Source organism: Limanda limanda, chromosome 10 (assembly GCF_963576545.1).
Source record: "Limanda limanda chromosome 10, fLimLim1.1, whole genome shotgun sequence".
NCBI lineage: Eukaryota > Metazoa > Chordata > Actinopteri > Pleuronectiformes > Pleuronectidae > Limanda > Limanda limanda.
Window position 1 is genome coordinate 17,276,610 of NC_083645.1, and position 72,089 is coordinate 17,348,698.

Here is a 72,089-nt window from a genome sequence, read left to right on the forward strand (position 1 = left end):
ATGTGAAGTAGCATAAAGCTGATTCTCTCCAGACCGACGAAAAACACACAATTTATGGAGGTGAAACTCATTATATTTTCCCTCCTATTTTCCATCATTATTTCTTGAAAAAAAAAATTCCATTAGCTCTAATTGTTAGTTTTGCTGCAGGTGGCAGCACCAGAACTCCTTCATTATGAATTATCAAAAGCACGGACTGTGTTTAAAGATGGACGATATGAAGGCTCCACAAATGTGAAGCCAAAGCATCTTGAGCACCCTGTGTAGGCTCCGCTAAGTTATATTTCGTTAGTTATTCGATGATATAAAAACATAATTATTAACAACTGAGACTGAGTCATTATTGGTCGGGATACCAGCAGTCCCTCACTACCGCGGCGACACATCCCCTGATCCCTTCTGCACAGACTCCAAATGTGTAAGATGGCAGCGTTCGTATCTGGGATATTTTTGTTTCATTTTAGGATAGTGGGAGGAAGTAGAGGCATGTCCTCCATCTTTATAAAGAGTAAACGCTAAGAGGAGGGATGAAAACATATTTTGAGAAGAGCGGTAATCCCTCGGAGGCTCAGCTCTACAGTTTTTATATTATTATACACACAATATAATGTTATTCTATGATGTCACTCTTCCGTGAAGCATTGACCTACCTTTGCCTAATGGTCCATTTTTCGTAATGGACTTCCCATATGTTACAGGTCATAGGTGTGATCTTAATGGTGCAGCTACTCTGCCACACTGTGCGAAATGGACAGAATGGAAAGAGAAAAGAGAAGCACTTTGGTCCAGATGGATATCATTCCAGTAATCTGCCTCAGCACAGGAACAAGGTAAGTGCTGGAGTGCACCAAGTACAGCACTGTCGAGCAGACATTGTCAAATACACAGTGCACAAAATCTCCCTGGAAAAAGAATCAGCAGCATAAATGGTTGTTTTTTATTTACATATCACTTGTGAACACCTACTAGAAACAAGAGAGACGGTTTAATCCCACAAGAACTGCTTTGAAATCACAATCTCATAAGAAAGAATGTGTGGGGATGAACACAACATCTCCCACTGACGAGTGAAGAGAAACAACAGCACTGGGAATAACAGAAACCTCAATGTTTACCTTACATATTACAATTACAATATGTGCATCTGCGCTGTGCTATAGCGTCTGTTGCTGTGCTGTTGGAGGCGTTTGTGAATTTAAATTTACTACAGAGATCTGGCAAAAAATCCTGCTATGGTCAGCAATGTAGTGAATTATTTAAAACTGCAAAGCACATTTTGTGGAGGACCATTGAACCGAGGCACAACAGTTCAAATAAACAAGCACTGCCCTCATTAATGATGACAGGGGTACAATGTTTACTCCAGCCTCTCTTTGAATAACTCCTTTTGTGAAGCTAATTCATAAAATGAAGAACAAGGCAACAGAAGAAGCGAGGAGATGAATGAATAGAGAAAGATGTCACATCTTTAGGGACTGAAAGTTTCCAACAGGGCAAGTAATCAATCACACCCAGAGTTTCTTCTTTAGTTAAAGGAACAGAAATAGGCCAAATTGTACTTTAGTGTTGTGAGTGACCTTGTTATAATCATTTCATAGGGATTTCGTTATTTGGAGTAAAGATGAGCTGCTGATATTAATTATTTACAACAAACCTCGGACGAGATTAAAACCAATTAGTCTCTGGCCCTCAACCACAAATCCAATTCTATCTACTGAAGGCATCTTTAAAACAGCCATAATTTACTTTCATTTATTTAAAAAATAACAATAGAGGCTAAATTTGAACACTGCAGTTGGGGACTTTACTAAATAGTTTAATGTTTACCAAGCAGTTATATAATCATTACTATTATTATTATATTTACCTCTATAGGAACTGCAATACACTGGCCACTGCTTGAGCTAACCCCCCATGACCCTTAAAGGATAAGCAACATATGTATTATTAATATTCAGTGTATTTGGTGCATTATTCATTATTTACAGCAGCAGGACAGAATATGTGGGATTCACTGAACATAAAATACAGAACCCATGTTCACAGCTTTGAAGAAACATAGGAGTCAATGCAAAATGTCAACTCACGGACGTGTTTTAGTCGTTTCTGGACCACAGTGCAGGTCTTTGACAGCAGGATATCTAGCTACAGTAAATCTTTGAAAAAATTCTCTAAATTTGCAAGTTTTTTTTATAATAACTCAGACACAACGACCTCTGCTGCAGAGCATCCGCACAATGTTTGAGAGTAAATATTGTTTTAAGAAAATAGATCTTGAGTTTTCTAAAGTCAACTCTGTTCGTGAGTCATCTCCACTTGATTGGTCCACACGCAGAGAATACACATCTGCCTGTGTTCAGACGCAGAGACAAGAACACGAGAGGCCAGTAATCTGACTGTCGACTCTAAGTTACCGCTGCAGTCGTCTGATTTCCTCTGACACTCCGCGTCATGCGTTGGTTGTTTGTGTTCAACAGGGCAATAGATTAGAAAAAGGCCTGGAGACGGTGGACTCAGTCCCGCCCTCGCTTCGACGTGACACCGGCTGATTTACACTAATGACAAACCGGCACTTCTTCTCCAGAACACAGCTTCCTGGGATTGACGCGGGTTTTGGCCTCGCTCACCTCCAACCCTTATCTTGTTAGAGACAATTGAAAAAGGCAATTACCTGCAGATGTGTCTGACAAACAAGGTAATGTGGAGGAGGAAAAAAAAGCAACTGCTCTCTCTCTCTCTCTCTCTCTCTCTCTCTCTCTCTCTCTCTCTCTCTCTCTCTCTCTCTCTCTCTCTCTCTCTCCTCCTGTTGTGTTTTTTCCCGCTCTGCACCCATCTTGAAACATTTATAACAACATCTCCTCTGACTATTGTGACTGCAAATAGCCTTCCCCTCACTGCAGACTGTAAATAGCGCCGGCAGCCAACCCTGGCCAGTCCCCTCTCTCTCTCTCTCTAACATTTATAAAAGGCCCTGAATAAAGCTTTCCCTTCGGCATCCCACACCAGGAAATGTTTGGGCTCTGTCCGGTTGGTCTGTTTCTCTCATTAAGGCTTCTCTTCCTGAACTAGTTTCCAACTTTGTTTACAGTCCGGGATGAATGAAAGGCTCAATAGATGGGAGTTTAATCTTCAGAGGCCTGCGAATCAACAGAGTGTAAGCAATGCTAATTTTGCCTGGGATGAAATGAGATGAGATACAATTAGCGCGGCGTTTATCCGACGAATGGCGACGCATTGTAAGGGATCTATGTTTATTCCTGTGTGCAGGTTTCTAGCTGGTGAAAACAAGTCAAACTCAAGTCGTCTCTCAGTTTGGATTCTGAAACAAAAGACAGGTGAAGCTTGCGAGGGGACATGTCTGAAAGTGACGGAAAGCACTCCAGCTAATTAAAAGCATTGAGCGCCATCCGTGCTGCAATGGAGCAGTTGATTAAAAAGATAATTGAATCGGGAAGTGAGATTTAACCAGGGAGATGCGTGTCTTGTCAGACGGTAATCAGTATAGCATCAGGAAGAAAATTACATGCGAACGCAAATGTAAACATTTCCAATCATGACTAATGCAGCAGCCATTAAGAGTGATGACCGTGCTCTCTGGAGAAATTAAGCTACATGAAACAATAACATCCTATTAAGCTGCACACATTCCAATTAGCATCACTCGGAAGCCGGGAAAGATGAAGGCGCTAATTCCACCGCCCCCTGTGACGTGGAATGGGCTCCGACATTTCATTTGTTTTCAAGAGTTAGTGAATCCCTTTGAGGTAAAGTTTCCCTTCCTCGCACCGGCTCCGCTTCTCTCTCTCCGTCTAACTCCGCTCATGAATAAAATGGTGGCGCCCGTTGGGAGAATAAGGAAAACGCTCAACCACCTTCTCTCTTGTTACCCCTCGATGGGTTTTTTTCCAGCAACACCCTCGTGAATATGAGCTGGCTTCACAACAGAGCGCTTCATTTCACTCTTTCCACAAAAAGCACTCGGTTTTAAGCGTGACACGCCTCGAACCGGGTGATTATCTTTGGCGAGGCACCAGTGAGCTGCTTTGAAGACATTCCTGAGAGGATATAAATAGTGTATTTATCCCCAGCACCCCCATGCTGACAATACGCTGACAGGGAGCTGGTCAGCCTTCTCCTCACTAACCAGAGTGTTCCCCGGAGAAGCTCCACCATGTCTTCAACATTTCACATTTTTACCCTTTCTATCCTTGAAGCATCAACCCACCACAATAATGAGGCTGTGTTGAAAACAGAGATGAGCAGCTCTTCTACTAACATCCACAGCTGCTCTTCCTGTATATAGTTTATACCAATGTCTCCATGGTAAACTACTTTATATATTTTGACCCCCGTCCATTCTTTTTTCGACAATAACAAAACTTGGAAGGATGCGGTTATTAGTCAGGGAAGAACCTATTACATTTTTTGGTGCAGATCCAGGATTTTTTGGATCACTTATTTAACATTGTGATATAGCTGGCATCCAACTGCGTCAAATGACCTGGAAGCCATAAAAAGACCTGTTCTTATTTTCTAAATAATAAGTTAAGGAGCTTCAATGCTTCCTATGTTATCTCCTTTAGGAAACATTGGACCATCCTTTTACGAAAGGGGATCAGAATATGCCTTCCTACAATTCCCTGCAGCAGCACCTAGTTGCACGTGGGCAGATCCACATAAATATAAAGGAAACAGAACAGCTGTCTTCTTCCCATTTTCACTTTCCCACCTCAGCCGTAGTTTTCAATGTAATCTGGTGAGTTGCACCTGCTGTGATTCATTTCTGGATGCTTAAAACAAGAAGAAAGTTACCGGGTACCTGAGGTCTTAGGACTTACAGTAGAGCTTTATAAGGATTATAGCCCGAGGCATGGCTTGAAGATATTAAGCTCTCTTACTGTATCCAAGGAGATTTAGTTCAGCTTTACCTGAAATACCTGTGTCCAGAGATACTGTTTTAAGATGGAGGGAGCAGGACCATTTTTTTTGTTCGGTTTTTAGAAAAGTATTAGAATATAAACTCAGTATTTTTAGTTTTTTTTTCATGTGGCCAGAAACTTGAAATTTGTCAAAGAGTATAAAATAAATGTAGTGGGACAACATAACCCACATTTAAATTCCTGCATGACACTGAGACAACGTTAAATCCTGCTCCCACACGATTTAAATATTTACTTGCGAAATATGAGCTATATGGTTCAAATTAAAATATGCAGATTGGTCCAACAGAGTTTTGCAAATGCAGGCCTGGGCTTGGCATTTGCTTTCCGGTCTCTGGTGTGATGTGCGGTGGTGGGGGAGTGAGATTACGACTCTTACGTAAGTTTAGGGGTTCGCTGGTAAGACGTAAGGAGCTTTCACTGCAGTTGAACACAAGATGTATCTGAATTTAAATGTAACAATGCCAGACATTTAAATCTGCAGGATTTCATTCCTCTTTTCTTTTTTTCTCTCTGTGGAACTTGCTTTCACATTCCCAAGCTTAGATGAGATGGTGGAGAAAGAGGTTGTCCAGTGATCTCAATATTAAACACCTACTGTTTCAGCTACACACAATATTTCATCCCCACTCTGAAGTATCCTCCTGCTGCTGCAGCCTGATCAAATACCTGCTGTTTCTGCTTCAAAAGTACATGTTTGCAGAACTTTTCAGTGGCCTACATTTAAACTTTACATATCTCCAGTGGGATAAAAATGGGATGATTAACCTTTTCTTTTCTTTTGCTCCACTTGACATTTTATTCATGAACATTTAAATCTGTACACAAGACTGGATTTTTTTCTTCTTCTCATAGTTACATGAAAGTGATTTCGGGAGGGGAACTATAGCCAAGAGCACTGAGTCTTGATAACATAATTCCTTCCCAGCACTGTTGAGGCATTAGAGGCCAAATGATTGTCTTCCTCTAGAGTTACGTGCGCTTGGGAGTCCTGCACACAATTTTCTTGAAGGCTTTCCTGAAATCCCTGTTGAAAATAGTGTATATGATGGGGTTCACGGAGCTGTTGCAGTAGCCAATCCAGAAGAACAGGTTGAACAGTGCGCCCGGGACGTAGCAGCTGTCTCTGCAGATCGCATGGAGGCTGTAGGTGAAGAAGAAGGGGAACCAGCAGAGCACGAACACCCCCATCACCACGGCCAGCACGAAGGTGAAGCGCTTCTCCCGCATCTGGGCCACTTTGGTCTTGTTGACCGCCGCCCCCTGGGGTCGCACGGCCGGGGGCTTCTGCTCCGGGTAGAGCTGCGACGCGCGGGCCGAGGCCCAGGACAGGCGGCAGCTCTGCGGGGGGCAGCAGTCCGACCCCTCCACCTTCCTCCGCTTGGTGAAGCGATGGTTGCGCGGTTTGGTGTCCGACGGGCAGCAGCTCTCCTCCAGGTCGATGTCATCCAGCTCCCCCTGGTCCTGCTGGGGGGTGCAGGAGTCCTGGCTGCTGGGGCTCTCAGTCTCCATCTGGTCCTTCCTGACGAAGCAGGTCTCGGACTGGGAGGGCTGCCTCTCCAGACCGTTTTTGGCCACGAACACGGTGGAGGAGCGCTGCTTGGCCACTTTGTAGATCTTACAGTAAACCAGGATCATGATGAGACCCGGGGCGAAGAAGGACACCATGCAGGAGGAGAGGATGTACCAGGTCTCATCGTTCAGAAGACACTCCCGCTCGTCGTGCTTGGTCATGAGGAGAGGAGGGAAGGAGATGATCGCAGATATGATCCACACCACAGCGATCATGGACTTGATGCGCTTGGGGGTGCGCTTCAGGTTGTAGCTCACCGCCTTCGTGATGGACCAGTAGCGGTCCACGCTGATGGCGCACAGGTGCACGATGGATGAGGTGCAGAACAGCACGTCCAGAGCCAAGTAGAATGCGCACCAAGTGCTTCCAAAGTACCAGTACCCCATCAGCTCATTGGCGAGGGAGAAGGGGATGACCAGCGTGGCCACCAGGATGTCCGCGGACGCCAGAGAGACAAGGAACAGGTTCTGTGGCGCACGGAGAGCGCGGCTGGTCAGCACCGCTACTATGACCAACACATTCCCGACAATGGTCACCGAAATAATCACAATAACCACCAGGATGATGATTGCACTGGCTGCCGGTGTGTGTGGAAAGGAAAGCGGTGCGTCCGTGCTGTTCTCATCGTTGGACACGTTTCCCACCAACAGATTTAACTGGGTTAAATCCATTCTGCCTCCAACTTGTCCCTTCGTATCATGTTTGTTTTTTTGCACCCGTTGTCTTTCCAAAAGAGACAAGACCGGGTGCGTGGAGCTGCTGCCCACCAACGTACGGAGATTACGCGTTGTGCGTAATGCTCCTGGGCAATGCAGAGTGTAGCCCACGAAAGACACAGATGCTCCTCCACGAATAACCAATCCTAATTCACTGCTCCAGATAGTCCCGACGCGCACAGCAAGTTCCAAATGTATCACAGATTTCAGAAGAACTAGAGATTACAATCCAAGGATCCGGGAATAAAGTCACTCCTCCAATATCGCCGTGCGTAATGCTGCTCTTGTGTTTTGGTGAACTGCATCGCTTTGGAGCTGCAGTTCACACTGCTGGAGGAATGACTGCCCATACAGGAGTGAAGTGACATCACTTCGAGGACCAACCCATGTCTCAACAAGAGAGGGAGAGAGGGAGAGAGAGAGAGAGAGAGAGAGAGAGAGAGAGAGAGAGAGAGAGAGAGAAACCGATTTAGTATTTCTTTGCAAGTAGAAGTGTTTTCTCTTCAGATGAGCCCTCGAGCTGCTTGTGTTTGCTATTGTTAACCCACACAATGTTGTTTTGCAGAACAAAATGCCCCATCATTGAACATGTTTTTTCGTAACCTTTACGTGCCTGACATGATATGATGGAGGTATACAGGGTGACATGGCCATTAAGAGTCAGTGATACCTGTAGTGGTAAAACGGCCCAGCGAGAGTTTTCTCTGGTCTTTATCATCCCTGCAGGCGTACTAATTATACAAGACCACAATTATTAAATTGAGAAGCAGCTGTTAAATAATCTGCTCTTAAACTTTATCTCCGAAATAAGGAGTAACATTTTTCACGGTCCCCCTCTCTGATGCAGGCAGACACTTGTTTGTATGCACGGTCACACACTATAATCTGGAACTGTTCCGTGGTGGCACAGATGAAGGTGAAATGACACCTGTTGCTGAATGGCTCTGTTTGCTCTGGAGATTCAGTTATATAACATTAAGCCGCAGTGGATATTTACCAGTCAGGAATGATTTGAAAGCAGACACACACATGGCCAGGGTCAGAGGGTCATTCTGAAATATAGATTAAAAAAAATATTTTATTTTGGGCTGATGAGCAGACTGTGGCTCTGTCCAACAGACACACGTCACCCACTTTGGATTAGGAAAAAAAAGTGCTATTTATATAGTAAGTAGCATCTGCTGGACGCTTGTCAGTATGGGATTTGCAGTCCAGTTAAAGCTGTTTGATGGATGCCAACATCAATGTTGGTGTATGTGTGTGCAACTGTGTTTATCCTTAAAAGTGAGTTTTCTGGAGGCTTAGTAAGAACATAGTTTAGTGGCTGCAGTGGGATGAAACACAGCAGGAGTCAGATTTGGAGGAGGGCTTGGACTGCCTATCTGTTAGGATTTGAGGTAATGACTGGACTCAAAGAGCAGAGGAGCGGAGACAGGAATAGGTTTAAAAGGTTTAATGTGCAAGTTGATAAACAGAATGAAGTAGAATGGCACTCAGTCGACTTCACACCGCCGCCAAGGCCTGACAGTTCCCTTAAATCCAATCAAGCTGCACCCAATTGCACACACTCGTAAAAATCGGTTTTCAAAATTTGCCTGATTTTTTTTTAAACAAGAAAAAAAACCTCACTATGTTAAAAAAAGTGAAACAAAATTCCTGGATCTGCCTCTTTGACCACATCTGGGCTGAGAGTTGGTCCTTTCTCATCCCACTTAGCCACCAAGTTTCGTTTCAGTAGTTTTTATTTAATCCTGCTGACAAACAAACCAATGGACATGGGCAAAAACGTAACCTCCTTGGTGGAGGTAAATAAATCAAATCATCTCATAATTTCATAATAATGGGTCTTGTGAGAGTCTCTGGTTCCAATGTAATCCAACATTTTGTGTTCTGAGAATCTGAATCCACGTGTGGAAGCGTGCTGACATAGAAGCAGACAGGAGTCTGGATGTAAACTGGAGGTGATGGTGGAAAGCAAAGCAGGTATGATCCCCTCGGTGCAGACAAAAACAGCAGCGGTTAGATTCAGGCAAGGTAACAAAAGCTCTGTTAAAAATGCAGAGAGGTTGTGTCGAAGCATTTCTGGTGAGCGATGATCTGGCAGGAGGTTCTTACATAAAGCAGAGTCCTGTGGTCTAGATAGAGGAATGAAGCTGGAGTGTGAAGGAGTATTGGCGGGAGATCAGGAATCTGGATACCCGGTCCCGCCAGCGGCACACAGGCACAGGTGCCGAAACCAAATGGGGACATTCACCAGGACGTAACAATCACAACAGCAAAACGAACACACGGAGAACCCTCCTCACATAATCTAGTTTTCTCCTTTCTTCCTTCTCTCTTGTAATGCCCTGGATGAGCATAAAAACAGTGAAGATCATCTAAAGGGTGACTGTCATCATACATCAGCAGCCTGTCCACATCCCCTTGGGTCTCTACCTGCTGCAGAACAACAGAGGGAGAAAAACACTGACCTCAGTAACCAGTGACCTCCAACACAGCCACGCAGAATCGCAGGGTTTTGTTGTGTCTGACTCTGTAACCTGCAGGGCAATCCAAGAAATGACATCCAATTATAATGACTACAAGTGGGCGAGTCATGTTACGCAATCCTCCGCTGGAAGATGAAATTACACATTTTACTGCTTTTCATCCGTCAACATTAAAAGGGACATTTTACAAATGTATGGATTCGTTCCAAGGCAAAGGACAGAGCAGACAAAAAGACAAGTCTCTGCAGCTGTGAAAGTCAACATGCACTGTGCAAAAATAAATCTCACGCTACTTTCCGCACCTGTAACTTAAGCCATGACGAAAAGAGGAATTATGCAAAGATTCTCGTCTGTGTCCTTTGGCAGGTGTTGACAAAACGATTCGTCTTGATGTTGCATTAGCTTTACTTTCTGCTCAGAGCGCCGCAGACGAGCCGTTCCACAGAGGAAGAACAAAGCTCGTCGACACCGCTCCTGTCTTCTCTTATCCAGAACTTGATAAATGCAGAATTTTTCGGTTACATAACGTGAAATATTTTTTGAGACATTTCAATATGCTGTATGTGTGTATGAGGTAATACACAACTCACTCGCACTGACAGACACACACACCCACACACTTTCCTCCATTTAATTTCAAGTGTCACAAAAATATGCAGACTGTATCTATGTGCTGCACGCCCCAAGATAAATAAATGAAAGAAAAGGAGAATAAAATGTACACGTAAAAAATCCTACTGCATGCATTTAAGAGATGGAACACATTGACCGTAATGCATTTGCTATCAGCTTTTTAATTTATCTGCATTCATACACAGATAGCTGTTAATAGAGATTTGCCAAAATGTCGTCTGGTATGTGTGTAAACAGTGATTGGAGAAGGGCATTAAAAATTTAAATAATCACACTTATGTGCCTACTTTTCATTCCCATTAATACAACAATCACCAGAACCCTGTTGCTTTGGCTCCAACTTCCTGTTATACAGTCGCTGTGTTTCAGAGATGGATGCACAGACCTGTCCTGTCAGTCGGTGACGGTTCTCCCACTAATTGCAAATTGCAACATCAAATGTGTCCTCAACTCAAGTTTAAGCCTCCGCCATCAAATACACACATAGCTAAAATGTTGTGGCCCAGATTTGGCCCACACTGCCCCACTGTCACTCCAGCCACATACCACGTGGAACAATGGCACTTGGGTGGTCGGCTCCTATTTGCCAGATCTGGGCCTCAAGTAAGCCATAGTAATACCACACGTCAATTAAGGGTCATCAGAATATCTTTTGTGCTGTTTGGGCCATATACATCATTTACCACATGGGTCACTTTAGGGTCACATCCAGATTACACCGTGTCTAGAGCGCTGCGTGTTTGCCAAAAAAGGCCCACATTTGTTTTGAGATATTTGGGCCACATTTGCTTTTTTGACTTAAGCCTGAAATGCATTGTGTCTGTGCCATAAGAAGGCCTGAAGTGCTGCATCATTGCCTGAAGTGGCCATATATCTGTATGCCATCTGCACAACGTGTGACATGTCTGATATCTTTGCGACACGCAGCACCCCTCTGTGAAGCGGAAAGCCAGACTCATCTACTGTGGCATTAGGGAATATTAGCAGCGCTCCGAAGCCACGGGAGCGTCGGAAGCTTCACAAACACTCAATCTCATCCAACTCATCAATCATTAGCTATGCAGTGTGATTTTAACAGCTTGTCCCTCTGCCAACAGGTAATGCGTTGAGTGATGAGGTTTGAGTGCTAATTACTGCTCCCAGAAATTATTCATTTAGCAGTGATTATTAATATGGTCCCTGAACACAATTTCTCTGCCAGTGTCTTATTATAAGCTCAACACATACTTTTTCTGACTTCTCAGGTGACAGCTGACGGACCTGTGGGTGCTTTTCAGCTGCAACTGAAACAGAACATGGTGGAGAAGAGCTCCACAGGAAGCTCGAGGAGAGGCTGACTTTCCTCTGCAGGTGAAGGCGGTGTCAGGAGTGTATGGTATGCTGACATACAGTGAGATGAAGCTGATAACACTGTTTATTGACTATACACGACCGGGCAGATACACAGAATAGATTCCTTTGGGAGGGCAGCATCTGATGGCCGTGTTAGCTGAGCTGCCTTCCTACCTTCCTGTTTTCTTCTGGCTGCTTAGACTGGACGTGAGTGGAAACCCACTGCCGCGTTATGTAACGCTCCAGGAATAAAAGACTCGAGGTGAGAAAACCTCATCGCACATTGCAGGTGATTTGTTAATAGTAAAACTGTCTTCAGAGAATTCAGACGGCAGAAATTCCGCCGTGACCCAGGATTTCTGTCTATAATGCTATATAATGTTTATTAATTTGCGCTTGTTGTATTGCAAGATCCGTTGCTTTTGTTGTGTATCCCTCTGAGAGGTGGTGTGCAAGAGAGTGGGAAGGGACTCTGTGTGTGTTTGTGTGTATGTCACGGCTACACAGTGATTCACCTGTTCTTTTTTACAGAGAGCTCACATCTCTCCACATCCCCAACCTTCTTCTACGCTGCTTCTGCTGCTGCTGCTGCTGTCAGTGGGCTCGGCGGATCTAGATGATCGCATCACTGCTGACCTTTGTTGTGCACCAACCAAAAATAATATTTTCCGCAGAGTTTTTTCCACAGCTTTGGACAAAACCACTCTGGAATTTGAGAGCGTCAGTGGTCGGGCTAATGAAGGCTGAAGGTCAGACATGTCAGCACATTCCCTGATTGAAGACACAGCAGCAGACGTCGTGGATGGGGGGTTTTTCTGGGAAGTTTTTGTTGCCTGCTGCACACGAGAGGATTTTCAAATCTCAACTGATTTGGAAAACGTCACCACACACGTAACCGATTTTTAAAATATTTTGATCGTGAGAACTTAGACGCTGGATGATTCAGTGGAGACGCAGGACCTCACACTTCAGAATAAGAGCAATCACACAGCACTGAATACTACAAGTTTGTCCTCCTTTACACTGTCCACCTGGTAAATTAAACAAAAGTGTGATTTACGCTAGAGGCAGCCTTGTTTCGAATCGAAATAAAAACATCCATTTGGTGACGTATTGGTTACTGCAGGTTTTGCTCACTGGCCAAATCGCTACATTAGCAGAATCGCTACATTCTGCTACTTTCATGCTACACCAGTCTCCAAAATTTCGAATGAGAAATATCAAAAATTTTGCTCTAATTCGGTCAGTGGCATTTGGTCTGTTGATCATGTCTGTGAATTCGGCCAGATAATCTTTTCAGATCAGACTCAAACTGGCAAAGCCCCTGCATCACAACAAGGGCTGAATCCATCCCCAAATCATCCTCATCAGGCTTGTAAGGGCAGTAACAAGTACATTTGACGTATACATTGTGTAATTATTGAAGGTAATTCAAGTCCTTTTTAATGCATTTTAACTAGGAACTGATCAACTTGTTCCATCAGCTGCTCTTTGAATTTGAATGTGGTTTAAAGGGCTTTGTACACATCCAGCAGAGGAAGGCGCTCTAAATATTCACTTCCAAAAACCTGAGAGAATAGACTTCCTGCAAAAACACTTGAGTGAACTAGTTCCTTCATCTCATTTGAAGGAAAGAACACATTTGTAGCTGCTTGCAAGTGGCTCAAGGTGTTTGGTTGAATGCACAGCAGGCCTTTAGCTACTACAGAGAAAAATGGATGAGGATTAAGAGGCATCAAATGAGTACGAGGGCCTGTGGCTATTTTAGTCTTATACGGTCTTCAGTTGTGGGGTTTATTCACTGTGTTTTCAGGATCGGCAAAGTCCTTCCATCTAATATCCTTTGTCCTCAAAACTTAAAATCCCCTTATCGGCTTAATTTTTTGTGACAGTAAACCAATGACTCACAACTCAGTGATGACTCAGATATCAGATGATATATGCGTCGTGAATGCTTGACTCCGGTGATTGTGTTTGTTCTGTTTTCTGCTAATTGCACGTGAGAGGGTACAAGAGTTGAAAAAAAGAACCTCGCCTTTTTCCGTGAGTAACACATCAAAACATGCCCAACTGGAAACTTCTGTTGCACTTCTTTACCTGATCTCTACACTTGTCTTGTTTTACTGAACAGATTTAAAACTTCACGGTCTCCTGCTGTACTGAAGCATCAGGGGTGTCCTTTAGTTGTAAGTTGCTTTGAATAAATGCATCTGCCCAAATGCATTGATTGTACAGTTGGGCCTGAGTATGGGGGCAGAGAAAGGACATGGCACCACTAAAATTGAATCTGTGCCTCATACGCCCAGAGCAAATTTGGTCATGTGTGATTTAATTAATGTCTAAATAGTTTAATGGGTAAATTTGTTTCATTTTGACCTGGTGATGGCATCAATAATACAAATCAGGAGATCATCACTGTCAGGAAGATACATGTACATGGCTGACTCACCACACGACTGCCAGCACACTAACCACCAACATCTGAATTTGACAAACCAAAACTAAAGGCCTGTAGATGTCGGTAAGTGTGGTTACAGCATACACTGTGAACAAAGATGGACGACAGGACTACCGTCTCAATGGTCCCCTAGTGGCGGCTGCAGAATAGGGAATAAAACCTTCTCCAAGTTAGTCAATGGGATTCTGAACAAACTAAAAAGTTAAAGTACACAATAAATATTTTTTCCTCAAACACTGTTTCTGTCTTAGGGAGTTCCTATCACGTAACACGACGGACACCGGGGACTTAGAAGATTCGTCGACCACATGTATCGGCAGGACGGATCCTGGATATTTTGCTTTCATTTTTTTAAGATTAAGATTAAGATACATTTATTTGTCCCAAACACATGCACAGACATGCACAAGCACACTCATGCAAGGAGGGAAATTTGACCTCTGCTTTTAACCCATCTGCTGCAGGACACACAGAGCAGTGAGCAGCCATGTACGGCGCCCGGGGAGCAGATGTTGGGCGAGTAAGGTGCCTTGCTCAGGGGCACTAGACAGGGTAGGGAGAATCCTCTTGGATTTTTGGACAGATCAATCCAGGTTCGTCTTTTTGTTGCTTCTCCGTGGAGTCGAACCAGAGACCTTTTCTGCCCATAGTCCAAGTTTCTGGCATTGTGGGCAGATAATGTTACCCTGATACAATTTGCATTTAGCTCAAAGCACTGCTGTGCTCATATCACGTAGCTGCTGGCTTGGCTTTAAACAAGAGTTTTCACACTTATGCAATACAGAGAAAGTAGAATAATCTCTTGCAATAAAAAAAATATATTTAATGTGGAATGGACAGAAACAAGTATTTTTTAAAGCTGCTTGATCTTTTCCTCTCTCGGTTGCAGAAATGATGCAAAGTATGAGGCGGTGAAAGGGAAGAGCTGAATCAGTCCTCCATGTTTTGTTTCACTGGACTTGGTTTCAGAGATAACAGAAAGCTGTGGTCAAGGCTGGCATGCAGCTGCAGGAACAGGGAGGATCCCTCCCAGGAAACCGACGTTATGAGCTGTTACTTCTGACAGTGGCTTCAGCACAGGCTTACTATGTTTACAAGAGTCACAAACACAGAACGCTTATATCGCTTCGCTGTGCAGACTACTGACCTTGGGTCCATTTGCAAATACTTACAGAATAATATGTACAAAAGACGGACTTACATCATTCCTTTTGAGAAGCAATTTCCATCACAAACTCCATAGTTGATGACATTGAATTAGATTATGGGCCTCATGCTAACAATCCTCCTCTCTGACTGTGTTCAAATCCTAACCACTGTGCACAGTTAGTATTCAGGGTGTACCTATGCATCCAGCCACCAGGCCAAACACTCATTAAAACATTAATTTAGAATTTGACTTTGACCTCGTTCCCTGTTCATTTATAGTCAGCCTGTGTAGAGCAGTTGTGCCTTTTGATATCACAGAAAACATCTTGGTCTATTACCCATGAGCATTTCTCTAGGCACATAATGCTGCTCTCTCACATACTGCACATCATTTCTGTTATTTTTAATGTTCAGGCTGTCATTTTCTTATTAGTTGAAAGTAACTCAATAAACTACCCATAAAGATCGAAAACCAATTGTTGTTGGATACAGAACAAAAACTAGAACATAATGGGCGTGAATGGCTTTTTATTTTATACAAAAATATGATTTCACCTTGTTTCTTATCTGAGGCTTTTGATGTTTAACGGCTTCGACATGAATCGAGTTTATCCCTCACTAGCTTTCAAACATTCATGAAATCTATGCTGGAAGTTTTTTTAGACTGTTTGATCAAAGACACAAAAAAGGAACAGGAGGATGTTCCACACGAGAGAATAAGGCATCTTCATACATCATACACTACAGCTTATATGATTCAGTGTGTTTTGCCATATGCCAGCTCTGCCCTTTGCCCTTGGGTCCAGTTTTTCATAGTTCTAATGGACACATATAGATTTGTCCATTAGAGGACCCTGTGGTCGCACATTGCAGAATGAGTCATTGGTCTCACTGAAATACTCATGAATGAGAAGGCAATGTGAAGCGGAACATCCTCTGAGCAGCTTAGGAGCGTGACATGGATGTGGACAGCATGGCAGAAAATTGAGGAGGTGGATTTTGGACACTTTTCAGACAACGTCCTTCTGTCACGAATCCCCGGCGAGCATTGTAAGACCCCATTTTCTCGCCGTCTCTTTCATGTTCCTGAGGCGACAGCTGACACCTGTTGGCTCTGTAAGCCGCTGTTTCACTTCACCCCTCGTCCTTTCTCCATACCTGCAGCTCTCTGCCTCCAGTTGTCAAGTCACATTTCCATGAGCCTAGGCTCTCTCTCTGTGCCCTGACCATCTGGTGCAGCTTTTTGGGATTCTCAGCTCCCTGCTTTGCCACGTTGCCCTGCAGTGTCCAGTGCAAAGATCAAAGCACCATTCATGAGAATCGAAGTACAAAATCTACTTTCATCCTGGAAAAATATACTTGGTAGGCAGAGTCAGTAAAGTGTGATCCTCAGTGTGCATCTTTGGTGTCATTAGTTTGCAGAGCTGCAGTCTTGGTATATCACAGGACTGTATTTTTTAGATAAGGGGGAAATTCTGTAAGTCAACAAGATTTTTTTTTAAAAGGTCCTTGGGTGTCTATTATAGACAGTATTGCTGAACAAAGATCCAGTTCACAGCTTTAATTCAATGAGTGTGCTAGACTGCCGATAACCATAGAAATTAGACTATGAAAGCAATTTACCTAACCGTAACTAAAAGTGATATAAACAAAGTTTGAAACAAGTATTAATGTGTGAGCACATTCATTTTGTGCCTCTTTGTATACCTGCCCCATGCATGACCCTCCAATCCATTGGTATTAAAATTCATATTTTAGTTTAAACTGCCATGTTAATCTTATAAAGCACATTACACTGTTTGAGTTTAAATGAGTTGGACACAAACCAGTAGAAAGGGGACAGTTTTCTAAGCAGTTCCACCAATTAAGATATTTCCTTTCTAAAACTCAGAGTTGGTTTCATTTAAACTATTGAATGCACAAAGAAGCCAGAGTATCCATCCTTCCATTATCGGTACTGCTAACCCTTTGAGGGTCACGGAGGAAGCCAATCCCAGCTGACATTGGGGGGAACACCCAGGGTAGGTCACCAGCGATTCACAGAACCAACAGACAGAGACAAACCGATCTCTAATCAGCATGTCTAGGATTTGAACTAAAAACCTTCTTGCCGTGACTGCTGACCACTGCACCACCGTGCCGCCCCAGATTCTCCAATTTTTCCCCTAACAATAAGAATGTTATAAAAACCTGAAGAAATTATTTTTCATCGTTGATATCAGAACTCAGTGTGTTATGACTCGCTCATCACTCCGACAGACTCTTTGAAACATTATTCATCGCTTTCATACTACTTTCATTCTTTGCCAAGTCCTTGCAACAAAATGTTTTTGTTTATTTATAGCCCTTTGAAGATTTACGAAAAAATCTGTCAGGCAGCCTGTCTCAGAGTATTAATGACGCTGATCGCACACTCAAAACAATGAAGACTGTTTTTTTGGACACTCTGGATTCCCCCCCCCCCCCCCCCCCCGAAGATATTTGTTCGCCACTTATTTATTTAAATATTATTAATTCTCTGCTGAATGTGACAAGACAGCAGATGTGACCTCTGGCTTATTGTTGCGGAACGTGTTGGCTAACTCCTCTGTCAGTGTCACAGAGAAATGACTGTCTGGCTGGGACGGGAAGAGATAAACACAGTTGTCGCAAACCCAGTGTCAGCTCCTCGACAGGCGACATACACATGCAATTGTCTGCTTGGTCCTTGTTAACAAACTACCAGTTATACTGACTGATGGTTCTCCACTTCTTCTGTTCAACGATATTGCTGAACAGTTATATTTTTTTGTACTTTATATTCTAGAAAAACAAATCACTTGTTTTACATTCCTTCTGAAATGAAGTTTATTCTGTGCTCCTCTGTGTCCTGACAAATTCAATAAATTTCCTATTTCTGTTCTATAAGGCGGGGAACGTTAAGATAAGACTTATTTTCAAAACTCAAAAAATGAATTTTGTGGTGTTGCGACACTCATGATGAATGCTCCCAGCATGCTTTGCTGTTAGTCTCAGGTGAGTGTCCTTGTTTTGTCTTCCTCTTTTCTGAGGATATGGTCTGAAACAGCCCAGAGTAAAATACAAAAATAAAATACTATTTTTTTTCTTTTGTGCTGTTAGTGTGGTGTGAGGAATACTATTATTTTCAGGTGAAGTGGATCCAAATTGAGGCGACTGTGTTGTTGTCAGAGAGCTTCTGTTCGTTGCCAATATATGTGCAGTGCATTTAACATATAGGCAGCAAGCAGCAGTAAATGGACTTAAGCAAATTCTGACTCTCATTGGACTGTCCTTCACTGCAGCCTGAGGGAGAGAATGTAATTTAGGACCTAAATCAAAAGTTAAGACACAAAAGATTGAAGTGACACCTTGAGAATTTGTAATAAAAAAGTATGAGAACGTACAATACATTTTCTTTTAAATTAGAAGCACGTCTGTTTTGGAAAAACAGATGTTACATAACCCACACAAGATGTTCTGTGTTGCAGTGGTGCTCAGTTTTAATAGACAAGAAAAAAGGGAGAAATAAATCAAGGCTGTTTTGCTGTGAAAAAAATAAAAAGCCTTTATTCATGTGAATTATTTATGGAGATAAAAAGTGCACCTACACGTTGTACCACACTGGCCTTGAAGGGAAGAATCAACTGGACATTTATACTTATCAGGAAATAATATTGTGGCTCATTAGACGGTGCAGGCGACTCAGATTAGAGGAAAATAATCAGTTAGACAGAAACCTACAATGAAAGATCCAGAAGAATTCTGAACACATACAGTGTTTGAGACGACCTGATGTCTCGCTAAAGGTACATTTTTAATTTTTGTCAATCGTTACCCACACAAAAACATGTTTTTCAATGTTTTGTTTAACATTTCTAACATTCGTTTATTCTGTTTCCTGAAAGTCGGATGAGAGGTCCTCACAACACTTTTGATGGTCCGTTACTTGATAGGATTAGCCTAGCACAACGAAAACCACATCCACCTCTCAGCACCAACACAATATACAGTATCTCCTTTGTTTAACTTGTTTTAAAAAAAGTGTTAAAGCACAACACTTGTATGTGCAGGACTATTTCTTGGCCATGCAACATGTGGTCATTATTCGGTTGCCAGGCAACCAGGGGAGACATCACAAAGTCAATGTGCCGAGCCACAAAATAGTCCAATAGTCTGAAACCACATCGTGTAATTTATACTTTTTTCTTGATTACCATGAAGTTCTTTTCAGCGCGGCATGGTGGACGTTTGAAACCCTATTGGCAGGGGTCTTTCTGTGTGGAGATGGCATGTTCTCCCCATGTATATGTAGGTTTTCTCAGGGTACACCGGCCTCCTCCCACTGTCCAAAGATGTACACACTGGGAGTAGGTTCAATGGAAACTGTGTATATTAGCGTGCAGAATTGGCCCTGTGATAAACTGGCGACCTGTCCAGGGTGTTACCCGACTCCCGCCCAATGTCAGCTGGGATTGGCTCCAACCCCCTCACCCACGACCCTTACATAATAAATTGTACAGATGATGAATGGATGAAAGTCGTGTCAGAAAAGGTGTTACTTTGCATTTATAGAGTGAGGCCCTTATCACAATACAACACTTGAAGAGCAAACGGTAGGCCCAGTTTGGATTTCACAGCCTGCCTTGAAAACAAAGACTTTTTTTTCTTTCTATTTTAAGGCCAATGTTATTCATGGCGCTATACAATCATTTCTATCTAAAGCCAGCTAGCCTTATATTAGACACCACTGCTTCCAAATGCAAAACTGTAACTACTAATGAGCACAGACATGCTTTTGTTCACCTTTAAAAACAGGAAACCGCAGGCTCTGTTTCTGAAGAAGTGCTTTTAATCTGTGTCCTTGTAGGGGCAGCAGCAGAGTGCAAGGAGCTTCATGTGGGATTTAAAACATCTCTGCAGCTCTCCCTCTCTCTCTAACTGAACTTGGACCACGTTCTGCTGCTGAACTATTTAATGTTGTGTTAAAATACTTGTGTTCTCAGAACTAAAGACCTGAACCTGGCAACATGGACTGACCATGATCTGGCATTAACCAGTGCTTTAATAATGTAACCATGTATAATAATAATACAAATAATAATAATAACAATAATTGGTTAATTTTCAAGCTGGTCCATTGCATCACGACATGAGTGGAAAAGACAAGGATGATCCAAAATTCAGACATCGGTGTGCAGACATGAATGCACACAGCATTTTATGCGCACATATTATTTGTTTCTCTCAATAACCATCTCGATAAAGTTTTTCACATCGCTGAATAGGTGTCAGGAGCTGGAGAACGTCTGAGTCTGATGACTCATCCTGCCTGGTTTTCATCACCGTGTAATGGTTGGAGCCGTCTGAGGTTAATAGCTACTTTCACTCAATTTACCTTTCCTTGAAAAACAAGCACAAGTTACTGAATACTTTTTTCTCTTTCACAGTACGTGGATTTAAAAAATAACAAAAACAGAAAAATTGCATTTTACAGAATGCCGTTATAAACAAGGACCGAAAGCTGAAAACTGTTCATTGTCCCCTTTTCGACAGCTTAAGCAACGTGCCTTTCACAATTGCAGTGGTCTTATCAAATCAACACCAGTTTGTGTTTATGTGTCACCGCTCTGTATCCAAAGGAAGCAGCTTTGAGTGACGCCATGCACCACACACAAACAAAAAAACCCACTCAACACTCTCATCTGGGCTTGTGACAGAGAAGTAAGCTACTGTGTAGACCGGCTCAGTACGTCATCTGTGGTTTGCTTGCTAATGCAGAAATCTATTGCATCTATTTCCTGTAGCCTACTTGGCCTGGACATTGCAGGTTTATTTCACTGTTACACATGGGTTCAATGACTCTGTTTTTGGTCCATGTCAACTGGGGCCACACAGAGTCATCACCAGGGATCAGAAACATAGGAAGACAAAAGTCGGGGATGCAGGGTCTGTTGAGTGTTTTACACTGAGCTGTGTTGGTTCTGTTCACAGTTCACTTTCATGGAAATTCACATGAAGAACACTCAGATGTGTTATAGGTTTTAGATATGGTCAATATCTTTCATCTTCCCAAATCTGTTAAACAGCATGAGTGCACTCCAGTGGTGATAAGTCAAACTGCATATTGTCATCGAAAACTCACTGGGAGATGTGATGTTTGACATTAACATGAAACACACACTGTGAATCTACACTTAAAACAATTCAATTTGTTTCGCTTTGCTTATCAATTCCTCCTCTGAGTTAAATTGTTGCAAGATTCCACCTTAAAAAGAAAGGTGGTTTAGGAACATCCTTTTATTCTTTTTCATATTCAATCACAATGACTCCTCATCAGATCAGAGTGATTTTTAGTTGTAAAATATACTAAATTTACTAAATAATAATAACTATAATGATTCCACACAAGCACAACAGCAGGAAATCAATCCACTTAGACAGAATTCACCCAACAATTATAAGTTATCATTTATATTGTGGTTTTTCCTACTGGGACATCTTTCAATACGTATAAAATTAAAATATAAAAAAAAGTGTGTCGGCATCATGAACATCAATCTAAGATGTCAACTTCTAGGACTCACTATATTGAGTCATTCTGAATCACTACATGTAGTGTATGTTATTGTGGCAGGGTGCGAAATTAAACGACACCTGATAAGTGTTAGGAAGTTAGTAAATATCAATTAAACCCAAAGCCCTACTGTGTTTTTATTTTTTCTAAGTACTGCTTGATGGACATATCCAAATTTCTTCAAGTTACACACTTGGAAAAACATTGACGTATTCGTAATATTGCATTTGATCTTGATGGATTTCTGGCCGAAAATTCAGGTTCATGCATTCAGCGTGAGTTGTTTTGTATATAAATGTATTCGTCCTTTCGTTAAATAAGTACAACCAATCAACTTTTCTTGGAGGACAGGTTTTATTAGCTCCTCCAAGCGACCATGTTTTCATCTGTGTTTCTGACCGTCTGTTAATTAGCAAAAACTGAATCACCACAAAACTTGAAGGATGCATTAAGGATCAGGAAACATCCCATTCAGTTTTGGCGCAGATCTGGATCAGGAGGTGGATCAATAATTATTTTAATTATTTTTTTTACATTTTTGTTGATTTCTCAGAAAATGAGAAAATCAATATTAGGTTACTGATATTCATGATTGTGGAGGTATTTGATGTCCTGAGTGCCATTCTAGCTGGAATGTTCCTCAGACAGATGGAGAAGGAGACAGAGGTACAGCAGCTCTGTGAATTAGAGATCTATAACTTTCTCTGAACTGTAGTATTCAAAGGTTGAGGGGTCGTCCTGCAGCAACTCCACGAGGTCTCCGGGGATGAAGCACAGTCTGGATAAACATCAGTAATCACAGGAGTTTTTCTTCTGCACAGTAACTCCGGGTTCTGTTGTTATATACAGTCTATGATTGGGCCTTATGCAGGATAGTGGCAGAAGAATTGGACTATGGGCAGAAAATTGGGAAGAAATCAGACTGGAAGGTCTCTGGTTCGACTCCACGGAGTGACAACAAAAACATACCTGGATGGACAACACCTGGATCTGTTTAACAGTCCAAGAGGACTCTCCCTACCCCACTGTCTAAGTGCCCCTGAGCAAGGCACCTTACTCCCCCAACATCTGCTCCCCAGGCGCCGTGCATGGCTGCCCACTGCTCTGTGTGTCCTGCTGTGTTCACCTGATGGGTCAAAAGCAGAGGACAAATGTCCCCCATTTGCATGTAGTGTGTCTGTGCATGTGTGTGGGATTAATAAATGTATCTTGTATCCTGTAGAAGCGTCCTTCTGTTAGTGATGGTGACAGTTCGAGATGTCACACTCCAGTCCTGCAGCTGGCGACATAATAACTCAGTGTGTGATTGTAATCTGTAAAAAACAGCAGAAGAAGAATGAGCGGACACCAACACCAGGAAGCGTCCAACGTCACGTGCCAAACCAAACACACACACCCTGCTGCGGGATAACACACTTCTGGATGTAGCTGAGTGTTGAGGTATTTAACTGGTGGAGCATCGGGACTGGTTCGGATCCAGCAGACTGACTGAGGCTCGCCACTGACTCCACTGACTCCAGGGGCTCCATGTCGCCCTGGAGCAGCTGTGTTGTGTTTTCTACACAACATGGCGGCCACCATCGGCCCGCTCCAGCCGGTGTAGCAGCGAGCCGTGGCCGAGGAGAGCAGCCTGTGGTGCGGGTGTGAGAAGCTGAGGAGAGGAGATGGACGTGATCTCTCTCAGCTCAGAGGACTCGGACGTGGAGGTCCTCGGCTCCATGTACGAGCCCGGGCCGCCACCGCCCCCCTCCTCTGACGTCACCCGCACGGTAAGAGAACTGCTCCTGCCGTTACCTTAGCAACAGCTCCTCCTATATGCAACCGCAATTCACTCGCACGCAACGGTCACCACCACCTGCGTTTTGGCGCCATCATCAGTCAGATGATAAGTATGACACATCATTGAACTCTTCATATTCAGATATAACAGAGGGTATTTCCTCCCATTTTGTTTTTGTTTTGGGGGGGGAGGGTTATATTTCAATAAGCGTTTTAGTCCGTAGTTATCACCTTAACAATTATGCTAGCTGAACGCTAGCTACGTCTACTTGTTAGGTTACAACGTTCAGCTGCTAATTGTCTATCGCAGTATTTATTTATACAGTACACATTGCACACTGTAATACTTTTCAGATAAAAATGTCAAGAAAAATGTAATATTGCTGCCAATTACGAATGGTAACACTCAGTTTCGAGACTCTTCCTCCACAGCCCCTTAAATTAAATCCAGCCGCACCAACTCACACACACAGATATCAGTCTCCTTAATGCCCGCTACTTTTCAAATCAAAATCTCTGCATTATTTCACGAAAAGGCCCCAAAACGTCCTATCTTGCAATATTAAAGAAAGTGAGAAGAAAAGGCCTGGATCTGTCCTCTGATCCAGATCTGCAACAACATGTTATTGGTTCTTCCCTGACCCGTACGGTGTCTTTCCACCAACTTTTGTGGTAATTCTTCCAATTGTTTCTGTGTAAATTGCTAAATATCAAACAAACGAACAGATAAAAACATGACATCTGATTGGCTTAGATAAAAGGTCAATTGTATTCCTTTCTTGGCTTCCTATTTAAGTCTGAAAGGGGAGCCATGGACCACCAGTCAACTTACATTGAAAAAATGACTCATTTGTGCAATGGTCCATTTAAAGACAATACTTTAACTGACATTTTATCCAAGGTTACTTTTTGAGAAACGTGTTAATGCACCAATCCTTTTTAATAAATAGAACCAGAGACTGTATTACTAATATGTGTGATTATGTATCTAACCTTATTATTAAGTGAACTGTTTTTCTCTTTAATTTTCCCTTTTCTAGAGGTATATCGACCTCACGGATCCAAGGTGGATATTTCCAGAACAGAGAAAACGCAAACTACATACTTCTACCACTATCTTGGCAGTGATAGACTTGACTGAATGTGAATCAGCAGATAGGACAGAAGAGAGGAACACTGAAAACCAACCCTCAATCCAACAAGATTTTAACTTTGAGAAAAGCTCTCAAGATTCAACTGTTTCCGCACTGCAGCAGGACTGTGGTGACCTGAAGCCGGAGCTGAGCAGTTTGGTTTCTCAGACTCAAAACCAAAAGAAGAACGATGTCGTACAACCCTGCGATCAGAAACCAGTAGTAAGATTGAGACGACTGCCATTTCTCGAAGCGCTTGTTGGAGATTTGGAAACATCCAAATCTTCTGTCCTTTTAACCAAAGACTGCACAAAAATGTCACCGAGCTTTAAACAACTGAGCATTAACAAGGGTGCACCCGAATCCATGACAACAGCATCCAATGTTAAATGCATGGAACCTTCACCTGATGAGTCTCCTAAGGTCGCTGAGTCTCTTATCATAGAGGAACAGCAGGAGAACAGTCATGAATTTTCTAGCACACATTTACACTACCTCGCTGATCACACATCCCATAACTCTCCAAACACCAGTCTGAACCCTTCTGAGCTGCTGGACCCTGACCCTCTGCCACACAGAAGTCCCGTCTCTCGCGAACCTGAAGTCGATCCACCTCCCACATCTGAACGCACGCCAGCCGAAAACAAATCCGAACGTCAGTCGGACAAGGCGGAAGTTGAAAGGCCCCCAAACAGCCCTGACTCCTACTACAGCATCCCCGGTGAACCCCCTTTGTCAGTATCTAAAACCGAGGACATGGATGACGGGCCTGGGAACGAGGCGTATAGAGGGGATATGGAATCTGACAGTCCACTGTCGTTCTTCTGGCAAGACGAAAGTGACGACGTTAACGAAGACAACCGATTTCAGAGCAACATCATGACGGCCAGTGAAGAGGACAGGCATTTTGTGTGCCCGGATGCACTCAGGGAAATAATGTCTGGATCCTACCGAGGCCTGGTGAGAGACAATTCTTCATGCTTTTGTAGATGTCATTTTCTGTAGCTCTCATTACTTGTCATATGTTGTATTCTACGCAGAAGGTCGAGCTTCTCTTTTCAATGTTATGAATTATTTTTTTACTTTCTAAGAATAATGTGGAATATGAAGCTTTTGGAACTCCGAAGGTGCTCTGCCGTCAGAGCCTGAGCCAAGTGTACTGTACCATTGACGAGGACTTCCCAGAGGGCACTTTGGAGCTCTTGTCTGATCTACTACAGCCGGGTTTCTATCCCCCCAGAGAAATCTCTACCCATCTACTGCGCAACATTCTGCTCAACCCACAGCGTCCCCATCACCTGTGTGTGCAGGCGTTTAATCTGCTGATGAGGACACAGAGGTGAGGAGACCATAGGAGTTTATAGTAGAGTTTATAGTAATATATTATCTGTAACCTTTTTTTATAGAAATATATAATCTGCCTTTTATATCTACTATCTTCTTTTTAAGTCTTTGAATTCAGATATTTAAGTTGCTGTCTGGTTGCAGGCACCACATGGCTGATAAAACCTCAGTTACGTGGGACTGGGAGTTGTTGACCTCAGTCGTGGCCAATCAGGTAATACTCTTGGCAGCAAAATATGAGACTATGGGGTAAAGAATCAGAATCAGAAAGTATTTATTGCCAAGTAGGTTAACACTTACCTGAAATTTGCTTTGGTTATTGGTCCATACAATGAACATAAAAACACAATAAATAAACCACACATAAGAAAAACAATAGTAATAATAAAAATTTGGTGATGTATCAGCATTTGATACAATCAGTATTGTAGAGGAGAGACTCATTTATACTGCCTCCACGTACAAAAAGAGATATGTCCTTGACTCCTTCTCAAACAATATATTTGTCACTGCCCACGTACTTCCATGTGTCCTTTTATGTCCCAATAGTTGCTAAGCAATACATCCAATAGAGGGCAGTACAGAGACCAGAGTTTCTCACACTTCAAACATGGCAATGGTGGTGGAGGTTGTGACAATGTACTTTTTAAGAAAGATGGAGAGGCCATTCAATACATCATACAAATATACAAATATTTGATAATAGTCACAATTTAAAAGACTTATTTACCGTTGCAGCTTAAATATTTACATGTCTCCCTGTCACACCCTGTGACTCTTCCTTAGGACTGTATAAGTAAACAATGTGAGGTTGTGCGCATGTTCCTGGAGTACGTGGTGCAGACACTAGAGGACGACTTCCAGGCCAAGCGCTCTGTTTCCGCCCTCCATCATTCCATCACTAAAGCCACATTGTCATGCGATCAGCAGTTTCCTCAAGTCAGGTAAGTTTGGTAACCAGAGACAACGTAGAATTCAACCCTTTTTTTTAGTTTCATTGCACCTTACCGTAAAATACATTTTATTTACAATTATACTGTACACCAAGATAAAACTAATGCAGCTTTGAAACACAGTCAATTCTGCCTTCACAATAATTTTCAGGTTGGTGGAGATATTTAATTGTACCTTTTTACTTTGAGGTGCTTCTATTTTTTAGCCACCCTTGATATAAATGAGGTGAACAAAATGTTAGAAATAGTGATCACATCATATGATCACATGAATGATCTTTCCTACACACTGCCTTCTATACTGTCACCTAGCTTTGTGCTTTGTTACGGCAATGAGTGTCTTTACAGTGACATATTACTTAAAGAGTACAGCCAAAACCTCCACCTGTTTACTGTTAAACAAACTTCTGCATAGAGAATCAAGAGTGAACATAGCCGGTAAATAACTATGGTTTGTGGGACCTGTTATTTTAAATTGCTAGTATGAGACGTCCTGAAGCTACATAACGTGAACAGGCAGCTCAAAGTTGTAACATGCTTCATGATGTGAGCCACAACATTATTATAGTACACGGATAGCAATTGCTAGCACTTCCCACACTTCTGGCGATGTTTTATTGTTTGTTTGTTTTCAGGGAAGTCGTCAAGTGGCTATTTTCTGCCATCATGAAATCGACAGAGTACGGGGAGAGTAGAGAAACAGTCCGAGAGAAAGATGAACAAATCAGGTGAATAACTGATGTTTGTACAGCTTGGCATTGCCAGACCAATTCACCATCTGGACAAGTGCATGAACACGACTTTGCTGATTGGTTTGGTTTCCAGGCTCATGTATTTGTGTGGCCTCACTCAGATTTCTCTTTCTCTCCTGCAGAATGGTGCTTGTCTTCCAGAGGATGCTGTCTCTGGCTCTGGAGGTGGACCACTCTCCGGCTCTCAGCTCTATCAAACTGGCCCAGGAGCTGTTCCATATGCTCATCAGCAGTGAGCCTTTTCGAGCATGCAGGTGAGGAGGAGCAGGAAGCAACTTGAGCAGCTTTCTGTATTCACCTTTCAAGGGGAAGGTGAAGATGTGACGAGTGGGAGAAGGGTTTCCTTTAACTGTGTATAATTACACGATATACTTGGCATAATTCTAGCTTTTTATGATGTTAAATATAACACCGATTCCTGACTGGATGCAACGCAGATGCATTTGGGAGCAAATATCAGAATAAAATGTTCCCAATGAAGACGTCCTCACCTGCTCTCTGCGTCAGCTAGCAGGCTGAGAGATGTCACTTTTATTTATTTAGTTTTACATTGGCCCTGGAACATTCTGCAAAAGCTTCATGCTAGTTTTTTTTTTTTTTAGATTTGAATCTATGAAGTTAAACCTCACTAGTAGCTACTTGTTTGCTAGATGGTAAAGTAACTATATTCGTACAGCAAATAACAGTTCATCTATATTACAGCCTATATATAAAATATGTCAGTAAATTAAAAACAATTCCTTCTGTCTGAGGAAATGGCTTAAACTAATTTTCAATGCAAATAGTGCAACAAAACATCTCATCTCGGTTCATCGTTCGTAGTACATCTGAATAAGTTTATTTTCTCCACCTGCTAGATGTAACTCCTTGTCTAAGTATTTAAAGTATAATGCGTAAATGATGAATTCCAGGTTATGAATAAATAATGAGTGCAGTCACAAAATGATTTTGAATTACACATTTTACTTTTTAAATGCCATCTACTAGTTTCTCATTAGATCTTGCAAAGTTAACTTGAAATGATGTAACCAATGCACCAAAGTAAACTTGAACTGTGTTCAGCCCACAGAGCAGTTACAGGAGTTCTCATTAGCCACCTGAAGAGAGAGGGTTTACTTGTTGTTGCTCAAAACAGTGAAAGTAATGGCTTGCTAGTGGGAACTCATGTGATTGCCTTGTGGGGGCTGAGCCTCCAAAACCATTCAGTCTTTTTATGTATCCCTGCTTCTTAAGAGATTTAAGATTTGGAAATACAGGAGAAGCTTTCGCTGATTCAAGTAAAATTTATTTTAAAAAAGCGTATTTTGTTACAATACATTTATTTCTAAAATAACATTGTAGATGTATTTAATAACCTTACACATTATTTCCAAATTGGTACAACACTTAACAGATACATAATCATTCCAACGGTCCACTAGGCCTAGTTCCCCTGTTTTTCAAGCAATCACTGAATGATATCTTTCCACCTCCCAGGATGTTGCTGCTGGAGAGCCTGCAGAGCAAGCTGTTGACATGTAAGCTGTTGGAACATCTGTTGGACTATGCATGTCCGCTGAAAACCTCTCTGCCCATGTCGCTCAGTCTGCTGCTGCACTTTCTGAAGAACTGCACTCTCACACCAGACCCCACGGTGAATATTAGACTCGTGTCAAGGGTTTTTCATTTCCTGTTTTCACATTCATCAGCCAGACTTTTCTCAGATCTAGTGGTATTTCTGACTTCTATTGTGCTTACAAATTCATGAGAAAAAGATTGTGGCAGTGTGAATGAGATCATTTCATTCTTCAGGATGGTGCAGAGAGGTGGAAGAGGTGGGAAGAGTTGGTCCATCTACTCTGGATGTTGCTGCTCAGCTACAACGTAGCGATGAAAGGTGAGAATTTGGGAAAGCGTGAAGACGTTTGGTTTCCTCGTATCTTCAAATACCAGCTGAGGGCTCAACAGTATTTTTAGCTGTGACTCTGGAATGGGTCTCTTGTAAATCGTAAATGTTCAAAAATAACAGGTGAAGTGATGGTGGAAGGCAAAATGTGGCTTTCTTGAAGAAAATTCTACTTTCTTGATTCTTGTTGTTCTGTGTTTGTTCCCTCATGGTTGAATGCACTTACTGTAAGTCGCTTTGGACAAAAGCGTTCGCTAAATGAAATGTAATTTAAAATACAATAAATGATTGTTATACACAGCATATACATCCGGCTCCCTAAAGTCTGGTGGGCTGAAGTATCTTATCACCATGTCCATGCTAGTGTCCTGCTGCCAGGAAGCAGACAGTGCATGGAGCCTGTGGGAAACTTTAGACTCCAGTGAATGTGCAATGTGTGCTTTGATGCCATTTGGGACTGAACTCTGCAGTTTTATTTTTGTACAGCAGAAAGAGGAAAGAGGGTGAAGCCAAAGACTTTACTGGGTTTAGAATTACCGCAGAACTGATCTTGATAAATCATTGTACCAGGATTAACATCTGTGTTGTGTGACCCGATCACACGTGGTCAGTGCAGAGTTCATGTCTGAGCGCAGTGAGATCAGATCCCTCAGGATGGAAGTTAATACCAGGTCTTAACGGGGCCTTAGTCTCGCCTTTTACCCACTGACAACTTCTGAATTGATCTGAGTGTCTTTATTTCTTTACACAATCTGCTAAATTTAAATCTAAATGTTATGCTAATTTAAATAAATTTACATTTCTCTGCTCTGCCCTTTTTTTTACGTATTGATTTTGTTCACTCCTAATTAAAATGTTTGGGCCACCATAAAAGTGCAAGTACATTGAAAAGGTGATATGTATCGACTCTAATGGAGAATTCTTCCAGGACAAGGCTTACACGTTAACTTTCTAATATAAAATGTCTTTGTAATACCTGAATATTAAAGCATTTGAACAACAAATACAAATTCTCACTTGACTTCCATCAAGGTCCACTTTGGTTCATGCCTAACATCATTCATATGTTCTCCCCCAGACATCCTGTGCAGCTCTGTCCGTGAACAAAGGGACCGGGTGAGCACCATGGTCTACAAGCCAGATGATAAGATAACCAGGTCAGCCACTCGTGAAGCTGTGGACGCCTTCCTGTCCAGATCCCGGGCTGACCTTGGCCAAGCATTACCTCTCCACGTGGAAGAGTCGCTCGCCTATCTGCAGAATCACCTGCTGGATGTCTGCCAGTGTTGAATTAAATGTTGATCTGATGAAATGTTCGTCGTTGAGCCCATTGTTCTCAGAGGAGCTCCTGAATTAATTTATTTTATTTTATTAATTTTACAAGTTCCTTTGTACATTTTTTAAATAAAAGGTTGTGCTTTGAAGTGAATTCACGTGTGGTTATTTTTAGCCATCAAAGGCCAATCTGTGACGACACGTAGAATAGATTAAACCATGACGTCCTCACTGTTGGATCCCACATGGCTGCAAATGATTCCGCCACCTCCACGCAATGTCTCCACGTAATGTCTCCATAAAGTGAAGTGAAAGGTGAGCGATCCCGATCATCCATCTCATTCCCCCCGGTCTCAGGGATTGTATTTACTCCTCTTCCACAGCTGGTTGCAGCTCCTGCTCGTCGACCAATCAGATCGAGCGCCGTTATCGGCAGAGGAAAAAAAGAAAAAAACCTCCCAGTCGCCATGATACAGCAGCGGAAGCGGCTGAGAAGTAGCTAGAAAACAAAAGGGAACACGCAGTCGTACTCGCGGTCTGGTATGCTCTTGCAGGTAAAAGTGCCATCCTCCCTCCGGGACCTGAACTGGTTCCACCGCGTACACGTGTGAACCCGCCGCGGCTGCTCCCCGGAGAAACGTCTGATTCGAGCAGGACGTCGGTCAGTGTCGAGCATTTGGTGTCTGTGGAGGTTTTAGCCAGCAAGCTAACTCGAGCTAGGCTAAGTAGCTCGCCGTGGCTCGCGGGGCCAGCGTCGTGTAGCCCCGTTGCTCCTATGTTTATCTCCGCGGTGGGGATTGTTGCAGCTGCTGGTGGGTTAGCTAGTTGGCTAGCTAGCTGCGGCTAACTAATGCGCCGCATCGTGGCCTAGTGTTAATACGAAAGTCGGTGCTTTGCTGTTATGTAAACAGCCATCGTTCCGTATCTTTACATGTCGCTGTGAATCTCCTTCCGCCCGGACGCGGCGTGAAACTGCGCTAACTGGACTAATTGAACCCACTTCGCTTGTCCGTGTCCACCGTGCTAGTTAGCAACCGAGCTAGCGTTAGCCACTTAGCGTATGTTATGCACAGTTTGATGGCTGCCTATTTAGGTCCAGCTAGGCTAGGCTAACCACCTATCATAAACGAGAGGAAAATCGACTAACCTTAGCTAGCTCTACCTGCACATTCAAAAATAAACTTCTCTTTTATCTTGTCACTGAGTCAATCGTTAACTGTTTAAATAGCCTGTGTAAGTGTAGCCGGACAAATATTGCACTGTGCTAATTTTGATGTTGCTTCTTATGTAACTCCATTGAGTTCAATTCTCATAGAAAGCTCTTTTAAATGGTATGTAATCATATCTGCATTCTAAACGATTGGAAACAACTTAATGCTTTAATCATATTTCGGTCTTCCACGTGTTTTCCGTGTGACGGGTTGTATTTAAACCTTTGATCGTCATGTGTACACATGCTAGCATTTCTAAACTCCATGCAAATATGATCACCTGATTAGCTATTTTCATAACCTCATTTGTTTTAAAGTTGTTCCAGCTTCACGCCAAATGTACTTAGTTGGTGCGCATTTGATGCCATCTTGTGAAACTGTTTGCTCTGATCATGAATCCCATTTAAAATCCAAATGTATTTTGTAGTGTTATAGGAATGCCCAAGGAAAAATATGACCCGCCAGATCCCAGGCGGATGTACACAATTATGTCTACCGAAGAAGCAACAAACGGGAAGAAGTCATACTGGGCTGAGCTTGAAATCAGTGGTGAGTATGACCAGGGAGTCGGACTAGTTTTATTGAATATCCATTTGTCACACACACCTTTTGAAACTGGCTTTGAGATGAGTCACATTAGACTCTGGTGTCCACTTTAAAATGCCGTCTTTCTTCACAAATAACACTGGTGCTGAACACATCCGACCCATGCAGAGCTGCAACTGAGGATTAATCTTTATTATCAACTAACTTCCCATTATTCTCTTGATGAACTGTTTGACCTGTATAAATAAAGGAAGTAGTGTTAATGTCCATCAGTTTCGAAGATTACAGCATGACCACTTCAGATTTATTGTTTTGTTTGACAAATGGTCCATAAACCAAACATTACATTTAGTATCACAGCCCACAAACTGTAAATACCACATTTCAACCTCAACACAAATGCAACAAAAATTATCTTTTATGTGGTATATATTATCAAACTTGTCAGGATTTTGTTTTCTCTTGATTGAATAATTGATTAATCAACTAATCATTGCAGCTCTTGGCCCTCGGCAGGTGTTCCCAGGTTTTAAATGAGTCAGTATAAAATAGTTTATAGCAAAGCAGCATCGACAATCAGTAAACTAAAATGTTTCTTTCTATTTGATCCTTATTGTGTTACGAAATTCCACTCGAACATCAACCTAATCATTGTGGCTTCAGTTAACCCACTTTGACCCATTCACATAGGAAACAGTTTTTCCTGTTTTTTCCTTTTGTGTGAATGGAATGTTATTTAGATAAGGTGACTTAATTCTCCTTTTGTGTGCGTGTCTGTCCTTTTCCCACTGCCTCTACAGGCCGAGTAAGGAGTCTCAGCACAGCCCTGTTTTCTCTCACCCACCTCACTGCCCTGCACCTAGCTGACAACTCTTTGTCACGCATCTCACCAGAAATTGCCAAATTACACAACCTGGTGTACCTGGATCTCTCATCCAATAAGATAAGAAGCCTGCCGTCAGAGCTCGGCAACATGGTGTCTCTCAGGTGAGTGATCTCAGACAAGACATTTGCCCCTTAGTGTTGGCACAATGCAAAAGGATAGCTGTCACAGGGTTGCTGTTGAATTTCATTTTGGCACCCACACATGTTGCGCAGTGTTTTCACTCATGGCAATGTGAGTTGTCTGTTAATCTCAGATTTAATATTTATCTCTTGAACTATTTAAAGGTCCCATACTTTACACTCTTTTGCTGTTTTCTGAATTACAAAAAGTCGATCAAACTACATGTTGTAGTCTACTACTGCTTGACAAAACTGAAATGAGATGAATGGGTGGTCAAATTCCGGCTTGATTTGGTGTGGAGCTTAATTCCACAGCCTTGGGTCTTATTATGGTATAAACCCCTGGATCATGTGGCAGAGGCACACTGGCTATCCACAGTGTTGCTTATTCCCAGCCCAGTGCAAGCGTTGCAGAGCCTGGTGCCACTTCCTCAAGTTCACAGTTGGGAGACCCTCAGGTTGAACTGGCACTGTACCAGCAGGCGTCGTGGCCAGACAAGGAAGTGTGCATGGCCCCATAGACCATTGGGATGAACTGTGTAGCCAAAGTTTTTTAAATTACCTAGACTATAGCACCTTGCCTTATTTTGTCTTTCCAGTAACTCAAAATTAACCCTTTTTTTGACATTCCACTCATAATAACATAGAGGATTTCTAGCTTAGTTTTCTTCATTGTGTAGAGCTGTGTGCAGCTCTCTTTTCCCCAATGTCTCTCTCACAAACCCATCGGTTCATCGCTCCCTGTCAGACTTGCCAACAGCAGCACTGGTAGTAATACTGCCTCATGGGTAGGCCGTTAAAACATCCATTACGTTTTTATTGTTAAATAACACCAGTAGTTTTCATGTTTAAGCTGTGCACGTTCCCTCAATGGACATGCAGTTCTAAGCAGGGGGGCAGAACTCTGCTTACAACATTCCCTCTCAGTGTGTCTGTCACTAGGACCCTCATAGGTCTGCGTTTTCACAGTATTCATATACTACTAGACCTGCTTTATAATAATGCAAGACATGAAAAATCTCACTTTCTACAGTATGGGACCTTTAAATTTAAGATGAATAAAGTTGGCATTTGTCATTGATATTTTTCATGCCAGCAATGTGGTAAATATTTTCCTAAAGGTAACACAGATGGTTGTTTTCCCAGGGCTGATTTCTAATAATCAAATCCCCATATGTGCTCCACAGGGAACTGCTTTTAAATAACAACCAGTTGCGGGTTCTGCCATTTGAATTGGGGAAACTCTTTCAGTTACAAACACTGGGGTTGAAAGGTGAGTGGCTTATCAATGTGTTAAGTAGCCATTCTAGCCTTGAAATCCCATTGCTGTCTTAGGGACAATTCAAGCCACTTTGCTTTTCCTTCACCAGGAAACCCACTTGCACAAGAAATTATGAGCCTCTACCAGGAACCTGACGGCACGCGGAGACTGCTCAACTACTTGTTAGACAATCTGGCAGGGGCTGTCAAGCGCAGTGAGTCCCCATCTCCCTTGCAATTTTGAGACTGACTCACGAATTGCCTATATACGATCCTTAATTCATTATCATCGCATGTATTTGTAGATGGGAACATTGTGAAGCCAACAGTTCATTATAAAACATGTGTGTTCATCTTGTCACCCATGTGAAACTATTTTTCTCTGCTCAGTTACATCAGAGCAGCCCCCAGCCCGGTCATGGATCTCACTCCTGGAACCAGACCGAGCACGGCCCTCAGGTAAGAGCAATATGAAACCCTTTTTTGAATCCCTAGCTGTTCCATAAATATGAATCTAGCTTTTATCCATAAAAAGGACTGTCGGTCTCTGGCTCTGACAGTTTCAAACAGAACATTTCGTCCCTAGCCTCACTCTCTCAAACGCACTGACCTATCTATTGCTTAATGGTCAACCCTTAAAAAATAACTTGAATGATCTTTTAACACCAAATCCTCCTTGTTCAACTCTGCTCTCAACATATAATAAGACTGTTGATCGGTGATGTGACTCTGCTGCTGACACTTTCATTTTCAGTATATAACTTCAGTGTCAGACTAAGTATTGCAAATTGGTGTCATGGGAGCAACCACTGATGCAAAAAAATAACCAAACAAATGTTATCTCTTCAAAAAAATTTAACTGAAACACACGGTTGGGCCGACGGGCAAGTTAAACAGTCGGTATGTGCCTGAGCACCATGTAACACCGGTAACCATGACTACAGTGGGAACCCTTGGTTTGATCATGTTGTTTTGACTAACTTAAAAAACGACTGCTCTTAGGCTTGTTCACAGCTGCAAATGTATGTAGAATTGTATTTCAATGAACACTGGTAGAAATAAACAATGCAAATGTTTTTAACACTGACTTTCAAAAGAAAGCATACAGCACACAGGTAGATTTTATTTTGGTCGTTTATTTAAACATGTGTGAAACTGCCAATACTTTACCTTTTTATAATTAAAACTAAAGAAACACAAAGACACCAAAAATCCTGAGCTTCTTCAGCATTTCTTAAATGTGATTTGTCTGTTCTTCCCTCAGCACTGTTCTCTGTGATGTGCTACAATGTGCTGTGTGATAAGTACGCCACACGACAGCTATATGGCTACTGTCCCTCATGGGCTCTGAACTGGGAATACAGGAAGAAATCAATCATGCAGGAGATCCTGGGCTGCAACGCAGACGTCATCAGTTTACAGGTGAGACACAGACGTTAAAACATGACCCTGTTTTTTTTAACATAACTAAGAAAACATTTATTTTGTGTTTGAAGGCTGATCAAACAGAAATGCAAATAAATAAATATTGGCTTATGCTAGCTTGACATTTTTGGCCACACATCCAGTCAACACCATGAAAGAAATGCAAATAAGTTGTTATGCAATTCAATAACTCTGCACTAAATGCTCCCTTTGTGAAGCATGAAGTCCAGTGCTCACACTGTATTAACACCGATGTGAGGCTGTTTTCTCTTCCCTTAAATATGTAAAAAAAAAAGCTAAATATTTTGGGAAGTGATTTTGTAATACTACTGGAAAGTTTTTTTTTGATTACGTTTTGACATTTGGATGTGTTTAAGAGGGCTGTGTTTTGATTAATCAGTGCTGTCAAGGCCTGTTTGTCTGGTTTAATGAACTTTCATCTTTGTTTATATTTGGATCGTTGTTTTTGTTTCTCTTTATAAGAAAATGTTCAGAAAAACGTGGATAATTGTATTGAATTGTTTGCCTCAAATAATTAGTTCTACATATTTTCTTATGACATGAGCAGGAATAATTCAAATCATTTAGACTTATTTGCTGCTATTACAGCTGCTACTTGTTTCTCTGCAAGTGTTTATGTTTACATGATTGTGGTGATATTGATGTCCATCCTAAAGCATGTGTTTGTATTTTCTTTTTGTTGATTACAGGAAGTTGAGACAGAGCAGTACTACAATTTCTTCTTGCCCGAGCTGAAGGAGCAGGGATATGAAGGGTTCTTCAGTGCAAAGTCACGAGCTAGGACTATGTCAGAGTCGGACCGTAAACACGTAGACGGATGTGCAATTTTCTACAAGGGCGATAAGTATGTATATACGGTTTGATTTTTGATATGTTTTTAAATAGCCTTTACAGTTAAACTTACTTTTGAATATTTGTTTTTCATAAGCACTCAATCACTTGCTTGGTGCTCTAAGAGACAATCAGTGCCACAAAAAAGTTATCATCTAACATTTAAATTAATTGTTTAATTGTAGCTGATCATTTAACAGATGCAGTAACTGTAACAAAGAGTTATTAGGTCACAAAGGGATTCTTAAAGTGGGGAGTTTCAGGAGTTGCTCGGTGAATGGAGTTAAGAGATCAAATGATATTAGTTATCAAAAGGAGATCAGAGTAGTTTAAAAATATTTTTTATTTGGTTAGAGATAGTTCAGAGAAAGTAGTTTTGGGGAATTTATAGTTTCATACTTTCCCCAGAAACTGATTAATACTTTAACATAAAGGCTGTATTTTACCAACTGTTAATTGTCAATTAATTCCAATAACATCTTGATCACAGAGGCTCTGTAATACTGGGAATCTGTGACCTATGCTTCTATTTTTAGTGTTGTGTCTTGCTTGTTCCTTGTTTTTGTTGAATGGGTGTACCACAGTTGACCTGTCAAACCGGTCCGATTATCAGGCCTATACAGTTTTTCGTTGTAGCATTCAGAGCGTGTCAACATTGATCCTGGTCGTTGTGGTAAAGATGACCTCCTATAACCTGTGTGTTTACTGTGCTTTCCCGCTTAATGCGGTTTCAGGAATTGTAAAACCACAAAGTATCTGCATTCATGACCAACACAAACCCTAGGCTTCAGACTGGATACACATTATTCTGAAAAGGACGTTTTTTCACTGTTAGTACCGTATCACTTAGCTGAGCACTAACCTCTCGCATTTTGAGAAAACATTGGCGAAAGATATAAATGAATGAGATTGTTGGGTCCTATACTTGAGTCTATTATAGCTGCTTTCAGAATAAAGTACTCATCAGACCGCACATGAAGTATTGCTTGGACATTACGATTAGTTGTTGAAATTTGCTCCAATAACAGATTGAACTAGTAGGGAACTAGTAGGGAATAATTAAGTCAGTCCTTGGTGTTAACGGTGTACCGCTGCTCGTATGATAAAAGAAGTATATGGTTCTTGATGGAGCTACACATAGTCTAATTGCTTTCTGTGGGTGTGAAGATAGAAAGGAGTGAAGTTACCATACCTCTGCAGCCCTCCTACTTCCTGCTTGATCTTAGCAGTCTGAGGCCTCTTTAATTGCTATTAGCACAACACGCCTCAAGTCGCTCTTATAGGAAACTGGTTTGGCAAGAATTATATTTTGATAAACGCAGTGACCTGCTTCTGCTGCACCAACTGTCTATGTGAGTCTGTGTTGTAGAAGTGCAATGCTAAATCAATGGGGGACTATTTAAATAATAAAAAATTACATACATTTAAACCCTCTTAAAAAGCATTATTCTAATTCATACAGTTTTGAGTTGGTGAAATTAAAGCAGTGCAACATTGTGTGATTAGCATTTGCCTGTAGTAAATACAATAGCATGTTTTTTACTTAAAATTAAAAACCCACCAGCTCTCATCTCTGTATTTTGGGGAAGCTAAAAAGTCACTTGAGCCTTATAATTAAAATGAATACAAAATACTTGTAACTGTAATTCTACACTAATATACAATTGTCTAGTTTAATTACAGCAATGCTTCTACCTGAGAACATTATTACACAATGTCCCATTTCCTCTGAAAGAGAGAAACATTTTAATTTCACCAAATGACTGGGGAGTTCTGCTCGTTCTTTGAAGTAATATTATTTGTTTAAAATCATAAGTGGTTAGTTGGGGAAATTATAATTAAAATATTATACCTCTTGAGCCCCTATGCGGCCGGCTGCAATCATTTAGATTCTGAAGATTGTACGATGTTAGTCTGTGCGAGAGTTGGATCCAGGACTCTGTCTACTTGCTGCAAGTAGTTAATTGTGTGCTTGACCCATGCCATGCCCACTACAGCTCTCAGAAGTCGTTAAGTTCTCTCTTCTCTTGTTTCCCTCCGTTTGTCTCCAGGTTCAGTGCAGTGCAGAAGCACACAGTGGAGTTCAACCAGCTCGCCATGGCTAACTCCGAGGGCTCAGAGGCTATGCTGAACAGGGTGATGACCAAGGACAACATCGGAGTCGCTGTACTGCTTGAAGTCCGTAAAGAGATGATGGAGCTCTCCTGTAAGTAGACACACGGTTGTGATCCTTGGAATTGCATGTGTTGGCTTAAGATGGTCTTGTCCATCTCATTCTAAACTGATTTGTGTATCTGTGTGAAGCTGCAGTTAAAGCACAATAGATATTAAGTGTTAACTCTTTATCACAGAATGTTTTCATTTGTCAGTCCTCTTTGTTTCACTTTTGACTGCTTAACTTTTCCTCTCCTTTCAGCTGGAAAGTCACTGCACGGTATGGAGAAACAGCTGCTCCTGATCGCCAATGCCCACATGCACTGGGACCCAGAGTACTCTGACGTGAAGCTGGTCCAGACCATGATGTTCTTATCGGAGGTGAAGAACATAGTGGACAAGGCCAACCGCAGCCTCAAGTTGTCCTCTGTCTCTGGTGAAACTAACGCCATTCCACTGGTGCTGTGTGCTGACCTCAACTCCTTGCCTGACTCTGGTAAGTGAGCGATATGAATAAAGCTGTTGATGTAAAGTGTTGGTGTTACAGATTCAACAATATTATAATTGCTGATGATAGTATTGTTTTCCTGTATCTCCTCCTGGGTGTTGAGAAACCAAACTGACTTCTTACTTCACAAATGTGAAAGTGCAGATTTGTATCTTCTTTGAAATACAATTGGTTTTGTCATGTTCGTTGAACAAAACAAGTGTTTTGTAGTCGTTAACGTGATCTATCGATAATTGTATGGTCCATGTTTTACATTCAGATGATGGAAAAATAATGTGCAGACTAATTTATAATTTAAGTCATCATTAGTCAAAGTCACGTTCTTGCTCTAACTCTGTAGTTGTAGAGTCTTATAAATATAAATTCAGCACTAACTTCAAAGTGGAAGTCCAACAATATTTAGTTGGATCAAAAGATGTACCTACTTCACGTACTGGCCCCAAATTCATCAATCCCATTATGTGAGGAGATGATATCATCATGATCCTGTTTCCTGTTCATGTCCGTCTCATTGAGGTGCAGCAGTTGAAGGTAGAGTTGATCTGAAAAGGTGATAACATGTCACTGCTGTTAAACGATAGGTGTTCTGTGTGTATTGCACTGATTGTTGTTGGTGTGTGTCCCTGCAACTGTGCCAGAAGATTGAAGGAGATAAAATAGTTTCTATGCACAGACCTGGCTCAATATGCTGGGACCTTGTAGTGCCACTTGACTTTTCTCGATTCTGATGAAGACTCTTTCTCCTCTCTCCCCTGTGTTCAGGCGTGGTGGAGTACCTGAGTACTGGCGGAGTGGACTGCACCCACAAGGACTTCAAGGACCTTCGTTACAGCGACAGCCTGACCAAATTTAACTGCAACGGCAAGAGCAACACGCCCAACGGCAGGATCACCCATGGCTTCAAGCTGAAGAGCACTTACGAGAACGGCCTGATGCCTTACACCAACTACACCTTTGACTTCAAGGTATGTTTTACTGATGGGAAAAATGATTATTACCACCAAGGAGGTTATTTTGTTCATCAGGGTTTTTGTTTGTCAGTTGTTAGTTAGCAGGATAACACAAAAAACAATGAACAGATTTTTTTGATGAGAGGTGGAGCATGACAAGCAAGAACATATAAATGAGCGGATCTAGGAATTTTCTTTCACTTTGTTAGACATGGTAAGACTTAGTGCCTTAGAGGTGGTATATCCTTGTATATGCAGAGTGGTCAAAACGTACAAACCACTACTGACCTAGGGTGCTTTCCCATCTATATGTCATGAAAAAGTATTGTGTTCAAATGTAAACAAAGTGACAGACATGAACCTTGTTATATTTAAGACTCTTAGAATACACGCACATTAGAAATAGTGGGCTTGATTATTTTTTCAGGAAGTCTATCAAGAATGTTCTTACTTGATTTTGGAGAGGTGACCCCCCTATCTTCTTCTCTCCACAGGGTGTCATTGACTATATTTTCTACTCCAAGCCTAACCTGAACGTGCTGGGTATCTTGGGCCCCCTGGACCCCCACTGGCTCGTAGAGAACAATGTCAGCGGCTGCCCACATCCCCACATCCCCTCCGACCACTTCTCCCTCTTCGCCCAGCTGGAGCTGCTCCTGCCCAACTTGCCCCCCCAGGTCAATGGGCTCCATCTGCCTGCCCGCAGGTAGTGAGTCCCTGCCACACCGCCAGGGGGAACTGCAACCACAGCCTCTCCCTTTCAACCCTCCTCCCTCCCACTACCAGCTCTTCCCTCCACCACACCGGAGGAGGAAGACAAAAGAAACCACAACCTGTAAAATATTCGTACAGTGAGGTCTGGCCGACAGGGATTTCGTATAATGTTATAGATATTCTATATTTTTCTTTTTTCTTCTATTTTTCTTTTTTTTTGGTTTTGTTTTTTTTAACCGCTCGATTCAGTCCTGTGCGTCATATTTTGTGTTTTGGGTCCTTTTCCTCCTCAACATCCACCCGCCCACTCTGCTTCTGTCATCCAAACTAGTGGGGATGGTAGCTTATTCAGATTTATCACATGGGGGCGCTGTTTTGTGGGAGATTCGTAGTGGCTGCGGGGATGACATCTACCTGAAAAGCTCCACAGCTGATGGTCTGCTTGTCCGTCTGTCCTGTATAAATCTAAAACCAGCAAAGACGGCGGACATGTCAGTCTCAGACATCCAATATTGGCTTGTGCTTGTACTCCCCTGTATCTCTGGGCAGGCGCCTCCTGAATCTTTGTAGGATACATACACATCGGTTGATTCAGATGTGGCCGGCTCAGAGCAGCTTTTAGCTGGTGGATGTGCGTCCCTGCAGGTGGATGTACGGCAGCTATGAGGTGAGACTTCCTGCTGTCATTCTGTGGTGCTTAGGCCTTTTGTGTGCTCATGGCCTACTGTGGTGCTACAAGATGGTCTACACCTCGCCCCCCGGCCCTGGTGCATTAGCTACCATCCCACAGGCGCCTCAAGAACCACACGTCCGAGAACTACGTTCACCTGATTACACACGGGGAATATCTAGTGTTAATTTATCAAGGAGAAATGTTAGACTTAGAGCAGCTACCATCCTGTTTGCAGACTGTTTCACCCCCAGCTTGTATAGTTGTTAGGCTAGTCTTGTGCTTAGGAGCTTGTGTGGCCCACGTTATCACCTTCATTTGAGGCAAGGGGATTTAGGCTGATGTAAAATGTGATGGAGGGTCTATTACAAATCTTTTCCTTTTATCTTGATTGCTTTTAAGCAGAGAGAGAGAGTAATGGCTGATACCAGGAGTAAAACCAGCATTCCTCTCACTGTCTGGAGTTGCCATCCAACTCCACACATGCAAGCTTACATACACTTACACACAGACACACACCCACCCACTCACGTACAAGTAATTTGAAGGCAGATCTGTAGCACTATCTCTGAGGCCAGTAGTGACTTTCCCCAGCCATAAATTCCATACACAAAAGCAGTGGTTTTTTCACAAGTGTTTGTACAGAATAGAAATCTAGACTCAGTCTTTACATGATTGTATATGAACCACAAAAGACCTGTTTTCTGGCGTTTTTTGTACTAAGTAAATTATGATCAGATTTGAAAAAAAGATTGTATTGTAAACTATGGCTAAATTTTTATCCAGTTAATGTAAGATGAATTGATATTACCAGCTTGTACAAAAGACGTAAGAAAAGGTTGTTCAAGGCGTTCGCTCTCACTATTTTGCACTCCCTCGAGATTAACTATAATAATGTATCAATATTTTATTATTTTCCCTCTCCTTCCCCCTTTCCCTCTTTCTCTGCCCTTGATTTGATTTGCCGGCACATTGCTATAATTGTAAATAGACACTGGTTAAACTCTTGCCTGTTGCTTCTTGCCCATTTACAAAGCCATCGATCCACACTGCTGTCGTCAGTTCAGACTAAAGGACACGCGAGTCCAAGCCCACCGCCGACTTCACATCTGTTCATCTCCGTATCTCACACAATTAAAACAAATTCCAAACAAACACCACTCAAAACATCGTGCCTCACTGTAGCAGTTGTCGTCTTGCACTATTTACATTCGACGAACGCCTGAACAACCTTTTCTGCTTTTATTTTTAAATACCGTTGAGACATTTGTGAAGATTTTATGTCCTTTTTTTGGGTTCTTGTTAATGTTGATTTCCTTTTTTATGAGCTGTGACAATGTTATGATGATGTGTATAATATCCTTCCTATTCATTGAGCTCTCTAGTAATCAGGTATGGTTTCTCCCCACGGACCCCTTCCCCCTACTACTTGTAGGAACATTAGTAAACTGTCTTATCTGAATCCGCTCTCACATTGTTTAGCTCCCTCATTGAACCTTAGCACAGCTCTGTGCCCAGACCCGCCAGAATACCCTCCCCTCCTCCCCATGAATTTTAAATCTCCACAAGCTTGTGTCCACCCAAAAATCCCCCTCCCCCCATCCCTGAACCGCCCAACCTTGGACTTTACTTACCCACTATATTACTCAAGCTGTGTCTTTTACACCCCTTTTGCTCAACCACTTTGTATAGTTCTCTTCCCCTTGTCACTGCAGCTCTAGTGCCATCTGTGGACCCCGACCTCTGCATCGGGAAGAGGTGGAAAGCTGCTTTTGGAATGAAAGAGGGGCAGTGAGCTCAGCAGTTTTATTCTCCGAAGGCCGGGCAATCACCTCGCTATGAATCAAATTTGTTACACCCCAGATCGCCTCGAGAGAGAGAGAGATTTGTGTCAGTGGTGAGACGATTATGCCAACGGTCACGTTAACGCACGGACACAGCTGATGACGAGCACTTAGTAGATACAGATGCAGCTCCCCTCACTCCCTGTCCCCTCATATTAGCGAGTAAAGATCTTATTACGTCAGTGTACATGTTGAAATGACATTTTTAAAGCAAGAGGGAAGCAAGTAAATAGGAAATATAAATTTAGTCCTCAGATCGAGTTTCTTGTCCCATTTGTTTGCCCCCTACATGGTTGTTTTTTAAGTTTTGTTTTCCAATGGAAACCAATGTGTCCAGTTTGCATTTTTTTTCCTGAATTGCATTAGTATTGTAGTAGATTTAAAGGCTAGCTTTTTGTAAAGTGTGAATAAAAGATGTATCTCATGTTTCCTTTCTAAAAAGATATTGAATTGTGTTGTGTAAATCATGAATTCTATGATGGTGATATGTTAGCTACATAGGTTTTTTTTTGCTCCCAACTCCCGAACCCCTCCTCGTTTACTCCTCTACCATCACAAACCAAATCCCCTGTAGAAATCACGAGACGTCTTGGAGAAGTTGTCCTGGCGATGCTTATAGAATGAAGCTTACGGGGATATTCAAACTTTTTCTCACGATTATTCTTTCTTTTTAAACCTTCAGCTTTATTTTTGGGATGTTGCGTGGCACTAGCTGGAGAGAGCTAGTGCCTGTAGGTTAGGGCAGCAGAGCTGTCTTACTAGTGGCTGCAGTTCAGTACTAGAGTCACTATTCTGACTGGTTGTAAAACGTGTTTGTAAGACTAAGCTAATGTCGTGCCGCTGGTCGCTGGACTGGTCCTGTGATGATTTTGAGTAACGCTATAGTCATCTCATTCTGTTCTTGTGCATCACAGTGGTTTAAATCTGTTAAACTAGCTAGCTACTATCGATAGTCACCGATTAGACTCCCCCGCCTCCCCCCTGTCCTCTTTACCACCCACCTGTTAGCTTCAGCCAGTGTTCACATTGTTGGCTTCTATGTCTTCACTGTAGCAGCATGTTTCATAGTTTGGCTTTGTTAGGCTTCAAGTCTTTTGTTTTATTTCGCCCCAGGCTGCATCTCTGTAATGGTGCACACCAAAGCTGCTTGTTGTTCAGTTTTGTCGTAGGACGAGTTCATTCACCAACCAATCACGTCTTTTCATTTTGCATCCATATCATAGTCTTCATGAAACGTAGGGCTGTGAGGAAAGCAAGGTCCTTTGGTCCTTTTCCTTGAATCACACAAACATCCGTGTCACTGGGTGCAGTTTGCTTTCCCAACCCATCAACTTCAATTTAAAACTATCTTTAATTTCTGAAACCTTGGCAATAATATCCACACGCAATCAAAATGGGTTTTTAAAAATTGTATCTGGAAAATGTAGCTTTCATCTTTTAAAATGTGGTCCTCTGTTCTTCTTGGCATTTTAGCTACTTTTCACCTTCCTGCTCCGTTTCATTTTTTTCAATAACTTTCAAGCTTTTTTCCCCTTTCATCATCCATCTTGTATATTTGCTCATATCCTTCTCCCTGCTGATCTAGTGGTAGTTGTTCAATGATCAGGATTGTCTATCTGTAGTCAGCTGAGTACATATATTGATCTGTGTCACTGTGTTTATGCACTGGACCAACTATTGTTTACCATTCATGAAATACCAGCAAAAAAAAAAAAAGACGAAACACTTGCACAATGTTGTAGATTGTCCATTAACCCAGATGAGAAACCAAGGCAGCTGTTTTCAAATCAACACATACTGTTTTAAAAAGAAACTGAATGGTAAACAATGCTTTCTGTTGTACCCCTTAGCCGTCCTCTCGATTCCCTTTGGAGTAGTTTTCTTCTTTTATTTTGACTTTTTTTCTGTTTGACTACAGGATCTGCTTGTTTCCTTTACACCTACCTATGTATTTTCCTACTTCTGGTTGAAAATAAATTCTATATTATCTGTTTCAAGCTGTGTCACCTCTTATTATTTGCAATGGATATTGAAAAATAAATTCTATATCTGTTTTCCTTGTCTTGCCTCCTTTTGCTTCCTGGTTTTTCCTCAATTTTGACTCTTTCCAATCTTCATTCCCATTAAATTAAATCAGTTTTTAGTCATTTTTAGTTAGGTTTAATTTTTGAGATTTTTGTTCTTCCCACAAAGGAAATAAACTGATCACTGGCTTTTCACAGAAACATCGTTGAGTGGCTGTTGGAGTTCAGCTGTTTGAGGCTGGATCAGGAGGCCGAGAAGTTTTCTGCAGAGCTGCAGCTTTTCTGTCCAGACAGACCTGGCACCAGCGTGTGAATATCAGTGGGTGTTTGTTCGAGATTCGAACGTGCACAGACCTCGCTCTTCTCTGTGACAACCAGTGAGTTAGAGAGAGGCTGAAACCTGTGTCAGTAAATACACTCTCCCCCCCCACCCCCCCTGAAGTGTCCTTTAGTAAGACACTTATCCATTATCAGCACCGCGGGTGCTCTTTTGCAGCCGGAACTTGACCTTTTGATTTTCCTCCCACATGGCAAATGAAAAGAGAAACTTCCCATTGGGGATCAATAATGTTTAACATTAACATTAATATCTTAAACAGGTCTGGGGAGGACGGCTGCAGTGCACTGTCGTTGCCACACGGTGGAGCTAAAAGATCACGTCCTGGACTAACACTGGGACTCGTTCTCCACTGGGGGGGGGGGGGGGGGGGTTTCGGTTGCCAGGTCTGAGGGAGTCACTCTGGGGCTAGAACATCAGCTGGAGTGAATTTAGAGCAACAGAGAGGAGCTGGGGAGCTGCTCAGGGAAGTTAATATGGAAAACAACAGGAGCTCAATAACTCCACTTTAAGGTTTTATCAAATATCATTAGAGTGGATGGGATGGAACATGCGTTCTGAGCAGTGTAAACAAATATCTGTCACTGATACACCACCTACACACTGATGGCTGTGAATATGCTCTAGTTACATCCTGATGGAGAAAACAAATGCAGTCCAAACAGTTCACAGTTAAAACATCATTAAACAAGTGCTGCCATGATTAGTCCAGTAATGAATTACTGAACCAACAGACATCTGTGTATTTGATAATTAATCAAATCAGGGTGTGATCAGACTAAAAAAGTAATTCTAAAACATGAAGTTGAGCTCTGTAGTGTGAGAAGGATTATGTATTCAGTCTGCACCACTTATGTTGTACTGCAAAACACTATATATTTTGTCTATCATGTTATCATAATTATATAAGTTTTGTGTGCGTGTGCGTTTATGTGTGGTCCAGTTATTACTCATGTTGTGGGGACCTTCTCTGTTCATACAGTCACATTATTAGGTTTTGTCTTTTTTATGGGGACAAAAGCAGGTCCCCATGATGTAAATCACTTAATTTTAAGGTCAAGACGTGTTTAAAGGTTAATTTAAGGTTAGTTTAGGTTAAGGTTAAAGTTAGGTTTAGGGAAGTTACTATGGTTAAGATAAGGGTAAGTCTGAATCAATGTAAGTCAATGCAATGTCCTCTGAGCACAACTCATGTGTGGTCTTCTGCTTTATAGTTGCTATAAACCCTAAATCATCACTAGTTAATAAATTTGTAAATATTTTACATAGATTTCTGTTAAAAAGAAACTAAAAACAGCCTTTGTGTCCCGCTGATGTACAGCTCTGTGAAAAAAGTGCTTCACGTTTTCTAATGGCTGGGTCATTCCTTCATGCTGTAAAGATGTTATTTAGGGGTTTTCTCAGCTGTTACAGCTGCAAACCGATCATATATTAAAACAGTAATGAAACTCATCTAACTCGCAGTGGTGTTCATACACAGGGTTTGCCTTAAAGTCCTGCAGTTTAACTTGTCTCTATTCATCACGCTCAGCCCGCCATGAAACCACACACAGGCTGCTGGGAACGCTGCATCATCATCAAAGTGTTCTTCGCCAAATTCAAATTTGTTGGGTTTGTTGACGGTGCAAAGTGATTCACATCTTCTTCCAACTGTTGGGCCTTCACAGCCGCCAGACCTGCAGGAAGCGTGCGGCTCCATCTCTCCTTTAACATGGTGCAGGACACGATGAGGGGTTTCAGGAAGAAACCTGAGAAACTCACACTCACACATGTAGAGACCAAAAAACTGAGACAGCAACACAAAATAATGACAAAATGATGTCAGGTTCTGCAGAAAGAAATAACAATCTCACCCACACACACCCACCCACCCACACACACACACACACACCCCTCCTGAGTGCAGATTACAATGTGTGCAAGGAGCCACACAGCATTATATGAATTACACTGTAATGGACTGTGACTGTAGATAATATTGTCACCTGATCGTTCTCATGTGGGAACCATAAGCTTTAAAAACACGCTGCCTTGATTCGAGTTAATGTTTTTAAAATGAGAGTTTGGAGGATGCAAGAGAATCTCAAAGCAAGTCCAAGTGGCAACTTTCCCTGTTGAGGTCGTGAACTTATTCCTGCTCTCAGTGGAATATTCTTGCAGGAGCAGCCTGTGCTTGTGTGAGCGGCCGTGAAAGAGAAAGAGGGAGTTTTTGTTGTTCACAGAGAGAGAAAGAAAGAGAGAGAGAGAGAGAGAGAGAAGACAGATTCCTCTTTTCTTGACCCTGATGTTGCCGGGCTATCTGTCTCGTGTTGACGTGGCAGCATAACTGCAAAGCCTGTAAAGTCCTTTGCAGATGTAGACGCTCTATCTCTCCTCCTCTGTTCCTGCTTGTTTTCTTCGTTCTCTTTATCCTCATTTATTCCTCCTCCCCCACTCAACCATCCCTTTTTGTTATCCTCCTTTTCCTCTCTAATTCCCGCTAGTGTGTGTGTCTGTGTGTGTGTGTGTGTGTGTGTGTGTGTGTGTGTGTGTGTGTGTGAGTGACTACTAGGCCAGTTTCCTGTGTGATGTTCAGCCAGATCCTCCTGACACGCTCGCAGCATACTTCTTTGGGTTCCATGGTTGTGGATTTTCAGTTGTAAAGCCCCAGAAAAGAACACATGAAATATCGCTGTGTGTGTTTCTGACTGAGGCTGGACCTGCCAGACAGGATCACACACAACACACACACATACACCCGAAACATTGGACAGGCCAACACTCTGACCTGAAGGGTTTCTGAGAATTTCCGTCCGAACTGAGCCGAACAAGGAAAACAGTGAAGCAAATTCAATTTTTGCCGGAATGATGATTTGTTCACAGAAGCTTTTAGTGCGGAGAGAATGACACCTGAGCATGTGCTGCTCGGAGCAGAGAGCACATGCTGTTTTGATGCCCGTGTGTGTTTTATTACCCTTGTTAAACCAAGGGGTGCGGCTTTGTGCTATTAGAGAAACCTGGGAGTTATGTGTATTGGCCAGCTGCAGCTTTGGGTTGAGGATGTGCACTGTAAAGCATTTGAAGCTGGTTAAACTTAGGAAATGCCTCTTTAAAAAATGTGGGTTAACTGAAATCAACTTAATGAATCATTCTTATATTCAATCACAATTTAAAACCAACTGACGAAACTCGAGATATTAGGTTTAGCTTTAGCGACTGCAGTCACATTCATGATAAATCAGCATTTGTTTTGTGGAGAAAAACAAAACAAGCTGCTTCAAGTCACAAGGAATTATAACTTTTGGTTGGGACCATAGACTGTAGATGGACGAGGATTTTCGACCCTCCCAAATATCCCAAATACTGATGCTGCCATCTTGCACTGGTGACATCATTTGGAACCAATTGTATTGTTCTCAGTCTCAGCTGCCAATCATAACATTTCTCCCTGTTTTCATAGCATCAAATAACCAAACTTTACGGAAAAAATGAGCACCTGAACAAATGTCTGATAAGAACTTCCTAAAATGAAAAGAACCTTGGTTTCTGATCTATTCTGCAGCCAGCCATCAGGGGGCGATCAAGATGCTTTGACGTTTGAGCTGTCATGTCTTCCATCTTCATATACAGACAATGACTGGGTCCTGAAAAATCTGCTCAGATTCATAATGGTTGACTATCAGCTATTTTATTCTTTATCAGAGGAAACAACCATGACTCGGCAGACATGTCAGGAAGTGACTAATCGTCCATTCAACTCACATTTTAAAGTCAGAACAACTCATTCTTAAAGTCCTGAAGTTGTAACCTATGTATTTCAATTTGTATCAAATACATTCAAGTAAACAAGTTAATTCAATGATTCCACAAATTGTCTCTGCTAGTTTCCTGTCTGTTGTTTTACAGTTTGTGTGTGTGTGTGTGTGTGTGTGTGTGTGTGTGTGTGTGTGTGTGTGTGTGTGTGTGTGTGTGTGTGTGTGTGTGTGTGTGTGTGCGTATGTGTGTATGTGTATGTGTGTGTGCTCATGCCTATCTATAGTTATAAGGGTTAGTTAAATACCACCATACTTGGTTTTAGGGTTAAGGTTAGAATTAGGTCTAGGTAAGGTTTAGGCATTCAGTTGTGATGGTTAAGGTTAGGGGCTAGGGAATGCATTATGCCAATGAGTGTCCTCACAAGTATAAAGAGACAAGAGTGTTTGCGTGTGTGTGTGTGTGTGTGTGTGTGTGTGTGTGTGTGTGTGTGTGTGTGTGTGTGTGTGTGTGTGTGTTTGTGTGTTTGTGTGTGTGTGTGGGTGGGTGGTCAGCTTGCATCCTGGCCAGATGTGAAACCATTAAACCGGTGTCACCTGTGCTGAGGACACATTCAGGTAACGACCAGAGAAGTGAAACCTGAACTGTAGCTGCGGGCCGTTATCTCAGCGCTGCCCCCTTGTTCAAGGGATCTTGACTGTAGCGGTTTGTGAGGACATCTACAGTAATGTCCTGCTGAGTGCACATGTGAAGAAGCTTTGATATGAAATCTGTTTCTGCTCAGGTTCCCTCGGCCAATTCCTTTATTTTGACTCATCCAGCGGCTGTTTCCCATTGCTCGGTTTGGGCAAACACTTGAACATATTTTAAGATGTCATGTGCTGTTTATGTCATAGGTCATAAAAGAACATCATAAAATGTCTGCTCGAGCCAGACAGACTCAGAACCTCAGCATGTTTTCCTGCAGACCGGCCTCAGGTCACAGTATTTGTGAGATGAATGTTTTCAGCAGTCTCCGAACTGAATTCACGAGCCATTGTGATTACTATCTGAAAGGAAGAAGATTCTTTTTCACTATAAAATAAACAAACTCAACATGATGGCAATAAAATAAACAGTGGAGACTTAAAATGAATGAGGATTTCTGGCAGAAGTGGCAAATGGAAATAAATAAAAATCAAGAGCATCATAGGGACCATGAATACATATGCACATACTATGTGTCTCAATCAGAACTTTTATATCATTATATATATTTGATAATGTTATCCCCCTGACACTATATTATGATGCTTTCGGTCAGGTTTCGAGTCCTTTGGGCTGCCAAGATATCTTTCCGGAGAAAAAAAGGAAATCGATTCTATCTTTCCAATATCATTTCATGCAGCTTTCCTGTTTCTAAAGTTCAATTTATGACTTTAAAATCAAAATGATCTCAAACTATACAAATAGAAAGAGTGAAGAAAAAAATTGAATAAAATAAAAAATGATTGTAGGTTAAAACTTTGTGTAAAGAGTGCAACAGTGCCCTGCTTCTTGCTACACTGGTGTGGAGAAGGACAGAACAAGTGGGAACAGCCGTACAGACCTAATTAAAATGGACAAAGCACCAACCTACAAACACACATGAACCATCCCTGCAGCAGCAGCAACCCGCCACCAGCAACATGTATTATCCACAAAGGGCACAGAGAGACAGGACTGTGCGTCTGTGAAGTCATGCCAGGAATTCACAGCACATACTTCTCGGGGAAAAAAAAGAAAAACAAAACACAATACACGCCCTGATTTTACTCCAGACACTTCAATGTGCCGTGTTTCCTGTGTCCAGTGTGTTCGTGGTCAAGGTGTCAGAGGTCAAACGATCGGCCGGGCTTGTCAGGGCTTTGATGCATTGTGTATTGTGATAACGCTGCAATTATTCACGGGTTAGAGCTCGATGTAAGTCTAATGATCGGCAGCAAGTGCTGTGGGACCAACACCGGCTGATTCAGCTATGTTTGCCTCCCAGACTGGTTGGGATTATTCCACCTGTTATAATGGAGTGTGAGGAGAGACTCTTCTCGACAGACACCGTGAAATCAGAGGCGTGAATCTGACTCACTTCTGTTTCTGTCTTTGTGTCTCGGTGTTTGTCAATAATCCTCTCTCTCTCTGTCTCTCCTTCATTCTCTGTTTTTCTTTAATTTCAACTTATTATATAATGCCAGGTTCACAATAACAGAAAAAAGAACAAAAGGAAATTATTTATTTACCATATACTATATGCATTTTTGTGTGTTGATACATATTTGGTTGCAAGATCCCCCTGTTTTCCTCTTGGTTGTATTTTTTGTGTGTTTTCCTTCAGCCCAATGGAATTTGGAATTACAGAGATGAAGTGGTTAAGTGAAATGAGCCTTATTTAATTGAATGATTTACATTTACCTCTCAAGCTGTGGTTATAGTACATAGGTAAACACTTGTCTGTCCCCTGGGGCCTGAACACTTCACTGACTGTACATCTATGGGTCACAGGCTCTAGCAAAGAGTGTGTGTCTGTGTGTGTGTTTGTATGTGTATGTTTGTGTTTCCGAAAGAGAGACACGAAGGTGTGTTGAGAGGCAGAACAGTAAAGTAAATGCAAATCAGTTTTGGATATGAAGACGCATCCTCAACTTCATCATCACCATCATCTGTGAAACTGAATGTTTCAGGAATCAGGAAAATGTTTCAGCAAAATGCACAGCGAGCGAGCGAGTGTGAGTTGATGACGGACACAAAGGTGAAAAAAAAAGTACACAAATATCTCAGGATAAAAAAAACGGTGCCATACACGTAGAAGACACTGAGGAAGATGTTAAAGTGGAAGGAGGAGATTCAAAAGCTTTTGTGGATATAGGTTTATTAATGTGTAACAAACAAAAACTGGTGATTGAAGCAGTGGAATGTAAACGTCACGCAACTGACCCAGACAATCTCTTGCTGCATTCTTTGAAAGGTTAATGTGATAGAATTTTTTAAACCATCCTCATACAGTAAATCTGTTCAGGTACAGCCCGACTCATTCCCCAGATGCTCCATTCTCTCTCCAAGCAGTATCCAGGGTCAGGTTATAGATTAAAAGCGAACTAGCAGTGCGTTGTATTGTCTACGCTCATTGACTTTCAGACATTCAGATGCCCAGACAAAGAGGCACCAGCTCCACTTCTTTTGCGTATTACATCAGTAGCTAGACGTAAAGGTTAGCTATGCATGCTTTCGTGGCTGCGCTGTTGGAACGGATGACACAAGGTGAGGGAGATAAACGGGGAGGCTGTGGGAGACATCTTCAGACCTGGGGGGGACAATTGCTCACGTTACTGTGTCAGCGTTGGAATATTGTTCAACCTTCTGATCTCCCTGATGAAACAACTCTATATTAAACCTTTCTGCATAAGACATCAGCGGCTGCCTGAGTTCTCCTTTCAACAGCTTCCAGAAAACTTCCATCACAGTGAACTCAATTTTCTTGACACTTTCCAGAGTTTATGTGTTTAGTTCTCTTTTCATCAGCGCGTGGCTGCACCAGTGGACTTTTGTTAATGACGGCATAGTAGAAATAAATAAACTTCAAGAATCAGTTGGAAATCATCAGTCAAGTTTCTACGTTGATCTCAACGGTGTTTACAATGTTCACATCAAAGCTTTTCAGTCTTTGCAAAAGTCATTTCTCTTGATAATCATAACACTCTACAGTAGGTCATAAAAGTTGGAAAATAGCTTGTAACTGATGTCAAGTACTTTGCCAATAAGCTTCTTACTACAGGCTCATGATAGGCTGATAAACTGCTTAAATAAACACCTGCTCTGCAGCCCTGGTACGTCCCATATGGTTCCTGACACGATGCTCGTGCGGCCTCTGACCCAGTTTGTCCTCCGGGCCCGATTCCCAAACGGTCATACCAGAAGTCTCCGACAAGTATAGGGATGGTTTAACTCAGGCTTGTTTTAACACTCTGGCCAAAACCAAAGTGAATGAAGCTGGAATTCAGTTGTTTGAAGTTGGGGAGGAGAGGGACAAGAGGAGGGCACACAGACAGGAAACGGGGGAGAGGCAGGCGGATGGAGGAGGAGGAAGGAGGAGCGACCCGCGGTGGCGATGCAGCGACGAGCGATGACCTCAACAAAGCGACCGTCTGTCTGTAGCCGCTTTTGTAATAAAGAACTTGAGCGAGGAATAATTGTGAGCGACCGATCCCTGAGTTACGCTGCTGCCACGTTGTTGTTGTTGTTGTTGTTGTTGATGCTGCTGCTGCTGCTGTCAGGGCTTGTGGGGAAGAAGTGAAGTCTAATGTGAGAGGTTGCTGGCTGTGGTTGTCCCTTTGTTTACTGTTGTTTAGTCTCTGGTATTTATAGGTACAGCGCTCCCTATTTCACCTAATTATACTGCAGACGCCATAGGGATCATTGCAGTAATGAATGGTTGGTTTTCCCTGAGCATTCAGAGCTGTTCTCCTTCATGTTCATTTTGCTATATGACACAATAGGGGAATTTTGGGTTTGAGTGTATGGATGTTTGTCTGCACACGTTTATTCATCAAAATACCCACAAATATGCATGTTTGTGATTATGTGTAGTGGCATGTTGTGGAGTTTTTCACGAAGAAGAAGCCCTTTTTACTCCTCAGTTATGAAAGTCGCTCATTCGATAGAGGCCCTGGTCTCCCACAACCTCCGCAGCTCACTTAACATGCACAAACAGACCCCAGGAATGTTCTTTAATCAACCTTAATTATAGTTTCCCAGAGTCTGCTGCTCCCAGGTCAGTTGTTAATCCAAGCTTCTGGTTCAAAAGTTCAGGTTGTCGTTTGCTCAGACAGAGAGCTCCCCCCCCCCTCCCGCCAAACACCTCCGTCCAAATACTAACCAACTTAAACGGTGATGCAACTCACATCCATCGCATGATCCTCCTTTGTGTGTGTGTGTGTGCACCCACATCTCAATGTAGAACAGGCTGATGTTAATGATGAACAATGGTGAATTGGTAAAATGTGTTTGTCTGAGTGTTTCAATGCAAGTCTTGGTCAATCCTGGCATTTGATGTATTTGTGGTGTACCTGGTTTACAGCTGCAGCAGGAGAATGCAGATAGTGACAGGCAGGTGGGCTGAATTTACAACTTCTGAGAGAGACTCGTGTCTGTGTTGTGCACCTGTCGGCCACACACTTGCTTGTAAACAGGAAAAAGATCTCTGATCCAGTCCCACACAGAAGAATCCGGAGAGCTCATTCAGTGAAACCGGAAAGAATGATTCAGTCCAGATCCTTTCAAAAACACACACACACACACACACACACACACACACACACAGACACACACACACACACACACACACACACACACACACACACACACACACACACACACACACACACACACACACACACACACACACACGCGGAGTGCGGATGTTATCAGCATAGTTTAGAAGCTTGGCTGACACGTTTTCAAAACACTGCGTGCTGGGTTGAAATTGAGTTGGATGGGTCAGTGAAGTTTGACAGGAGATAAATAGTCTGGCGGGAGCTGAGGATACACATCTCATCCTGTCTCACTGTCCAAAAACGCATGACCTCAAAAGGCTTCATGTTTATACATGCACACTTGGGGTTTAAACAGGAAGGACTGCAGCAAAACAGAAACAAGTTGCCACTGGAGATAAGTAATAGTTCCATTTAGGCTCCGACAAGATTTACCTAAATAACTGTGTGGTCTGACCCACTTAATGTAAATGTGGTTTTGTGAATGTTTGTGTGTGTGTGTTTGTGTTTGTGTGTGTGTGTGTGTGTGTGTGTGTGTGTGTGTGTGTGTGTGTGTGTGTGTGTGTGTGTGTGTGTGTGTGTGAGCAGTGGAGCTGGATTGGTTAGACCATGGAGAACCTCATAGAGACAAATTGATCCGGCCAGTGACACAGGAAGCTGGAAGTCAGTCAGAGTTGGGGATACTCAGATAAAATCTTAAAATATTGTCATATTAAATGCAATGGTATCATGGTTAGAACTGCAGCTGTCACAGAACGGTTTTCACTGGGTGTTATTGAAAACTCTAAACTGATCATAGGTGTTAATGTGAGCATTGTTTGTCTCTATAAAACATACATTTTAAACCAGTTTTAGACTCAAACAGATTGCAAACGTAACTTATTTTAAGCTTATTTTGGACATATTTAATCTACTACTAACACAACTAAAATCAGTGATCATTTCAGTATCCACCTATATGTTTAATATGTTTTAGGTTTTTAAATATGATTACATTTGAAACACGGGACTACAACCGTAGTATCCAAATGTTATTTGAACAAATTAAATAAAAGTTTTTGTCATTGATTTTCTTTGAAAACTTTCTTTGCCTTGCAGTTGCAGCCTCTTGCCAGTAGGAGGTACTGCAGCCCCCTCCGCACCCCAGCTTCCAGCCACAAAAACAACTCAGGTAAAAAAGTCACAACAGTAATTATGATTCATTATTTACGATTATTAATTATATTTTCTGTCACAAAAGATAATAAGGTGAATGTTAGAGTAACGTGTCCCTCAGTGTTACCTGACAGGTTCCTGTACCTGTCAGGCCTCCATCAGGCTGAAGGGAGCTCACCTGTCACTAATCAGCAGCTGAGGAGCAACATGGCGTCTGTCAGAGTTGAGACGAAGATGAAGGGTTTTCTGAGAGAAACGCACCAGAGGTTAGTTTCACTCGATAAAATAAAAGAGGCGTCTGTGAGTTTGGTTCATGGTGACGAGCTCACAGCGACGAAGTGGATGAGTTACAAAGACAAACACTGAAGCTTCCACCAGACTCAACCCTGACCCGTGTGGCGGGTGAGCGGACGACCGAGGGACTCGAACCTCGTTCAGGAGGAAACCTGTCGAACTGCTGCTGGAACCAGACATGACCCAAAGAAGCAGGTTGTCACAAAGAACTCTCACAGAGCTGATTACACATATAAAACAAGATGTGAAAAGTGAAGGACACGGGTCCCGATTTCATCTCCGTGTTCTGCAATGAAACCAAAGACATAAAAAAAAAACACAGACAATTTATTTTTGTTAAATTACTGCTGAGATTTATATGGAAGAGGAATTACTGTCTCTGCATTGATGCCTAACACCACCGAAGAAGAGGAGTTGTTGGAGTGTGGTGTTTGGGGCTAAAACCACCATCACCCTCATCTTCATCATCATCATCATCATCACTACCACCACGACCATGTGACATCAGACACCTAATCAACATCATCACTACCACTGCCATGTGACATCCTCAGCCTCATCCTCATCCTCATCATCATCATCATCATCATCATCATCATCATCATCATCATCATCATCATCATCATCATCATCCTCATCCTCATCCTCATCATCATCACCATCATCATCATCATCATCATCATCATCATCATCATCATCATCATCATCATCATCATCATCATCATCATCATCATCATCATCATCATCATCATCATCATCATCACCACCACTACCACGTGACATCAGATACCTCGCCTCAGCAGTTCCAGCCATCACATCGGAAAGGTCAGCGTGAGCTATAATAATAATTAAGCTTAGTCACCAAGGGTGTTATGATAATTGAAATGGGCCCCAACCCCTGTGTTCTGCCCCCCCCCATCCCGTCCCACCCTACCCACTAGCACAGATACATTATGTGCAGAAATGTGTGCCTGTGTCAAACAAGTTGTGACCAAGATATTGAATATGAACCTACTTGTGAAAAATTTAATTGAAAAAAACCTGATATACTTTGATATCCCCGTAGGGAAATTTATCTTGGACTCACTGAACAATCACATTAAAAACAACAATCTCAGCTGAACAACAATCTAAACAAAAATAACATCAGATGTCATGAAAATCATCACTAGACAGAAAATTCCTATTCATGTGGTCCTGAGAGCTTCTGACTGTATTCCATGGTCTTCTTCAGCTAATGGAGCTTTGTCACATGCAAAAGTCAACAATAACATCATTTGATCACAGGCAACAATAACATTGATTTTGAGATGAGAAAAATTAGGAGTAAAATATTAATATGAAATGCAGCCTGACTACAGTATAATAGACAGTACATAAAACATTGTGTGGTGTGGGGAAACCTGCACTATGAACATTAGACGACTTTTTGACCGTCATTAATCAATAATTTAGCTCTGAGTTCTGAGTGTGATGAGTTAAACCGGCTGATATCTGATGTCTGTGTTTGTTGGGCTGCAACTGAACGTGCATATGAAACAAAGAAAGGCGACTTGGGAACTGTAATGTGATGACAGCCGAGACAAGACATTTGGAGAAAAGAGATAAATGAGTTAGCTGGGTTTCATGGAGGTTTTCAGCCCGTGTGTGTCTGTGTGTGTCTGTGTGTGTGTGTGTCTCTGTGCGTGTGTGTGTGAGTGTGTGTGTGTGTGTGTGTGGTAGGAAGAAGGCATTTGTCTCTAAATATCGATCCCTATTGACCCGAGCAACATCTGAGAGCAGAGGTACCCGCTGCTGCCCCTGAGGCCGGTTGCTGCTTTCACGTCTTCATTTTATGAGACAGTCTCAGTTGCTTTATCATTTACCACTTCTTATCTCACTTGGCTCGTCGTGTCCCTCAGCAGTCCTCAAGGCGAGTGTGTGAACGGGTGCACATCTGCCTGCTCCAGTGTGTAAAGAGAAGATTTATGCCACTTGCCATTGACATGCAGTGAACCTCGGGAATTATCCAGAACATTTTCAGGGGCTGTAATGTCTGTCACAATGCAAATATGCGAGTCGGTTACTCTGGACACTCTGCGAGCCAAAGCAACCAGATCATCAACAAATTAGATCATCGTTTTACTTATTATTCTGTCAATCACCCCTTTTCAAGTGAGGCAAGTTCAGCTTCTGCTTCAGTGCTACTCGACGTTAGCCTGGGTGCCAGACGAACTTAGCCCCGCCCACAACATTTTCGGTCGGGAAGTTCGGTCTGGAGTCGCTCCGTTGGGGAGAAATTATCTCCGAACAGAAGGGCGGGCTTTATACGATGATGGACAGATGATCAACAGTTAGGTAATCAACTACGTCATCAAAGAGCGCTTGGGTTGACTTTGTTTTCCACAAACATGCCTGCCGCTGTAGGGCTGAGATTTGTAGATGCTGCCATTGAGTCAAAGAGGAACAGAGAAACACGATCGATGCATTTGTAGATCGAAAAGATGTTTTTGCCGTCCTTCCTACGGGATTCGGAAAAAAGTTTAATTTATCAGCTGGCCCCGTTGGTCGCATACTACGTTGCTCTGATTGTTTGTAGGTCTATCCAATTGAGCGAAGAAGCATTTTTTTTCCTGGTTCGGTTGAAACACGCCCCATAATCACAGCCCAATGGCGCGGTCTCAGACTCATATTCTGACTAGAATTATGAGTATGACAACGTCAGGCTAACTCGACGTGCCCCGAGCATCCAACCTGGATACCGCCGCTGCTGTTACCACTGAGGAGGCTGCACGGTATGCTAGCAAAACAAGCTGCCAAATAAGGTTCCCACATTCCATCAAGGACACTGCCAATCACGCTGAAAGGTTTAAGCGCAGCCAAGCCCGACTCTGGGCGTCCGGCATCAACGAGACGAGTACACAAGCTACAGTCATGGCTTGAGCTCTGCAGTCAGGAGGGCAATGTTCGGCCTCCCTCCACTTGAAGTTAGTTTGTGTTCTTCATCGCAGCATTATCTCTGCATTAAACCAACTTTGTAAAGAAGAGAGTTTCAAGGTATTTTCTGAGAGAAGGAGCCGTTAGAGCCGGGGGAGCTGAGGTGAAAGGAGATAACAAAGCAGACGGCGTGTGACCCTCGGTCTCTTGGCCGAGCTCACATGACGTCTTCCCCTTGCCTTGAAATCAGGGAGAAGGCTTGAAGTGCAGAAACGTGCTTGTATTGATGAGCGGCTCTGACTTCGTCCTCCTTTGTTTAGTATCCGACATCGTCTTCAGCCGGCCCATCCATCAACCTGTTTGTCTTTCATGTGTTGACTGTATTCAGGGCAAGTGTTCCGCAGCTGCCTGCGTGAGCATCTGTGCGTGTGCGCTCGCATGTTTGGAATTCTTTGAAACCCAGCAGACGCACAGATGGACACTTTACGGCCGTATTAACTTCCTCGGGGACTGATGTCAATCTTTTTCATTTGCAGCTACAGTACCTTGTGTCAGATGTCACTTGAACAGGTAAAGAGCCACAGGGAGTGGCAGTGTTTTTCCTCCCTTTTGAATACTTTTCAAGCGTAAACATTTCTCTCAGGGGAATGTTTTTACCACTGCACATGGCCTGGAGGACAGCAAACCTGCAACAAAGCCAAGCAGAAGTACAAAGAAAATCTTCCAGAAACTCCACATGTCTTCACCGTGCTGCACAGAAGCCGGTGTAATACAGTGACAGGCAGCAGAGAGGTGGTAAATGTCTGTTGTGTAAGCAGCGGGAGCCTTTGAATCACCTCCTCTGTTACACAACCAGTGGGGGGGGTGGGGGTGGGGGCACCTGTACTCGCCGCCCCGCCATCTCTTTAACCCCGCACCCGGTGACACCGGAGCGTTTGTTGTCAGGAACCAGTCTATTAGTTTGACCCCATGCCTGTTCTCGCAGAAATGGCAGCCTTTCCCTTTGCCGTCGCCGCTCAGCCCCCCCACAGCACCGCACCCCCGGCGCCACCGGCGTGAAGCAGAAATGCCAGGCAACGCTGAGATGGCTCACTCTGTTCCTTTGACCTCCAAAAAGTTGAAAGAGAGACGCTACCGTGTGCCGAGTCGGAGCGGAGGATGATGGATGGCTCTCAGCAGTCTCCGAGTGTCGCCCTCCTGTACAGAAAGAGAACAAATATCTGCCAGGGCTGAATGATGCGTGTGGCCTCTGCTCCCGGCACACGGTGCACCGGGTTCTCTCATGTGGCTTTTCCCTCGGTTGTACTGTAGCGACGGGGAAAGAAAGAGCGGACGGATAGCGTGATGGAGAGGGACACGGAGATTTAGAGGAAGAATGAGATGAGATAAAAAAGCAAAAAGAAATGCACAAGGGATGGAGGAGGGTTAGAGTGACATTGAGAGGAGGAGAAGAGAGATCTCAGCTCAGTGAGGCTGCTCGTCCTCACACAGTGGAGATAGAGCGTCTCCACTGTCTCTCCTGCTCTAATGATCACCCTGCAGGCTCGATGTCTTCTTTACTCTGACAGGTGAAAACAGGCCATTTCTCCCAACTGTCATATTATCATGTCACCACTCATCTGTCACTAAAAGACGTCTTAAGCACGAAAATACGTGCCAAGGTTTGGGTCTACCTCAAACACTTTGGGTCTTGGAAAACCGTTGAGTTATGGTTTCTTTAATTGAGTCCATATTTTCCACGCTCCATTGTCTTAATCTATACACGGGCTGGAATCCTTGATCTATATTTTAGACAGTCAGAGTCCGTGGCGAGAATAGATAAAGGCATCACAAACTTGGCACTCCTGCCTCGTAAAGCCTGGCAACTTTGTTCATAAATTATTGCATGCCGGGGCGAGCTGTGGCCCTGAGGGTTTTGGAGGAGACCTTTAGCAGAGCAGAAATTGCTTTACACCTGTAATATAAATTAAGTGCAGGCAGGGGAGGGAAGGGGATGGACACCTGAACCTCTTCCACAAAGCAATAGTTGCAACCTGATGTTCCCGGCTCGTGATTTATTACCGCTGGTTGGTGCAAGGCTAAGTTTTGAATCCTAAAGTCCTCCTCCGGTGACCTTACGGACAATTTTTAAACAAGCAAAGCTTCAGTTTACAAGGCAATGTAGGACCATAAAATTCTACCCGACTACACAGCCACAGATTCCAAACTTAATTTTGCTCGAACCTTTGACTGCTGCCGATAATCTTACATCACTGTTTGAGATGGACTCTCTACGGAGGAGCTCAAATATTTGAATAAGGTGATGAGGTTGCAGAAAGATAATCTTTATGGATTATATTCAAATTTTAATTTCGTCTGGAGATGTCTCCATCATCCTCTGTTGACAAAAACTAAGTAAGGACTCAAAGTTTTGCTGGAAATAATAATTGTGTCCTTCTCACGCTGTTGTTGATTTTTCTTTCCAGATCAATTTAATCAGAATCCTTCAGCAACATAAGCAGAACACTTGGGAGAACAGCAGGAATTCTCTATCATGGGACACAAACCAGAAGGGCTTGTTGTGAAAGTTTCCTTCTGCTCACAAACATGTTTGTCATGGACACGCAGACGTTGGTACTGGCAGGAAGTTTATCCTGCCTGCTTCAAAACACACACGTAGAAAGAAAATGCAGCATCTGTCACAGGAACATGTTTATTCCTGTGTCAGAAGTATTTAGAACCTAAAACACTTTGAGTCTTATTAAGGAAGCACGATACCACTCCGATCTTTACTGGAACCAGGAGGCTTTAAGCTCCATGTAATCAGTGGTAAAGGTAGATCTGTTCAACTCATTTGTTATAATAGAATTAAATGTAGAATTTAAATTGTTCCCATCTTTACTTTGTGTGTCGGCCCCTGTCTGTGTTGGTAAATAAATAAATAACAAATAACAAAATAACAGATTTTCACCAAACTTGGCAGGATATAACTTTACTACTTTACAAACTTTATATATATATGCTACTGGACAACTGAGTTGCAAGGCTTTTAGAGTTCTTCCATACAAGCCAGCAGTAGCCAGTCAGATTTACCTTTAGCCCTCAAGTTCCACTGTATCATTGATTACAAGGTCAAAACACTTGATGGCGCTAAGGTGCACAACTGAATATTAATAAACTGAGCTTGTAAAGTAAGTGGTATTTGTGTTTTTGCATTCTGGAAAGTAAGTCCTGCTGTTTCTCTTTTCCTCAAGTTTTATATGCAAACATAGGTTAGTTGCTAGGTTAGTGAATAATCATTTCCCCCAAAATGTTGAACCATCACTTGAAAGCTCACTCAAATGACAAGATTCCTGCAACTGATCAACAGCAGTGTGATGACCTCTGTTTTCTTACGTTGTAGTTTAATCTTCAAACTACGGTTAAATTTTATTTTGGCTTCAGTTTCCTTGCACATCCAAAGTAACACTTTTAAACAATTGGAGGAGAGGCTCTTCAGAACGACACGTCTACAAAGTGCTCGGCTCTCAGTGTCATTAATTTACATGCTGCACCCTCGGGACTGATTGGCCGCGAAAACCGAAGTGAAAATCAAAATTTGGAAAATGGAAGAGATTTGTCTGAGTCCAGCCCGCCTCCCCCCACCCCACTCCCCCTTACTACCAATCTGCCTGCTGTGGATGTTTGCTCATCGTGGGAGAAACAATCAGCGATTCTGGGAGCTTCCACAGGCCCCATTAAAAAATCATGGATCAATTTGCGCTTGTTCAAAATTTCAAACAGAGCTTTCATTAAAAATTCACCGGGACCTCTCTGTCTGTCGCTTGTAAATACATCATTGGTATTGCTGTGGCTGATGAGGGCTGCCTCCGAATGAGCCCGGTGCTTATGTGCTTGATCTTTGACTTTGGGTGTCAAGGGCAAAGTGGTAGAGTTGGTTCGGATAAGGTCCTCTCCAAACGGCAACTTTTCCAAAACGCTTTGAACCCCTAAACTGTCTTCAGATCAGTTTTACCCTGAATTTGACATCATTATGGATCTAGTCATTCACTTTGAATATCCCTTCATCATGAAGAATCATCCCTGTGCTCACATTTCTAATGGGAAACAACCAGGTGTTAAAACTGAAGAGAGCTCTGTGAGGTGCTCACACTTTCTTAACTGCAAACTCTCTCATCCTCACTCATGTGCGCACACACACACACACACACACACACACACACACACACACACATGCACACACACACGCAGAACCTCCCTGCTTTCCCCCGTTTCTATGGAAACCTGTGGCGAAGGAACAGAGGATTCAAGGACAGGTATGTTTGCAAATGAGAGATCCTCGGATCGTATGTCCACTGAGCCTCAGTTATCAGCCCGTGTCCTCGTCCAGCACACGCACCCCCCCGCTCTCTGACTCAAGCAGGGTGCCGCGTCAGCACATATTTGATTTCGGAGACAGTTGAAGTCTATGAGACTAAACATGACACATGATGCTGTTTGCGTGTTTACCCGATTCGAGTTTGGTACATCTGCAGACCACGCTGTGTTTGTAGATTATTTGTCTGTGTGTGTGTGTGTGTGAATGTGTGCACCACGTGTTTGGCTGCCTCACATGCAAGAACAAATACACAGACATACTCCAATATGGTGCCTGATTATCAGAGCAGACTTCACCCTCGCCACAAAGCGTGAACAACAGACTCCAGACAACGAGAGTTAACGTGAACCATGTTTTCATCACGTGATGTTTTGGTGGAAAATCACACAGCAACAGCGCAAGAAGTGAAAAAGGTGTAAAATCGACACTGTTTCCATATTTTCCATTTTTCCCACAGTGCGTCTCCATCACTGTATCAGTGTGTACTGGGAAAACAATATCTCACTTTTACCTCTCTGTGATTGTGCTGTTTTGATCTGGCAGGGAGCGCAGGGAGGATCACATGTCTCTGTGATCACTTGTCGACTGTCCCTCACAGACGTGTGGGTGTCAGACTTTCAAAATCCCATTACAGATTGTTAGTTACTGCATTAAAACACAGATCAGTCATGTTCGCAAAGCTGTATTTAGGGAGGGAAGCAGTTCAAATGGGCTATTCAGTTTCTCTAAAGCTGAAGATGAAGGGTTTTTAATTAACAATGGCTGAAAATTACTATAAATAATGTGAAAGGTATTGGGATGAACCCACGGAGAGATATCACCGGCCCCTGTGGTTGCCATTATCTCTACAAGTGTCTTTAATCTCATTGATTTGCTTTGACAAAACGCAACTTTATTATTGCGTGCGCTGAGGAGGTTATGTTTTCCCTCGCTCCCATTAATCTGTTGTTTTTTGTTTGTTCATTGGTTTGTTTATCAGCAAGATTATGCACAAACAATGAAATGGATTTGCAGGAAACTTTGTGAAATGGGCCAAGAAAGAAGGTTTTGAATACTTGGTATAATAGTAATTGTGTAATTTAGTGCAACTTGAATTAATATAAGAGGACTGTTTGCCCTTGGCGGCAGGATGTGATCTACTACGTGTTATTCTAACTTTAGCTGTTTCACAATACTCTTCAACCCCAGGCTGTGTTTTCAGGGGAAAAAAAAGAAGAAGAAGAAAACTCAAAGTCTTCGTAGCTTCTGTACAACTAACTGTTGAGCTGAGGTTTTCCTCCAGAGGAAGGTGGGGATATCAAAACAAAGCTATAAGACAATGAATATTGCATTTAGCTTCATCATATAAGCAATTGTTTGCCAGTGGTTGTCCTAAAAAATAAATGGTGATAACATGTCAATGTTGTGTTTTCATCTCGTTCCACTTCCTCCAAATGGCCCCAAAATTGGGAAAAATAGAGCCGGACTTTTATAGATTTTTGGGGCTGATGCAGAAAAAAATTCTGATACTCATATATTGGCTTATATATACGGTATATACAAAATTGCTAATGATTCTTAAGATATCAAAGACTTTTTATTTTTTTATCCAAAACCAACAAACTTTGTTATAAATAACTGCAAAAAAAAAGAACATAAATACAACCAAATAGAGCTTGAATTAAGAAAATGAACATAATTTAATGTGCATAAATCTTTTCTGCATCATTTAGTCTGTAAATGCTGACACGATTTGTATCACCCCAGCGATAAATTGATACAGCTTTAACACATACAAACTATATGTTTTAAAGTGTGAGCATATATTTTTATTTCAAATATGTTATTATTTTATTTTAGTATTTTCATGAGTCTATATTTTACACATGTATTTGAACTATACGTCCAGAATGAAACAGCCTGTACTAAAGGAATTTTCTTCAGCAACACATTTATGGACAGGCTGTTATACCCCCTATAGCACTCCACACCATATGTCACCCCTGGAGGAAAAGCTAACTCAGGCTGTTGCTATATAATGTGTGTTTGCGCTGCATTATTCTCCCAACATCACCTATCACCATGTGTGTGTTTATTTCGAGTGTGTGTTTGTGCATGTGCTCACATCTCTGCACTCTTTACACATAGCTCTGTCTAATTAATTCTGTCATCACAAACACACGACCTGTGAAGTTTGTTAATATATCCGTGTTCCAGTGCTGCATGCATGTCACTTTCTCTTCTTGCTCGGCTCCCTCCCAGCATGAGGCCTCCTTGCCCCTCCATCGCTGCTGTAAGTCTGCCTGGCTGATGGGCTGATTAGTGGCAGAGCAGCGTTCTCACAACCTTCACAAACATCTGCATGGCAACCAATTTGTTTGTCTCCTTCTGTCTCTTGTCCTTTCTTCATCTGCGTTTAACTCAGGGTCATAGCAAATTGTTAAGGCTCCGTTAGAGGGAGAGACTGTGGACACTGTGGATCTGTATTTCATGTAATGGAGGATCATCACATCCAGAGTTAAATGAAATTCACTTTGTATCACCTGGTAGCTGAGGGGAGAGGGGTTGTTCTTGTTCACTTGAAGGACAGATTCACTCTTTTATCCAAATGAAATGTATGAAAAGTGTAATTTCATAATTTCATCGATCTGGACGTTTTTTTACCACAAAATAACAAATCAAAACCAAACATACCCGAAAAAAACATCCTCTCGGACATAGACATAAATCAGTGTGATACGAACTTACTGAAATGAATGAAAACATCTCAGAAGAATTTATTTAATGCGTATTTTGAGTTTTTAGTTTGGTCCTTGTCCCATCTACTAACATGGAGGAGGACCTATACAGCTGTCATGTCATCCATCCATGAACAGTCTATGGTAGTGACAAATCTATTAATGTCAGATTTGGTTGGTTTTAATTTATGTTGAAGACATAATAAGCCTCACAGAAAGCATGTGGACTCTCTATGCTCTCAGCTTTCTATCCTCAATAAGTAGACCCACCAAAAAACAATAAAAAGCCTACATTATTTTCCTTTAAGCTGCATTTATCCCATCAGTGCGGGCTGGACTCTTTCTTTAGATCATATTTCAGTAAGGCCTGGATTTTGGGGGGAAAACATGACAAAAAAGTTTCTTAAAAGACGAGAGGAAAGAGGAGAGACATCCAGTAGCAGCCTGGTGCTTCATCATTTTGGGCTTTCCTGTTTATGACTGCTTCTGTCTGCCTAAGTCAACAGCCAGACAGGGAAAAAGCAGACCTGGTATGTGTTTTTCTTCCATCAGACTCACACGCTGCCTGTTTTGGTTTTAATTAGCTGTTCCTCTCTCTCTCTCTCTCTCTCTTTCTCTGCAGTCCTCCTGTTTTCTCTTTTTTGATGGTGTTTATTCTGTTGTCTTAACTATTTCTGTCGGTCCGTCCATCTTTTGCTTCTCTCTCCCCTCTTCCTGCCGAGGCACCGTGTTTGTGTCAGGTCTTGGCATGGGTGGCATTCAGCCATATGGAAGTGTTCAGGAGATGATATAGAACATATGTGACCCCAGCTCGCTGGCTGGGGACTCTGTGGAGATCACACCGTGTCATTAGTGGTGGTGAGAAAGCCAGCGCTGCAGTGCAAGGGAGGAGAAGGAAGGATAAGGACAGATATAATTAGGTTAAGGAAGGGGAAAGGGCGAGAAGGAGAAAGAAAAAAAGAACAAGCGTTGGTGTTGGGTACACTGTGTCCTTTATGGAGCTCGTTGCATTTATGTGTATTCCGGCCCCAAGCTGGTTAGGTCTCAGCACTGATGTAGGCTGAACTTGGCAGAAAGGCCAGGTACACTCTCATGCTTCAGTGTGCAGTCAGTGTTTGCTTTGAACCCGACTCCGCCGGGACCAACTTTAACAAATTGATTTTGTGTGCACCTTTACGTAACAAGATCTGTCAGGATCCATTAACTTACTGCTCTACAGAAGCAGTTCTTGGTTTAATAAGGTACTCGCATAGCATTTACTCTAATGACAGCTTACTGAACTGTGAGTTCACAGAGTCGTGAAGACATGTGCTGATGTCAAGTAGCTTCCACAGACCTCAAAACAAAAGCTCGGTCTCCATCGTCTCCAGATCGTGCTTCATGGCTTATTTATCGTTGCCGTCATAGTCTGGCTTTTATGGAATTTGTCAAGCCAGTTATTTTGGTTAGGCTTGTGCAAGTCAGCAGAGACTATCTGTATATATGTATATATTGCATGTGTTATGTCATTTCCCTGCATGTTCTGTGTTGTGATCTGTAGAGCAGCACAGGGAGACGTACCCTCGTCTTTCCACATACACAGCTGAGGTTAATCATCCTCTGAGCAGCAGTATTATTAATGTAATCCAGGACTGCCAAACACATTAACACCTTGGAGGAAAAATAATGCCACTGCAGGTAGTAAAATAACAGAAACACAGTAAAAAAAACCCTCTAAAGTCACAAAACCTTAAAGCTGCATTTACTCTTTTCTTGGCAACTTTGGGGCAGTTTATTTAATTCCCCAACATGGCATCCATTTACACAAAAGCCCATTTTCTCTCAGCACCTCTATGAACATTTACCACTCAGATGCATCCACTCCTCCACCTCCTCCCTTTTAACATATTCTTATCACACTCTACTGACTAGAGGAAGGCATCAGTTGATGTACATCCTTTGGTTGTTGCATGTATTTATTAGCCATTCTTGTTAGTAAAACTGCCACAACAATCTGAAGTGACGGATGAAACAACAGAATAAAAGCTAGGTTGTGAAGAACCATCATTTAACTGTCACCCTTCACGTAATGCCATTAAATTTCAGGAAACTTTAATGGTATATGTGAAGCAGAAGGAAAACAGTCACAAAAATGAGAAAGACGACGTTAATGATGTGAAAAATGAAAGAATACAAAAAACTGGATGTATAAATTAAGAGACTTAATTTATAACCATATTACAGTTTTCAGTGCCTATAAAACTAGAACAGTTGGGTCCCAGTCATAAGAAGCAGCAGCTAACAGAGAGAAGTGCTGTTTAAGAGCAGGGTGATTACTAACCATCTGCCGTACTTCAAATCAAGATACAAAGTTATTGCTTGTTTTCATCAGTCAATATGAAAGAGAAATTAGTTTTTTATTTGGTCAGACAGAATCTTTATTAAAGGCACAGGGTCATGAAAAGTGGGAATGAAAAAAAAAAAAAGGAGAAAATGAACAAGGAAGATAATATCCTGTGGGGTGAGGCCGAAAGCAGAAATCCTGTAGAGGAAATTAAAAAGCGTTTTAAACCAAACATTGGAGTCAATTAGTTTACAGAGTGCATGTAGAAGAGTGAAAATGATGAATCGGAGACTATCTGGAACAACGAGGGTCAGAAGAGAGGGAGGCAGAGGGAAACATGGCGGCTGAGAGAGACAGACACAGCTTGTTTGCTCAGGCATTGATTCAGGGCCCCTCGAGGCTGCGTCTTCCATTTACCAATTTGTATCTTTCCTTCTCTCATCCTCACCTCCGCCCATCTTCCCTCTCTCTGGCGGATCATTCGCAGGGAACAAACAGCGCCGCTCGGGAACACCGGACCCTCGGTTGCCAGGCAACCACACACTGACTTGATGAAGTGGAGGCAACTTCAGAGGCCTCTGTGAGAACAGTATCAAGGTTGTTATTAGACCTCAGTCCCGATTACCCCCGCGACACACACAGATGCACACACATGCAAACACACACATTGAGAAACACAGGTGCTCACAAGTGCAGTCCCAAGTGTCTCTAAGTAGAGAAATACAACACGTGGAAACATGCTAGAAATATGCAACATAGTGAAAAAGGTGTCTGTTCTGTCTTACTGTTGCCATAAAGGAACTGCTAACAGATGCATGTGCCCCCTCATCATATGTATTAGTGACAGGAAAAGCAAAACGTATTGGCTGACTGCTATTACAGCTCATGCAGCCTGTATTTTTCTCCTCTGCTGCGGCCGTCAAACTTCTCTTTCGCCACCATCTCTGGTTTTTATGAGGTCTAGAGGGAGGACTTCCCCTCTCCCCTCCCTGCTAAAGATGAGTGTGGCTTTGATAATAACAGAGACAGTTATTAATTAAAGGGGGAAACGGACTCACTGCTCCCCTCTTTAATTCACCACCACGCCACATGACGGAGATGTGGACGGAGAATATGTGGGTGCATGTGTGTTGGCAGGCAGTCACCAATTCTTTCCAGGTTTCGCTTTAAGTTGATGCAAACCTAAATGCACACACATTGCATTTTGATCTTATGATAAACTAGTGATTTACTAAATTTAGTTCCACCATTAATATGTCATAATATCTAAGGGACTTGGGTATCAGTGTGTTTCTAGGAACCCTAGTAAGCGCCGTCAGATCACAAGATAAGATTCTAATCCTTTATTAGTCCCACTAGGAAGACTTTTTCCATGATGCCATAGACTCGCACATTTTCTTTGGAGGCTTCAACCGAAACGCTGCCCATTCACTTTGAATGGGGTGAGGTCATGCATTGCCGAACTGCATTGTGGTTTTGTTGCATTCTGTACAGCAAAGAGCAGAGCTCAGCTTTGTGATGGTCTCCTGTACGAGATGGGGATGGTTCTCCGTCAGAGTTGACAGCTTTGCTATCATTGTCCTCCGTCCCACCACCTTTACTGGGTCAAAGGGTATCCCAGGACTGAACTGGCCTTTATAACCAGTCTGTTCCTGTTGACTGCCTCAGCACACCAATCTAAGAAAAATGGCTGATCCAATCACAGAGACTTGAATTATCAATTTTTTTTATTTATGATCGACCTCTGCTCTCAGTCTAAAGAGATGATCTGCTCTGGTCCTGCTTATAATGTGAAGATGATTATTACACTGCAATATTTTATCATGAGCTGGAGCATAGCCTCCTGAAATGACATCTTTGGTAAACAACACATATAATTGAAATACTGTCAATCCTTTCTAGATGTTAGCCGGACTGATTATTTTTTAATGTATAAAGACATGTATTTAGTACAGGAAATGATGATGCTAACCTAGTTGAACTTTGTAGAACTTTTACATAAACAAAAAACTTTGCAGGAAGGAAAAACTGAATAAGAGAAATGTGTCTCCTTTAACATTTAACCAGCACTGGACGTAATTATTAAATGCTTTCTTTTATCAAATGTCTAATCTGTCATAGTCCATATACATTTATACATGTTTATTTGTATAAACCTCCACTTAAAAACACTTGAATTGAATTTAGGTTAAAGTTAAACTGATGAGCTTCACATGTGTCTCTCCTTACCCTGACCCCAGCACAAATACTCAGACAGACAGGTTATTGGACGCCTGTCAAAATCGTTGGGGATCCCTTAAAAGCTTCTGCAGAGGAGGGACACAGCAAAAACAAAGAGACAGGAATCATTTAACACTTGGTCACCTCCGAGTCCCTATATGGGAATGTCCCTCATGTTCCATGTTTCTATATAATACAAGAAAAAAAAGTCTGTCTTTGACTTTTATTACAGTTTCTAAATACTCCTGCTGGGAAGCAAGCCAATCCATTTCTTTCTAGCCAGAAGACGTCCTCCAGCTATAAGGGAAGGTCTGAGGAATCTTGGTGATAAAGTGTCAGACTTAGGAATCTTTCCAGTGATCAAAGGCATTTACGTCTGTATCTCAAGTGTAAGACAAGAGGTGTGGTGAGATCTGATGTCTGCTATAGAGAGAACACGGGAGAGAGAGTCCTCCCTGAGGTCAGATACAGTACCATGGATACCTATGTATACTCCTTATGAGTAACATGTCTTTTCCCTCAAAATGTCATGTCAGTAAATATTCATTGAATTGAATTGAGTCCACATGAGAGAGATTGAGGGAGAATTTGAAATGGATGGTGCACAC

General features: G+C 42.3%; 3 protein-coding genes across 4 annotated transcripts; 2 read left to right on the forward strand and 1 right to left on the reverse strand.

Moving 5' to 3' along the window:
• Window positions 1-5,777: 5,777 nt before the first annotated feature.
• On the reverse strand, window positions 5,778-7,184 carry adra2db (adrenergic, alpha-2D-, receptor b). Its single transcript, XM_061080007.1, has one exon. It carries the CDS (start codon window positions 7,182-7,184, stop codon window positions 5,913-5,915), a length of 1,272 nt encoding a protein of 423 aa, XP_060935990.1. The 3' UTR covers window positions 5,778-5,912.
• A 16,037-nt stretch (window positions 7,185-23,221) lies between these two features.
• On the forward strand, window positions 23,222-31,139 carry simc1 (SUMO interacting motifs containing 1). Its single transcript, XM_061079583.1, has 10 exons — window positions 23,222-23,633; window positions 24,684-25,736; window positions 25,868-26,115; window positions 26,265-26,334; window positions 26,907-27,064; window positions 27,709-27,801; window positions 27,948-28,079; window positions 29,302-29,458; window positions 29,617-29,701; window positions 30,789-31,139. The coding sequence occupies exons 1-10, from the start codon at window positions 23,529-23,531 to the stop codon at window positions 30,998-31,000; spliced, it is 2,313 nt and encodes a 770-aa protein (XP_060935566.1). The 5' UTR covers window positions 23,222-23,528; the 3' UTR covers window positions 31,001-31,139.
• A 316-nt stretch (window positions 31,140-31,455) lies between these two features.
• Window positions 31,456-46,121, forward strand: LOC133011311 (CCR4-NOT transcription complex subunit 6-like). 2 transcript variants are annotated; one of them, XM_061079013.1, is made up of 12 exons: window positions 31,456-31,539; window positions 32,624-32,745; window positions 33,543-33,729; window positions 34,935-35,020; window positions 35,118-35,222; window positions 35,398-35,466; window positions 36,272-36,429; window positions 37,143-37,297; window positions 39,336-39,490; window positions 39,701-39,934; window positions 40,709-40,911; window positions 41,391-46,121. In XM_061079013.1, the coding sequence occupies exons 2-12, from the start codon at window positions 32,634-32,636 to the stop codon at window positions 41,604-41,606; spliced, it is 1,680 nt and encodes a 559-aa protein (XP_060934996.1). In that variant the 5' UTR covers window positions 31,456-31,539; window positions 32,624-32,633; the 3' UTR covers window positions 41,607-46,121. The 2 variants fall into 2 exon arrangements, with proteins under 2 accessions (XP_060934996.1, XP_060934997.1); XM_061079014.1 differs by lacking the exon at window positions 31,456-31,539 and adding an exon at window positions 31,552-31,646.
• The last annotated feature ends 25,968 nt before the right edge of the window (window positions 46,122-72,089 follow it).

What these genes read in the sequence shown, in the direction of transcription:
- adra2db (XM_061080007.1), bottom strand. Translation starts at nt 7,184, where the DNA reads ATGGATTTAACCCAGTTAAATCTGTTGGTGGGAAACGTGTCCAACGAT.
- simc1 (XM_061079583.1), top strand. Translation starts at nt 23,529, where the DNA reads ATGGACGTGATCTCTCTCAGCTCAGAGGACTCGGACGTGGAGGTCCTC. An exon ending in CAGCAGTTTCCTCAAGTCAG is followed by an intron (nt 27,065 to 27,708) that starts GTAAGTTTGGTA and finishes GTTTGTTTTCAG; the next exon opens with GGAAGTCGTCAAGTGGCTAT. An exon ending in CTACAACGTAGCGATGAAAG is followed by an intron (nt 29,702 to 30,788) that starts GTGAGAATTTGG and finishes GTTCTCCCCCAG; the next exon opens with ACATCCTGTGCAGCTCTGTC.
- LOC133011311 (XM_061079013.1), top strand. Translation starts at nt 32,634, where the DNA reads ATGCCCAAGGAAAAATATGACCCGCCAGATCCCAGGCGGATGTACACA. An exon ending in GGCTGAGCTTGAAATCAGTG is followed by an intron (nt 32,746 to 33,542) that starts GTGAGTATGACC and finishes CTGCCTCTACAG; the next exon opens with GCCGAGTAAGGAGTCTCAGC. An exon ending in ACTACACCTTTGACTTCAAG is followed by an intron (nt 40,912 to 41,390) that starts GTATGTTTTACT and finishes TTCTCTCCACAG; the next exon opens with GGTGTCATTGACTATATTTT.